The sequence below is a fragment of the Nicotiana tabacum genome, chromosome 9 (assembly GCF_000715075.1).
Source record: "Nicotiana tabacum cultivar K326 chromosome 9, ASM71507v2, whole genome shotgun sequence".
Classification (NCBI taxonomy): domain Eukaryota; kingdom Viridiplantae; phylum Streptophyta; class Magnoliopsida; order Solanales; family Solanaceae; genus Nicotiana; species Nicotiana tabacum.
The window spans coordinates 55,637,073-55,709,161 of NC_134088.1; the positions used below are offsets into that span (position 1 = coordinate 55,637,073).

General features: G+C 40.7%; 2 protein-coding genes across 6 annotated transcripts; one reads left to right on the forward strand and one right to left on the reverse strand.

The window, feature by feature from the left end:
* Positions 1–31,790: 31,790 nt before the first annotated feature.
* Positions 31,791–38,599, forward strand: LOC107774943 (protein WEAK CHLOROPLAST MOVEMENT UNDER BLUE LIGHT 1-like). Of its 5 annotated transcripts, none has more exons than XM_016594609.2 (4): positions 31,858–32,122; positions 33,996–34,215; positions 35,297–36,234; positions 36,493–38,599. In XM_016594609.2, exons 3-4 carry the CDS (start codon positions 35,332–35,334, stop codon positions 38,362–38,364), a joined length of 2,775 nt encoding a protein of 924 aa, XP_016450095.1. In that variant the 5' UTR covers positions 31,858–32,122; positions 33,996–34,215; positions 35,297–35,331; the 3' UTR covers positions 38,365–38,599. The 5 variants fall into 5 exon arrangements, with proteins under 5 accessions (XP_016450094.1, XP_016450097.1, XP_016450095.1 ...); XM_075221692.1 differs by lacking the exon at positions 31,858–32,122 and adding an exon at positions 33,713–33,876; XM_016594608.2 differs by lacking the exon at positions 33,996–34,215 and having other exon boundaries at positions 31,791–32,122.
* A 583-nt stretch (positions 38,600–39,182) lies between these two features.
* Positions 39,183–42,834, reverse strand: LOC107774945 (photosystem I chlorophyll a/b-binding protein 5, chloroplastic). Its single transcript, XM_016594612.2, has 7 exons — positions 42,695–42,834; positions 41,310–41,594; positions 41,006–41,138; positions 40,779–40,891; positions 40,590–40,694; positions 39,553–39,641; positions 39,183–39,477 (listed from the first exon to the last, which is right to left on the reverse strand). Exons 2-7 carry the CDS (start codon positions 41,522–41,524, stop codon positions 39,335–39,337), a joined length of 798 nt encoding a protein of 265 aa, XP_016450098.2. The 5' UTR covers positions 41,525–41,594; positions 42,695–42,834; the 3' UTR covers positions 39,183–39,334.
* Between the last annotated feature and the right edge of the window lie 29,255 nt (positions 42,835–72,089).

The following is a 72,089-nucleotide window of genomic DNA, read 5'->3' on the forward strand; positions in this document are numbered from 1 at the left end:
CTTGATTCATGAAGGAAAGATAACTCTTGACCTCTGCGTTAGAGTAAGTGAGTAAGTTAGGAATATTGCGTGGTGCGTAGGAGTCAACTCTTGAGGTGAAGATGTTATACTACTGTGCTCAATCTATGTGAAATATTCTTGGTGTGATGAGTTAGGGAAGTCGCTTAGTGAAGTTAGGCCTCTGTAGAGTGTGGTTTGATTGCTCGGGGATGAGCAATGGTTTAAGTGTAGGGTATTGACAGTAGGCTATAATTATGTAGTTTAGCTACTATTTGCACTCTAACTTAGCTGAACTTTATTGATATTTGAATGTTAAATGATAACAAATTGCTCTAATTAAGAACTTTATGCTTTGCAGGAGCAATTCCGGGCTATGAGGACGTTAAAGAGTGTTTTGGAGTTAATATGGAGCATTGAAGGCCAATTGGAGGTTAGCGCGCTTAAAAAGAAGAAAGAAAAAAATGCTGCAGAAAATCCTCCAGGTGCGCGGTCTATGCGCGGCCGCGCACTGGGCCGCGCTTGTCAGGCATAAACTGGCAAAAGTGCGCTGTTGATGCGTGGCCGCGCATGTGCTTCTGAGAAAAATTGTCCAAGGCCAATTTTGTAATTTGAGAGGCGACTAACCTTGACCTATATGAAGCCCAGCTCGCCCAAAAAGAGGGTATCTCTGTGTTTAGAAGAACTTTGGAGGCAAGAACACAAAAGGAGCAAAACGGAGAATTCTCCTACAAGTTTTTCATCATCTTCTTCTTAATTCCATTGTTGGTTATGACTTTTTATATTGTAATCGTGCATAGTAGTATGAGTAGCTAAACCCGTCATCTAGGGTTGATGGAACTAATTGTTGGATGAAGTCTTGATTACGTTTTGATATTATTGAGCCGTTTTTACTCTATAATTGTTCAACTATGTATTTCTTGTGATTAATTGAAAGGGCCCTTGATTAATCGTGTCTAGTTGTCTAGTGTTGCTTAAGAAAGAACACTTGATTAGATTGTTGTTGAACAATTCCACTTTCGAGTAAGTTAAGAGATTAATTACTTGAATTTAAAAGTGGGATTAGAGATAATGAAGCTTTGGTGTGATATTTATGAGTTGTACAAATTGTCAACTAGAGTAGTTCGAGAGAATGCTTCTAGTAAATTATCGTAATTGATCGAGAGATAAGTATGGTAAGCAAGAACTCATCATCTTTATAGAGTGTTACGGCGAGATTATAGCTAACGTGTCAGGAATTAATCCGACAATTGGGGAAATCAATAACCCTAGATTCTTTTACCCTTGAATTCAACCTCATTCTTGTTTACTGATAGTTTTTATTGTCATTTTCCTTAGTTAAATAATTTATGTTAATTATCAAAAAAAATCTTGAATTCTGAAAATTGTCTGAGCTTATCATTAGCGATACTAAAAGTTGTAGCAAATAGGTTAGTTCCCTGTGGGATTCGACTTCGGACTCTTGAATCGGATTATTTTTGCAGCGACCGCTTAGTCTTTTTTATAAGGCATAGTTGGGCGTGATCAAAGTGACATGTTCGGGCTAATCAAATGCGGCCTCGTCACTCTTCAATCTGATTGCTTGGAAAGAGTTTGTTGTCATCACAACTCTTCCCTCCCACAACTATAAATTTGGGTCTTCATAAATCAGAAAGGAGACCAGAAGTTATAACAAGAAGCAAGAAAGAGCTCGTGGATCAAACACTGTAAATTCCTCCACAAGTTTCAAGCTTCAAGCAATCAAGTTCAAGTTCAAGAAATCAGGTTCAAGAACGAAGAACAACAAGGTTCAAGGAGTACGAGTTCAAATCAAAGTTCGTGCTAGTTGAATTCAAGATCATCGTTCGTGACAACAAATATAAATTCAAGATCAAGCTCAAAGGCCCTTGAATTTACATTGGAAAAGTAGAATGAGAGGATTCATAGGGATTGTAACACTCAAATATTTGAAATACAATATTCAAAAACATTCCGAAGGCCACTTAATACTCAATCACAACTTTTTCTTTAGAATCCACCTCCAAACCACTCGTATCTATTCAATAACGACTCAATAATATCAAATATTGCTAAAGGAATCAATTACATTGCATAATTTTAGATTTCCCAAATTTTCCTCCAAAATAGTCAAAAATCGACCCCGGGCCCGCTTGGTCAAAACCTGAGGTTCGGACCAAAATTCATTTACCCATTCACCCCCGAACCCGAATATATAATTTGTTTTGGAATCCGACCTCAATTTGAGGTCTAAATCCCCAAAATTTTGAAATCCCTAGTTTCTACCCAAAACCCCTAATTCTACCATGATACTCTAGATTTTAGGTTGATAATTCATGAAATGCAATGGGTAATTAAAGAAAAATGGTTTAGAATCACTTACCAACACTTTGGGGAAGAAAATGACTCTTGAAAATCGCCTCTAGCCCGTTTGTTCTTTGAAAATGTGGAAAAATGGCTTAAGTCCCGTTTTGGGACTGTTTTATGCACTGGGCGTCAGTTTTCATCGCGTTCGCGAGGACACTATCGCGTTCGCGAAGAGAAGAGTTGCTAAGCCTACGCGTTCGCGAGTTCCCTTTCGCGTTCGCGAAGGCTACTCCCCCCTGGCCTTCGCGTTCGCGAGTCCTTCCTCGCGTTCGCGATGAAGGAAGACTGACCCCTCCCCCAGGTCCCTAACACTACGCATTCGCGATGAGACAGTCGCGTTCGTGAAAGGATAAAGCCCTCATCGCTTCGTATTCGCGACCAAGCCTTCGCGTTCGCGAAGAAGGAAATTCAGCCATCCCCAGTTTCTACTTCGCGTTCGCGAGAGTGCCTTCGCGAACGCGAAGAAGGAAATCAGAAGGAACCAGGAACTGCAGAAAAACCAGATTTTCCTAAGTTCAAACATCCCGTGGCCTATCCGGAACTCACTCGAGCCCTCAGGGCTCCAAACCAAACATGCACACCAGTCTAAAAATATCATACGGACTTGCTCGCGTGATCAAATCACCAAAATAACACCTAGAACTACGAATTTAGCACCAAATCAAATAAAATTCTCAAGAACACTTTAAAATTTCTATCTTCACCACCGGACGTCCGAATCACGTCAAACCAACTCCGTTTCTAAAAATATTTCACATATAAGTCATGAATATTATATTGGACCTATGCCGGGCTCCGGAACCAAAATACGGACTCGGTATCAACAAGGCCAATCATCAACCAATTCTTAAAAACAAATAAATTTTCAGACTTTTAATTTTCATCAAAAATTCATAACTCGAGTTAGGGACCTCCGAATTCGATTCCGGGCATACTCCCAGGTCCCATAATTCGTTACGGACCCACCGGGACCATCAAAATATGGATCCAAGCCCATTTACCAAAAATGTTGACCGAAATCAACTAAAATCTTAAGGCAACAATTCTTATTTTTATCCATTTTCAACATAAAAGCTTTATGGAAACATGCCCGAACTGCACATGCAAATCGAGGAGGGTAAAAATGAGATTTTTAGGGCTTAAGAGCGCATAATCGAGTTCTAAAAAATAAGATGACTTTTTGGGTCATCACAAGTACTCAAATATTATAATTTATCACAGATTGTACATCAAGTGCTCAAATATTACAACTTGCCACAAAATTCAACAATGCATTATTTTCCTTAATAAGGAGCCCATGGCTCGACCATAATGTGCACATAATCTTAACCAATATATCCGGGAGTGAACAACTCAACATAATAATATTTCACATAAATATCAAGGTGACAATCACACCAAATCATCATATAAAAACAAATCCAACAAAACAAGGACTTAGGCAAGACAAATCAAAGGATTTAATAAGTGCCAATAATTTCCAATTTAATACATAAGGGCGTCTAAGGATTTTAACCAATGTAATTTGTACATATAAACCAAGTACGTACTCGTCACCTCGCGTACATAGTTTTTAATTACATAAATTGCATATAAGACTCAATGCCTAAGGGAAATTTTCCCCACTTAAGGTTAGGCAAGATACTTACCTTTTTGAAGTTAGGCCGATATTCCAAAATCGCCTTCTTGCTTAACCTCCGGACAGCTCAAATCTAACCAAATTAATTTAATTCAGTGAATACTAATTATAGGAATTAATTCCATATGAAAATACTAATTTTCCAACAAAATCTAAAATTTAACTCAAAAATCAACCCGTATTTTTATGATTATGAGATGAGGTGTCACAAGGTGACTTTTATTTGAAAGGATTATATTCGAAATAATATCTATTTGAAGGAATTATATTAGAAAGAGATTTATGTGAAAGAATGTTATTCTGAAGAGTATTATTTGAGAAACATATAGGCGAAAGATTTATATTGGAAGGACTTCATTAATTGGTTGTACTTGTATTCATTATTCATTACGCAATATTTATTGTATTCTTGTGGCCCTGCTGTGTATATCACTAGTTGATTATTGTTGCCATCATTGTTATTTATTTCCTATTTATTTTTGCATACTATATTGCACATGTTATTAGACTAGTGAGTGTCTTGGCTGTACCTCGTCACTACTCCACTGAGGTTAGTCTTGATACTTACTGGGTACCTATAACGACCCGACCGGTCATTTTGAGTATTACAACCATATTTCCCCATTTACTGCTCAAATTGTACTTTGCAGTTGTTGTGTGAATTGCCGGGATAATTGGTTCGGGTCCAGTGAGGCTTTGGAATGAATTGGAACACTTAGTTCCAAGGTTTAAAGCATAAGTTAATAGTGACCGGATGTTGATTTATGTGTAAACGACCCCGGAATAGAGTTTTGATGATTCCAATAGCTCCGTATGGTTATTTTGGACTTAGGAGCATGTTCGAAAAATTATTTGGAGGTACGTAGTGGAATTAGGCTTGAAATGGCGAAAGTTACATTTTTGAAAGGTTGACCGGGGGGTTGAATTTTTGATATCGGGGTCAGAATCCGATTTTGAAAATTGAAATAGGTCCATAATGTGAAATGTGACTTGTGTGCAAAATTTGAAGAGATTCCGGATTGATTTGATGTGTTTCGGCACAAGATATAGAATTTGGAAGTTCAAAGTTCATAGATTGTGATGGTGCGATTCATTGTTTTGAGGTTGTTTGATGTGATTTGAGGCCTCGAGTAGGTCCGTGTTATGTTATGAGACTTGTTGGTATATAGGGACGATGTCCCGAGTTACTCGGGTGAGTTTCGAACGAGGTTCGGAGCATTTTGGAAGTTTTGGCTAAGGTTGGAATTTTTCTGTTGCTGGTGTCTTCACACCTGTGGAAATGGGCTTGCAGGTGCGATGGTCAAATAAGCGTTAGTTGAGTCACAGAAGCGAAAATGGGCAGGGTGAGGAAGACCGCAGAAGCGGATTTTGTAGCGCACCTGCGTGCGCGCAGATGCGAGATTTGGAAGCGCAGGTGCGAAACTCATCGCAGAAGTGGAATTTGGTATCCGCAGGTGCGAGTGTTGCTGGGCAATGTTATTCTCGCAAAAGCGAGTTGTGTTCCGCAGAGGAGAGGGTCAAAGGTATGACCTATTGTCCGCATCTGCGAAAGTGTTGGGCAGAATCCTTTAAGTTTGAGGGTTCGACATTTTCACCCATTTTCGGATTTTGGAGCTCGGTTTGGGCGATTTTAGAGAGGAACTTTTCCACACAACTTGGGGTAAGTGTTCTTGACTCCCTTGTGATTATATTTCATGAATTAATCTTCATTTTTGGTGTAAGATTATCGAATCTTCAAGAGAAATAGAAGAAAATTTCTATAATGTCACAAAATGAATTTTTCGAGTTTGAATACTGATTTGGAGTCAGATTTAAGTGAAATTAGTATGGTTGAACTTGTAATTGGATGGGTTATCGTATTTGGTGAGTTTAGTCGGATTCTGAGACGTGGGCCCCATGAGTGATTTTGGGGCGTAATTTCGGATTTTGTTAAAAAATATTACTATTTTGATATGGAATAAATTCCTATAATTTGGGTTGACTGAATCAAATTAATTGTGACTAGATTCGAGCTGCTCGGAAGTTGTTACGCGCATAATGGAATTTTTGGAGCATTATTTAGCTTGCTCGACTTTGGATTTGGCTTGTTCGAGGTAAGTAACTCTTCTAATCTTGGAGCAGAGGGTATGAACCCTGAATATATGTATTATGTGAACTATTGGGAGGTGACGCACATGCTAGGTGGCGGGCGTGTGGGCGTGCACCATAGAAAATGTGATGTAATTTTTTTCGTGGAATTTTGTAGTCAAATAATCTTTGCATTTTCCATGCAGTTTTATGTGTTAAAGAAATTGAGCTGAGAATCATATTAAAAATAATGTTGAGGCTATGTGCGAGTATTATTGGGACCCACAGTTATATTACTGTGAATTATTTGTTTTAAATTGAAAATTTATACTCAGTCATATTCATGTCATTACATATCATATCTCAGTCTCTGTTATTATTTATTGATACATCATATCATCATTTTTGGGCTATTTTCATGACATTGTGAGCCTATGAGAGAGAGACTAGAGAGATTGATGACTGAGTGAGGCCGAGGGCCTGATTGTGAGGATTATTATGTAGATCGGGGCTGCCCGCCTACAGCAGGCCTTATAGGCTTTATTATAGCACGTGTGTTATCCGTGCAGATACATATATTGATACTATAGCACGTGAGTTGTCCGTGCAAATTATAGCGCTTGGGCTGAAGGAGCCCCTCCATAGTATGTACACCCCCAGTGAGCGTGGTTGATATTATTGAGGGATGGATCTTCTTTGGACATGGATCTTGTCCGAAGAATTTTATACCTGGAGATGGATCTTCTCCACGGGCCGGATTAGCCTTCCTCATTATTGAGTAATTGATGGTCAGTGATGTATATATTCCGGGATGGATCTTCTCTGGGCCGTATGGGCCATATACAATACCGAGTGGTTGAGCATGATGAGCGGAAAGTGTGAGACAGTGATATTGAGTACTCTGAGAGTATGAGTACATGATTCATCACTCATATACATGGCATTGGCATGCACACATGACATACATGCACAGAGATGCATTTTTCCTCATGTTGTACGGTATCACGTCATTTATGACTTTTTACACACATTGATATGTGGGCATAGAGAGGTATTTCACACTTGCTACCTAGAAAGAAAATGAAACATCTTATTTATTGTGGAAAGGATATTTGGAAAAATTACTGTTTTCAAACTTACTCGTATTTTTGGCATTTTTGGAAAAAGATTGGGTTTTCACTGAGATATTTGAAAAGCATGACTTTTTTTGGAACTGTGAACGAGCCGAGCATTTTACTTCTGAGATACATATTTTATTACTTGTATTATGCTTTTATGAACTGTTGTGGGATATTGGTATTGGACCCGACCTTGATAAAAGCTCTTCACTACTTTCAACCTAAGGTTAGGTTTGTTACTTACTCAGTACATGGGGTCGGTTGTACTGATACTACACTTCTGCACATTGCGTGCAAATGTTGGCCGCTGTTGTTGCTGTGTTCATTGGGAGATGGATCTGAAGATGTACCTGCATTCCACTTGTAGCTGCCTTTTGTTCATGGTAGCCGTAGATTCATAAGACTCTGTTCATGTATATTTCGAACAGATGATGTATTTATTTCATACAAGTTATTTTTTCTATAAATTCTATTCTCAGAAGCTCATGATTTGTACTACCAGTTCTTGGGGAGTGTATAAGATTCAGATAATGTTCTTTACTTAATTGCGTTATTAATTTTTATTGGAATTGGTTAGTGGTTAACTGGCTTACGTAGCGGGTTTGGTTAGGTGCCATCATGACTAGTTGAATTTTGGGTCGTGACAAATTGGTATCAGAGCTCTAGGTTCATAGGTTCTACATGTCATGAGCAAGTATCTAGTAGAGTCTTGCGGATCGGTATGATGACGTCCATACCTATCTTCGAGTGGCTACAGGACATTTAGAATATACTTCCCATCTTTCTTTCTTTATCATGCGGCATTGATTCAGCTTGAAGCGTAACTCTTTAAATTCCTTCCACGCATTCGTATGCGCATGTGAGCGCTCGATATCGGTTGTGCGCCGACGGCTTGTGATTCCATGGTTGAGGTACGAGATATAATTTTGGCATACTGATGATGGGCCAGTCTAGAGGACTTGATGCTGGGTTTTGACGGTGGCTTGAGCACGGAGGTTTCAGTTGTGTGAGCACGTGTTTTTGGGACTTATATGTCCGGTGATGTCCCTGTTAGAGGAAGTTGTGATTGGATGATTATGGGGTGAGTATTATGAGACTGCAAAATGTGTTCAGATTGTTCGAATGTGACGAGAAAAGTTTACTTGAGATACAGCAAGGACTATGGGGTGTTTGATTTCTGTTTTATTTTGGCGTATGGTCTCGAGTTATGGGTGTGTTGAGGGATTTTTCATGTTGTTTAGTTGTGGAGTGAAGTAGATTCTCATATCTTGTTGATGAGTTCATAATCAAGAAGATTAAGTGATTGCGTAGTAGTCGTGATTGTGGAAGGGTATAGAGAGATGTCGGGTTGAGGCAGAGCAGGCGGGTTATCTCCTGCGAGGTGTCCTGAGGTTGTGTGCTCCTTATAATGTTTTTTAGAGAGTTCTCTTTTACCAGTGAATGATATATGTTGCAATTTGAGTTTGGATCGCTCGTGGAATTTGGCTTGACTATTACAAGGGTGAATGTGAGATTTGCAGATGATTTGAAGTATTACATGGTTTGTGTTACATGGGCTTGCGAAGGATTTAGTTGAATTTCAACGCGGGATTCTGGAAGTAATAGAGTATTGGTATTGTGAGTTATGGAATATTTTAGTCTATGGCTTTGAGCCAAGTGTGCTGAGGAAAACCAAACTATGCTATGTTGTGGTTGTATTACTTGTTCATTTGAGACTTTAAAAATGGTGAAACTTATGGTAAGAAATTGGTAATTGCAGACATGACCACTTTATTGTTTAATTAAGGAAAACATATATTCTCTTTATTCATGAATGAATTTGGGTAGAAGGAATCTAACAGGCTTGCTCGGTCGGGTTCACTCGGTTGAGCGCTGGTCGCGCTCCTCGATATTGGGACGTGACAAATTTGGTATCAGAGCCTAAGGTTTTAAAGTGTCTTAGGATGTCTCGGAGCCGTGTCTAGTAGAGTCCTTATTATCGGTGTGTTGTCGACCACATCTATAATTAGGATGCTACATGGGCATTTAGGAATAATACCCTTCTTTCATGTTCTTGATCGTGCGATAAAGCTTGTTGTAAGATTTTTCCTCCTTTAACTCCTGAGTTGCTCTAATTTTCAGTACATGGCACCTAAGAAGAAGGCAAGAACTGTCCAAAGAGCCAATGTCACCCAGGAGTGACAGTTGATCGTATAATTTATGATGCGGGTGAGCACCCGAGGAGTGAGAATATTCCTCCAGTTACTACACTGCCTGACTTTACTACAACTGATCAGACCGCACCTATCCCTACACCTACTAAAGGTGCAACAATTCCCCCAACTGATATACCAGTTCCACCTCAAGTTCCAGCTTCCGATTCTGGTGTTTCTGATGTTGATCTTAGGGGAGCCATACAGATGTTGGCTCAAATAGTGGCTTCCCAGACCCAGAGGTCAAATGTTGCACCCACTTCTTCCAGTCAGCTAGGGGATTCTACCGGTTCTAGGGTGAACAGGTTTCTCCAGTTGGATCCTCCAGTGTTCATGGTTACTAACCCAGAGGAAGATCCCCAGGATTTCATTGATGAGATGCACAAGACTCCCAGAGTTATGCGTGCTACTGAAACAGAGGCAGTGGAATTGGTCTCCTATCGCCTGAAAGAGGTGGCATATTCTTGGTTTGAACTATGGGAGGAGTCCCGTGAAGAAGGGAGCCCTCTGACGAGGTAGGGTGAGTTTGTTGATGCCTTCATTGATCATTTCTTGCCTGCCGAGACTAAGGCAACCCATGCTGCTGAGTTTGAGAACTTGAGGCAAGGTAGCCTGAGTGTGTGGGATTACCATATGAGATTCGTGTACCTGTCTAAATATGCTATTTACATATTGCCCACTATGGAGGCTAGAGTTCGCCGATTTGTATAGGGCCTTAGTCCCTTGGTAATTAATGAGGCCACTACAGCAACCTTGAATTCTGATATGAACTATGGAAAGATGGTGGCATTCGCTCAAGCCACAGAGACCCACAAATTAAGGAACAACATGGAGCGAGAGGGTAGTAATAAGGCCCAGTTTATAGGCAACTTTGGTGGTTCTTCAGGTGGTGGAAAGTCAACATTCAGAGGAGGGTCGTTAGGGCCATCACAGTCCTTTGCTCAGTCTTCGACTAGTGCACCGCCATCAGGGCCTAGTCAGCAGCAGCAGTGGAGCCGTTTCAGGCCCAGCCAGGGTAACAGGGGATCCAATCAGCAGGGTTATCATGGTGATAGATTCCAGCAGCAGAGGAAGCCCCCATGCCCTAGGTGTGGAAATATGCACCTAGGAATATGCTACATGGACTTACCCATATACTACGGATGCAGATTGAGGGGTCACATTCAGAGGGATTGTCGTTCGTCCCGCCAGGGTGCGGGCAGGGGCATGGCACAACCAGCCAGTTCTGCAGCTACTACATTTGCAGCACCTCCTCCAGCTCGAGGCACTCCAACACCCGCAGGGCATGGTGCAGCTAGGGGTGGAGCACAGAGTTCGGGAGGATCCGACAGTTTCTATGCTATGAGGGGTCGCCAGAATTCAGAGGCTTCTCCAGATGTTGTCACAAGTATATTGACTGTCCAATCTCATAAAGTATATGCTCTTATTGATCCCGGTTCTATTTTGTCATATGTCACACCTTATATTGCTATGGAATTTGGGATAGAACCAGAACAGCTTTATGAGCCGTTCTCTATATCTACTCCGGTTGGTGAGTCTATTTTAGCCACGCCGGTTTATAGGGATTCTATTGTTACGTTGCATGGTCGGGACACCATGGCCGATCTTATTGAATTGAGAATGGTCTATTTTGATGTAATAACGGGGATGGATTGGCTTTATTCTTGTTTTGCCAAGCTTGATTGCCGAACCAGAACTGTTAGGTTCGAATTTCCAAATGAGCCAGTTATTGAGTGGAAGGGTGATGATGTAGTGCTGAAGGGTAGGTTTATTTCTTACCTAAAGGCCACGAAAATGATCAATAAGGGATGTATTTACCATTTGGTCTTGGTTACGTACACCAATGCTGAGGCACCTACACTTGAGTCTGTGCCTGTTGTGAATGAATTTTTGGGAGTCTTTCCGGATGAACTCCCTAGGATCCCACCAGACAGGAAGATTGATTTTGGGATTGATGTGATACCAGACACGCATCCTATATCTATTCCACCCTACAGAATGGCACCAGCAGAACTGAAGGAGCTAAGGAACAACTAAGAGATTTGTTAGAAAAAGGTTTTATCCGGCCAAGTGTGTCGCCTTGGGGTGCACCGGTCCTTTTTATGAGAAAGAAAGATGGGTCACTGAGAATGTGTATTGAATATCGGCAGCTTAATAAGGTAACAATCAAAAATAAATACCCACTGCCAAGGATAGATGACTTGTTTGATCAATTGCAAGGTGCCAGGTACTTCTCCAAAATTGATTTACGATCCGGCTATCACCAATTGAAGATCAGGGAGCGGGATATTCCGAAAATAACTTTTAGAACCCGATATGGGCATTTTGAGTTTCTAGTGATGTCTTTTGGGCTAACAAATGCCCCAGTAGCCTTCATGGATCTTATGAATTGCGTTTTTAAGCCATTACTCGACTCCTTTGTGATAGTGTTCATTGACGATATTCTTGTATATTCACGAAGTCAGGAGGACCATGCTGACCATCTTAGAGTAGTTCTGCAAACCCTGCATCAGCACAAATTATATGCAAAGTTTTCAAAATATGAATTTTGGCTCGAGTCGGTCATATTCTTGGGTCATGTTGTCTCTAATGAAGGAATTAAGGTTGATCCTCAGAAAATTGCAGCTGTGAAGAATTGGCCGAGGCCTACAACTCCAATAGAGATTCGCAGTTTCTTGGGCTTAGCTGGATATTACAGAAAGTTTATGGAGGGGTTTTCTACTCTTGCCTCTCCATTGACTAAATTGACGCAGAAGGCAATTAAGTTCTAATGGTCAGATGCTTGTGAAAAGAGTTTCCAGGAATTCAAAGCAAGATTGACTACAGCACCGATGTTGACCCTACCAGAGGGTATAGATGGATTTGTGGTATATTGTGATGCTTCAAGAATCGGGCTTGGGTGTATATTAATGCAACATGGGAAGGTGATAGCGTATGCTTCTAGACAACTCAAGAATCATGAAAAGAACTATCCAACACATGATTTAGAACTTGCAGCAGTGGTATTTGCATTGAAAATTTGGCGTCATTATTTATATGGGGTCCATGTGGATATATTCACAGACCATAAGAGCCTTCAATATATTTTCAAACTAAAGGAATTGAATCTAAGGCAGAGAAGATGGTATGAACTACTCAAGGATTATGACATTGATATTTTATACCATCCGGGGAAGGCTAATGTTGTGGCGGATGCTCTTAGCCGAAAATCTATGGGTAGCTTAGCACACTTGGAGGCATATCAAAGGCCATTGGCCAAAGAAGTTCACCGATTGGCTAGTTTGGGAGTTCGTCTTGCGGACTCTAGTGAAGGAGGGGTAATTGTGCAAAATAGTGTTGAATCATTGCTTGGTGTGGAAGTCAAAGAGAAACAATACAACGATCCATTGTTGGCGAAATTGAAAGATGGGATTCATAAACATAAGACCATGGCCTTTTCTCTTAGCATGAATGATGGTACACTAAGGTACCAAGGGCGACTCTGTGTTCCAAATATGGATGGTCTCTGGGGAAGAATTATGACTCAAGCTCACACTTCTAGGCATTCCGTGCATCCAGGTTCTACAAAAACGTATCATGATCTTAAGGAAGTCTATTGGTGGAATGATATGAAGAGGAATGTGGAAGACTTTGTGGCAAGATGTCCGAATTGTCAGCAACTGAAGGTCGAACACCAAAGGCCTGGTGGATTGGCGCAAAACATAGAAATTCCAATGTGGAAATGGGAAATGATTAATATGTACTTTTTGGTAGGATTACCGTGCACTTCGCGCAAGTTTGACTCAATTTTGGTGATTGTGGATCGACTCACGAAGTCATCACACTTTTTGCCGGTTAAGTCTACCGACACAGCGGAGCAGTATGCTCAGCTGTATATCAAAGAAATAGTCAGGTTGCATGGCACCCCAGTTTCCATCATTTCTGATCGGGGGGCACAATTTACCGCTAATTTTTGGAAGATATTTCAGCAAGGTTTGGGTACTCAGGTGAATCTTAGTATAGCCTTTCACCCATAGACTGACGGGCAGGCAGAGCGGACTATTCAGACGCTTGAGGATATGTTGCGCGCTTGTGTTATAGACTTCAAAGGTAGCTGGGATGATCATTTACCACTCATAGAATTTGCATATAACAATAGTTATCATGCTAGCATTCAAATGGCACCGTTCAAGGCTTTATATGGTAGGAGATATAGATCTCCCATTGGGTGGTTCGAAATTGGGGAAGCAGATTTGATAGGGCCAGACCTTGTGCATCAGGCTATGAAAAAAGTTAAAATTATTAAGGAGCAGTTGAAGACTACTTAGAGTCGTCAGAAATCCTATTCGGATGTTCGTCGTAGGGATTTGGAGTTCAAAGAAAATGATTGGGTATTCTTGAAAATTCCCCCATGAAGAGTGTAATGCGATTTGGTAAGAAAGGGAAAATGAGTATGAGGTATGTCGGACCATACAAAATCATTCAGAGGATCGGTGAGGTGGCGTACAAGCTTGAGCTACCACCTGAGATGACATTAGTACACCCGGTGTTTCATGTGTCTATGTTGAAGAAAGTAGTTGGAGATCCGACACGCATTGTTCCGGTTGAGACTATTGAGGTAAATGAGAAATTGACTTACGAAGAGATTCCGGTTTCTATTATTGATCGTCAAGTTCGAAAATTGAGAAATAAGGAAATCGCCTTCGTGAAAGTGTTGTGGCGAAACCAACAGGTTGAAGAGGCTACTAGGGAGGCCGAGGAAGAAATAAAGAAAAAGTATCCTTATTTGTTTGAATAGCCGTGTATTTATAAAGTTGTGATCTATAAGAAATATTCTAAGAGTTGCTTTCTATGAATTTTGTATCATTTGTACAATTGGTGTAAGGGTGTTCCTTTCTGGAAATATATTGCTTGTGAGACCACAATTGGTGTTATTTTGTATTATGTTACATCGTTGGATTATGTATGTACTGTTAGGATGTGTTTCTGGGGCTCTCTGACAGGTGGATAGGCCTAGTTACAAGGGAAACTCTGGCGAAATATTTGGAGATTTTGGGATTTAGTCAAATTTGGGGTTGCTCGAATGTGGTATGAAACAAACTGAGTTACATAAGACGCTAATGACGGATTTTTACCCTCATTCAAGGATGAATGATCCTAAACGGGGGAGAATGTAACACTCCGAAAAATTTTGAAGTACTTAAGTGTAAAGCCCGGTAAATTTTGCAAAGAAAATAATGTTTCATGGTGCCAGACTAGGCTTACATGTTTGAGGATTGTAGAAATTCTTCGCGGCGAGCTTGCTCGCTGCGACTCGGACTTTTTGGGTTGAACAATGCACCGGAAAGTAAAAAAAAAAAATTGGCAAAAAAGTGTATTTATGTGGTCCATTATGCGACCGCAGAACCACTCTGCGGACCTCATAATGGCCGCAGAGTGAGGCAGTTAATTGGGCCAATTGGAAACAATTATGCGGTTGACTATGCGACCGCATAACGGTTATGCGGACCGCATAGTGACCGCATACACAGTTAGTTCTTTTGGCTATTTTGTAACCAATTATGCGACCGATATGTGGTCCGCTATCGGTGATGCGATCGCATACCTTGTTCCGGAGCTCCATTTTTGGATTTTTAACACCCGACCCTATTTCGTTAAATATACTCTTTGGGCCATTTTTGAGACATAATCTGATATTTTAGAGTGAGAGAGAGTGACCTAGAGTGACAAGGTGTTCTTCAATAATTTTTCTTCAATTCTTGCTCAAGTTCTGGAAGATTAAGAAGGGAAGCTGGTCTTCATCCTAGAGGTAAGATTCTACACCCTAAACCCTAATTTCAAAATTTTCTGAAAATGGGTAACTAGCAAGATAATTTCTGGGCATGAGAATTGTTTATTTTACATACATGTGTTGTCAAAGGGTGTAGGAAGATTGTTGAGCTAAAAATGATAAAGATTGGGTTGTGGGATGATGAAATCCTTCATAAAAGGGACATGGAAACCTTATGCACACCCAGTGTTTAATAAAATGCTCAAGTGAGCTAGAACCATGATCATCTTCCTAATTTTGATTTAATTTATTATATTTCTAAAATAGATTGAAGTTGCTAAGAATTTCGGAACGTTTTAGAGTTTAAGGAAGCTCAATTGAGGTATGTTGGATAAACTCTTCTCTTATAATTGAATCCCACGATATTCATATAAATTATGTAAGTCCCGAGTGATTCACTATGAAATTGGCTATTCTGAGTAAGAATGGGTTGAAAGAAATATCTTCAACAAGCATCCCAAATGCTCTATTCATGTTATGTTACCAATTGAGGATGTGTTAAAATATGGGATGTGCATTAATAATGTTTCGACTTTAAGTCAAGTTCAAATGAAGGCTATTATGCCAAATTTTGTGAAATATCTCTATGTGCATTAGACTCTAAATTGCTCACATGTGTACTACACACTTTGATTTGAATTGTGTTTATTGTTGATGATGAGGATGATATTTGAAATTGATAATGTGAGCATGAAATACTCAATATGGCCAGCGTGCCAAGAATGATCTTATAATTATGGCCACTAGTGCCAATGAAATAAAAAGATGTGAAAGTATTATGAAATGCGATGATTGATATAAAAAGGCTGATATCTCAAATAAGACGGCCTAGCTGGTCGAGTCGTGATCGGACACCATGCCGCACACATGGTGGTGATTGTGCTGGAAATTGTAATTGAAATTGTGATTGTGGTCGATGTCCCTAATGGATAGCCTAGCCGATCGGGTCGTGATCGGACTACGTGTTAAAGACGGTGGTATTGATATTGAGAGAAATTGTGGTTCATGTCTCTACTGAGATAGCCTAGCCGATCGGGTCGTGATCGGACTCCGTGCTAAGAGTGCGATGGTACTGGTTTTGTGAATAATGGTATTGTGAATAGTGGTATTGGTATGGCGAATAATGGTACTGGTATTATGGACAATGGTATATCGATACAATTAATCTCCCAACGTGAGATATGGAAATTAATTTGAACACTATCTTGATCCTAAATTGAGGTTTGATGTTAATTAAGGCTTTCATTGATATTATGATAATCTTATTTGTATTATTTGTCATTCTATTGAGAGGGAGTTTAGTTATACATACTAGTGCTATTCGAGAGTACTAACATCCCTTTTGTCGGGGGCGCTGCATCTTTCAATGGATGCAGGCGGTTCCACAGCAGGAGATATTGGTCAGTGATAGCAGTGCACCTTCTTCCCAGCTGACTTGGTGAGCCCCACTTCATTCCGGGGTCATGAATCTTTTGTACTTTGTGTATTCTGTTTGAGGTATAACCGGGGCCTTGTTGCCGGCATTATCATTGTACTCTTCTTTATCTATAGAGGCTCCGTAGACATAGTGTGTGTTGTGTATAGGTGTTGAGAAAAGACAAACTATGCTATGTTGTGGTTGTATTACTTGTTCATTTGAGACTTTAAAAATGGTGAAATTTATGGTAAGAAATTTGTAATTGCATACATGACCACTTTATTGTTTAATTAAGAAAAACATATATTCTCTTTATTCATGAATGAGTTTGGGTAGAAGGAATCTAACAGGCTTTCTCGGTCGGGCTCACTCGGTTGAGCGCCGGTCGCGCTCCTCAATTTTGGGGCATGACAACCCATTAGGGTTTTCAAGGGTCAATATTACTGAGACCCTTTATTTCGTAATGCCTTAGCATAAAATAAAGGATTTGTTCGAGAGTTCGAACGACTTTGTACCCATTAGGGTTTTCGAGGGTCAATATTGTCGAGACCCTTAGTAATTTAGCCGAGGGTAGCTTTTTAACCGATTTATGAAAATATTCTAAGGCCTATTTTATAACGGGAATCAGACGTCTCTGTACCATGTTAATTTGGCCGTAGCCTTTAGTTTGGGATTTTCCCCTTAGGCTTGTTTCCCTACTATACTTCGAACTCGTTCGAAGTGTGAGTACCCGAGTGGGGTGGCCGTGGCTTATAAAATCAAGGATTGCCTTTTTAAGGTCTTACGATTTTGAGGTTTAGTAATTCGATCATGTCGATTTTTTAGACAGCAGTCCCCGAGTATAGGGTAAATTGTTTGAACTTCAGTTGTGATCGGCCCTTAAGCCAGTTTCCACAATAGATCATAAGTATGAAATTGTAAAGTATAAATTTCTCTAAGGCATGAAACATCTGGTAAGGAAAAATACTTCTTTCAATAGATTATACATGCGTACATGTTTTGCCATTATGGCTCAAGTAATCTTCATGGACACGATTCATTTGACCATTTGGTCCTTTACAAAAATTTTCTATCGAGACCTTGTCGACACGAAGTATTTTCCTTGTAACTATCCGAGGGTAATGCCCCACAGTATTCGAGGTTGATTATAAAGGAGCCTCGGATACTGTTGAATTGCTCTAAGTTAGCACGAACAATGGTTGCCTCGTTAAAAACCTCGCCAGAAAAATCCATTTGAGACAAAATCGGTCTAAGGTAAAAAGAGTGCAACACGTGCTTTCAGACCTAAGGACTTTGTGTTTGAAGAATCCTTTGATGTCTTCGATTAAACACCTGCAAATGGTTAGTATAAAATATAAATGAAAATGGAGAAGGTCGTACCTTAGCAGTAATATCGTTTGAGGAGTAATATATTCTAATTATTTGGTAATTGTTCGCCGTTCACCATGCCAAGTTTGTAGGATCCTTTTCCGATGATATCGAGGACCTGATACGGTCCCTCCCAGTTTGGGCCAAGTTTTCTTTCGTTTGGGTCTCGAGTATTGAGAGTAACCTTCCTCAGAACCAAGTCCCTGATTTTAAAGTGCCGAAGATTGGCTCTTTGGTTGTAGTACCTTTCGATCCGTTATTTCTGTGCGGCCATCCGAACAAAGGCGGCTTCCCGTTTTTCATCTAGCAATTCAAGGCTCGTATTCATAGCCTCATGATTTGACTCTTACTGTTGCATATCGATGCCTGACGCTAGGTTCCCTGACTTTAACCGGGATCAGAGCTTCGGCGCCATATACTAAGGAAAACGGTGTTTCCCTCGTACTGAATTTTGACGTTGTTCGATACGCCCAAAGGACTTCGGGCAATATTTCTCTCCATTTTCCCTTAGCATCGTTCAATCTTTTCTTTAGATTTTGAATGATGGTTTTGTTTGTCGATTCGACCTGTCCGTTCCCACTAGGATGATATGGCATCGATAAGATCCTCTTTATTTTGTGATCTTCGAGAAATTTTGTCACTTTGCCGCCGGCGAATTGCTTTCGATTATCGCATACGATCTCGGCGGGCATCCCGAATCGGCATATAATGTGGTCCTAGATGAAGTCTATGACTTCTTTCTCTCTAATTTTCTCGAAAGCCTGTGCTTCAACCCATTTAGAGAAATAGTCAGTCATAAATAAAATAAATTTAGCTTTACCTGGGTCGATGGCAGAGGACCGATGATATTCATTCCCCACTTCATAAATGGCCATGGGGATTAGACTGAGTGGAGTTTCTCTCCGGGCCGGTGAATCATCGGCGCATACCTTTGACATTTGTCGCACTTTCGAACAAACTCTTTTGCATCCTTTTCCATATTGGCCCAATAGTATCCTGCTCTAATGACTTTGTGAACCAATGATTCGGCACCGGAATGATTTCCACAGGTACCCTCGTGGATTTCTCGTAGGACGTAGTCGGTATCTCCTAGTCCCAAACATATTGCCAATGGTCCATCTAACATCCTTCTATATAGTGTTCTGTATTCGGCCAACGTGAATCGTGCGACCTTCGTACGTAGGGTCCTCAATTTTTTAGGATCTGATGGAAGCTTCCCGTTCTTTAGGTACTCGATATATTTGTTCCTCCAATCCCATGTTAGACTTGTGGAGTTGATTTCAGCGTGGCCTTCTTTGATTACTGAACTTGAAAGTTGTATGACAGTCCCCGAGCCAATCTCGCCATCTTCAACTGATGACCCCAAATGTGCAAGGGCATCGACCTCGCTGTTTTGTTCTCGAGGAACATGCTGTAAGATCGATTCTTTAAACCGATGTAGAGTCACCTGTAATTTGTCCAAGTACCTTTGCATTCGATCTTCTCGAACCTCGAAAGTTCTGTTAACTTAGTTTACCACGAGCAGGGAGTCATATTTGGCCTTGATTACTTCCGCTCCTAAGACTTTAGCTAGCTCGAGACCTGCAATCATGGCCTCATACTCGACCTCATTGTTAGTTAACTTGGAAGTTTTGATAGCTTGTCTAATTGTATTACCTGTGGGAGCTTCAAAACGATGCCTAGCCCGGACCCCTTCACGTTCGAAGCGCCATCTGTGAAGAGAGTCCACACCCCTGATGATGTACCCAACTTTAATAACAGTTCCTTTTCGACCTCGGGTACGAGGGCCGGCGTAAAGTCGACACGAGGTCTGGCGTAAAGTCGGCCACGAAGTTCGCTAAGATTTGAGACTTGATGGCCGTTCAGGGTCGATATTCGATATCGTACCCACTGATCTCGACGGACCATTTGGCCAATCGGCCCGAAAGTTTGGGCTTATGCAAAATATTGCGAAGGGGATAAGTAGTCACCACACAGATCGGGTGACATTGAAAATATAGTATTAATTTCCTAGAGGCGCTTATTATGGCAAGCACTAATTTCCCACATGCTCCACATCTCATGACAATCGCAACCGCTTCAGCTCATGTTTAATTCTAAATGCGGGTACCGGGTTTCGACCTCACCTAAAGTTCGACTAACATAGTAAATAGGAAATTGTGTACCTTGTTCTTCTCGAACTAGGACCCCACTTACCGCGATTTTCGAGACTGCTAAGTACAAGTAGAGTTGCTCGTCCGCTTTCGGAGTATGAAGCAATTGCGGGCTCGAGAGGTACCGCTTTAATTCTTCCAACGCTCGTTGGCATTCCGGGGTCCATGCAAAATTGTTCTTCTTTTTGAGCAGTGAGAAGAACTTGTGACCTCTATCTGAAGACCTCGAGATGAATTGGCCTAGGGCGGCTATGCGCCCTGTTAATCTTTGTACGACCTTAACATTGTCCACGACTGTGGTGTCTTCGATTGCCTTAATCTTATCGGGGTTGATTTCAATACCCCGATTTGATACCATAAAGCCGAGGAACTTGCCTGAGCCGACCCCGAATGCACATTTCTACGGGTTGAGTTTCATGTTGTATTTCCTTAGTATATCGAAGGTCTCCTGTAAATGTGTCAAATGGTCCTCTGCTCGTAGGGACTTAACTAGCATATCGTCAATATAAACCTCCATTGACTTACCTATTTGTTCTTCGAACATTCGATTTACTAAGCGTTGATAAGTGGCACCGGCATTTTTTAATCCAAACGGCATTACATTATAACAATAGTTGACGTACTTAGTGATGAACAAAGTCTTTTTCCTGATCCTCCGGGTTCATTTGTATTTGATTGTACCTGGAGTAGGCATTGATAAAACTAAGGATATCATGGCCAGCCATGGCGTCGATCATGCGATCGATATTCGGCAAAGGAAAAGAGTCTTTAAGACATGATTTGTTTAAATCTTTATAGTCTACGCACATTCTAAGTTTATTTCCCTTTTTAGGGACTACGACTACGTTTGCTAACCATTCGAGATATTTTACCTCTTGAATGGATATATTTGAGAAGTTTGGTTACCTCGTCCTTGATGAATGCATGTTTTACCTCGGACTGGGGCCTTATCTTTTGTTTTGCGGAACTTCGGGTCCAAGCTCAGTCGATATGTAGTGACTTCCGGCGGGATCCCTGTCATATCTAGGTGCGACCAAGCAAAAAAATCCATATTATTGATAAGAAATTTAATGAATTTTTCCCGACCCGCAGACCTTGTCACGCCCCAAAATCGGGGAGCGCGACCGGCGCTCAACCGAGTGAACTCGACCGAGCAAGCCTATTAGATTTCCTTCTACCCAAACTCATACATGAATAAATATATATATATATATATATATATATATATATATTCGTTAATCAAACAATAAAGTGATCACTTCTGCAATACCAATTCATTTCCAATAGCTTCATTCTTTTTAAAGTCTCAATGGACAAGTAATACAACCACAACATAACATATTTTGTCTTCCCCATCACCAATACACAACCCACACTGGTCTACAGAGCCTCTATAGATAAAGAAGAGTACAATGATAATGCCGGCAACAAGACCCTGGCTATACCCCAAACAAAATACACAAAGAACAAAGGATTCATGACCCCGGAATGAAGTAGGGCTCACCAAGTCAGCTGGGAAGAAGGTGTACTGCTATCACTGATCAATCTCTCCTGCTGTGGAACCACCTGCATCCATTTAAAGATGCAGCGCCCCCGGCAAAAGGGACGTTAGTACCGTCGAATAGTACTAGTATGAAAACTAAACACCAATTTAAGAATTTAGAAATACAAGATAATTATGATGAACCAGTGCAGAAATAGAATAATATAGATAACTGTCTCAACCATAGCAAGCTTATTAAAAGCTATCAACAAAATTTATAGGATTTAATATGAAATCCTATGTAACCATCTTCACACAAAGCGGCCCTGCCGCCTCACCCGATGTATGCAGGTGGAGGTGTACGTACAATACCACAACTCTAATCAAGCGGCCCTGCCACCTCACCCCAATATATGCGGGTGGATGTATAACCACAGTACCAAGAACTTACACAAGGCGACTATGCCGCCTCACCCCAATGTATGAGGGTGGATATGCATCAACGATACCAATACCAGCAAAAAGCGGCTATGCCGCCTCTCCCAATGTATGCGGATGGAAATGCATCAACGATACCAATACCAACACAAAGTGGCTATGCCGCCTCACCCCAATGTATGCGGGTGAAAATGCACCAACGATACCAATACCAACACAAAGCGGCTATGCCGCCTCACCCCCAATGTATGCGGGTGGTGGTGCCACAACAATACCAAAACTATACACAAAGCGGTCGTACCGCCTCACCCCAATGTAAGCGGGTGGAGGTGCAGTCCCACAATACCATAATCCCTATACAAAGCGGTCATGCCGCCTCACCCTAATATATATGCAGGTGGAGGTGTATCATAGTCACAATCTTTATACCATAATCCCTAGACAAAGCGGTCATGCGCCTCACCCCAATTTATGCGGGTGGAGGTGTATCACAATCACAATCTCTATACCATAATCCCCACACAAAGTGGTCATGCCGCCTCACCCCAATGTATGCGGGTGGAGGTGTATCACAATCACAATCTCTACACAACTTGACATAATACCTTTCACATAAATCACGACTAGAAATTTTAACATGTGGATACGTAATCCATGGTTTGGGACACATCCTCAATTTATAATGCAATATGATAAGAGCATTTGAAATATGAATTTGACATATATATTCATCACAAAACTTATCGGAATACTCGATTTATAATCAACATCTCGGAACTCACAAGGATAATGAGAATTCCAACTCTTAAAGAAGAGTTTAGCCAACATATCTCAAATTCTCTCCTTAATGATACTACAACGATGCACTACACTAATCAACTTCAATATACAATAACAACATCCAATGAGACCAATATTAGTAACAAATCCCATAGGTTCAATGTATTCATAAATTTCATCGCCAAGATTACCATTCACCTTCTCCCTTATTTTTTCAAAAGTACTATTCATGTCATGAACTAGATTTTTATAATCCAATCTTTCAACCATTAAAACTTGCAACAAATGCTTCAAATAGTTCTAACTACTCATATTAAACGAGTTTGAAGCATTGGAATTACCTCTAGTAGCTCAATCTTGAAAAATCACAACTTTGGTGATTTTTGTGTTCTTGAGGATTTGATGATGAAATCTTGTATTTGGATGTAAGAATGATGTTAGAACTCATGTATATTGAGTAATAATCAACCCAAAACATCATTAACAACTTACCTTGATTGATTGGACTTGATTTGAGCTCAAAATCGTCCCTTCACCTCAAGAACCCTAACCCCCAAATACTCAAAATATCCCCCTTCCCCGACCTTGTATTTATAGGCCCAGATTTCTGGGTTTCGGATGCGGCCCTGGATGCTTCGCATCCCCACTTCACTCCTCTTTGAAGCTCGGATGCGGACCTGGACGCTATGGCAGCACTTCACTGCCAGCCTCTCTTTCGGACGCGGCTTCGGATGCTTCGCATCCGCAGGCTCATCCACTAGCCTTTAGTAATTTGATCATAACTTCTTGTAGGAATGTCCGAATGACGAACGGTTTGAAGCGTTAGAATCTAGACTCAAAGGGCTTTAATTTTATAGGTAGATCACCTCACAAGTCGTTATACTTTGGTAGCAGCATACGTTTAAAGTAGGATCTTGTGCGAATTGAGACATCCTTTCCACTTAATGAATCCTACTTGTTCCACACGAATTCTTTCCATTCACAAAACTCCTTAGTATGTTTCAACACACCTTAAACATATACGTTTCATTTCGAAATAATGTGGTTCTATCCCATGGGTCTCCTTTAATACTCTAACACGTTATTCCCAAATACCGTTGGCATACTTTAAAATATTAAATCATTAGAAAAATTTTCCGGGGCCTTACATTCTCCCCCGCTTAGGATCATTCGTCCTCGAATGAGGGTAAAAAACTGTCATTAGCATCTTACGCTACTCAGTTTGTTTCATATTATATTCGAGCAGCCCCAATTTGACTAACTCCCAAAATTTCCAAAAATTTTGCCAGAGTTTCCCTTGTAACTAGGCCTATCCACATGTCAGAGAGCCCCAGAAACAAGTCCTAACAACATATACATATTCCAACGACGTCACATAATACAAAACAACACCAAATGTGGTTTCATAAGCAATATATATCCAGAAACGAACACCCTCAATGCCAATTGTTCACATGATACAAAATTCATAAAAAGTAAGTTTTATAATTTTCCTAGATCACGACTTAAAATACATGGTCATTCAAACAAATAAGGATACTTTTTCTTCATTTCTTCCTCGGCCTCCCAAGTAACCTATCCAACCTGTTGGTTTCGCCACAACACTTTTACTGAGGCAATTTATTTATTCCTCAATTTTCAGACTTGCCGATCAATAATAGAAATCGGAATCTCTTCGTAATTCAATTTCTCATTTACCTCAATAGTCTCAACCGGAACAATGAGTATCGGATCTCCAACTACTTTCTTCAACAGACACATGAAACACCGGGTGTACTAATGACATCTCAGGTAGTAGCTCAAGCTTGTACGCCACCTCACCGATCCTCTGAATGATTTTGTATGGTCCGACATACCTCAGACTCAATTTCCCTTTCTTACCAAATCGCATTACACACATCATGGGGGAAACTTTCAAGAATACCCAATCATCTTATTTGAACTCCAAATCCCTACGACGAGCATCCGAATAGGATTTCTGATGACTTTCAGCAGTCTTCAACCGTTCCTTAATGATTTTAACTTTTTCCATAGCCTGATGCACAAGGTCTGGCCTTATCAAATCTGTTTCCCCAATTTCGAACCACCCAATGGGAGATCTACATCTCCTACCATATAAAGCCTCAAATGGTGCCATCTGAATGCTAGCATGATAGCTATTGTTGTATGCAAATTCTATAAGTGGTAAATAATCATCCCAACTACCTTTGAAGTCCAGCACACAAGCACGCAACATATCCTCAAGCGTTTGAATAGTCCGCTCTGCCTGCCCGTCAGTCTGCGGGTGAAAGGCCGTACTAAGATTCACCTGAGTACCCAAACCTTGTTGAAATTTCTTCCAAAAATTAGCAGTGAATTGTGCTCCCCGATCAGAAATGATGGAAACTGGGGTGCCATGCAACCTGACTATTTCTTTGATATACAACTGAGCATACTGCTCCACTGTGTCGGTAGACTTAATCGGCAAAAAGTGTGCAAATTTCGTGAGTCGATCCACAATCACCCAAATTGAGTCAAACTTGAGCGGAGTGCACGGTAATCCTACCACAAAGTTCATATTAATCATTTCTCACTTCCACATTGGAATTTCTATGTTCTGTGCCAACCCACCGAGCCTTTGATGTTCGACCTTCACTTGCTGACAATTCGGACATCTTGCCACAAAGTCCGCCATATTCCTCTTCATATCATTCCACCAATAGACTTCCTTAATATCATGATACATTTTTGTAGAACCTGGGTGCACAGAATACCTAGAAGTGTGAGCTTCAGTCATAATTCTTTCCCGGAGACCACCCACATTTGGAACAAATAGACGTCCTTGGTACCTTAGTGTACCATCATCCATGCCAAGAGAAAAACCATTGTTTTATGTTTTTGAACCCCCTCCTTTAATTGCACCAAAAATGGATCGTTGTATTGCTTCTCTTTGACTTCCACAACAGGCGATGATTCAGCCCTACTTTGAACAATTACCCCTCCTTCATTAGAGTCCACAATACGAACTCCCAAACTAGCCAATCGATGAACTTCCTTGGCCAACGGCCTTTGACATGCCTCCAAGTGAGCCAAACTACCCATAGATTTTCGGGTAAGAGCATCCGCCACAATAGTGGCTTCCCCAGAGGATATAGAATATTGATATCGTAATACTTACATAACTCATGCCATCTTCTCCACCTTAGATTCAATTTCTTCTATTTGCAAATATATTGAAGGATCTTTTGGTCTGTGAATATGACCACCTGGACCCCATACAATTTATGACACCAAACCTTTAATGTAAAAATCACAGCCGCAAGTCCTAAGTCATGTGTTGGATTGTTTTTCTCATGATTCTTGAGTTTCCTAGAGGCATAAATGATCATCTTGCTATATTTCATCATTAGTGAAACATCTATATCAGATTTCTTTTCCAATTCTTCTCGCCTCATTCTTCCTAGTTAGTGAATAGCCATGCGTTCTTCCATATGTTACGTGGTCTTTTCCCTTAGTTGGGAAATCATCCTGCTCGCCTCTCGACACTTGTTGGGATATCCGTGGGAAAGTGTGTTCATCCGTGTATCACTTAACACTTCCTTGCTTGTAAGATTTCTAAGAGACTCCCCATCAAACCCAGATGCACTCTTGGGTTTTTATAACATCACATTTATCTCTCCCACTCGTTCTGTCTTTCTTAAAGCCTTGGAACTTTATCTAAATCGCAAATCCGTGATTAACTCATTCTATGAACTCGCAAGCCTTTCTCATTTGATTTATATTACTTCCTTGGGTTCCATTGTCCCTGACTCTCTAACAAGTATAAACCCTTTTACAAACCTTACTCTTAGTTTCTAGTATCATTGACCCTGTCATGTACAATGTTACATACGAAGAATTTACATTGCTTAACCTTCCACATTCTTGGTGTACTAGTGGTTTATCATTTGCATATTCTTTCAGAGAATCACGTTATCCCTTACCACTATTCTAGACAACACATGTCTTCAACAAAATATCCAAACATCATAACTACATGGCTCTACTCTCGTTTTATGAATGCAATATGATAAGAGCATTTGAAATATGAATTTGACATATATATTCATCACAAAACTTATCGGAATACTCGATTTATAATCAACATCTCGGAACTCACAAGGATAATGAGAATTCCAACTCTTAAAGAAGAGTTTAGCCAACATACCTCAAATTCTTTCCTTAATGATACTACAACGATGCACTACACTAATCAACTTCAATCTACAATAACAACATCCAATGAGACCAATATTAGTAACAAATCCCACAGGTTCAATGTATTCATAAATTTCATCGCCAAGATTACCATTCACCTTCTCCCTTATTTTCTCAAAAGTACTATTCATGTCATGAACTAGATTTTTATAATCCAATCTTTCAACCATTAAAACTTTTAACAAATGCTTCAAATAGTTCTAACTACTCATATTAAATGATTTTGAAGCATTGGAATTACCTCTAGTAGCTCAATCTTGAAAAATCACAACTTTGGTGATTTTTGTGTTCTTGAGGATTTGATGATGAAATCTTATATTTGGATGTAAGAATGATGTTAGAACTCATGTATATTGAGTAATAATCAACCCAAAACATCATTAACAACTTACCTTGATTGATTGGACTTGATTTGAGCTCAAAATCGTCCCTTCACCTCAAGAACCCTAACCCCCAAATACTCAAAATATCCCCCTTCCCCGGCCTTGTATTTATAGGCCTAGATTTCTGGATTTCGGATGCGGCCCTGGATGCTTCGCATCCCCACTTCACTCCTCTTTGAAGCTCGGATGCGGACCTGGATGTTATGGCAGCACTTCACTGCCAGCCTCTCTTTCGGACGCGGCTTCGGATGCTTCGCATCCGCAGGCTCCTCCGCCAGCCTTTGGTAATTTGATCATAACTTCTTGTAGGAATGTCCGAATGACGAACGGTTTGAAGCGTTAGAAACTAGACTCAAAGGGATTTAATTATAGGTAGATCACCTCATAAGCCATTATACTTTGGTAGCAGCATACGTTTGAAGTAGGATCTTGTGCGAATTGAGACATCCTTTCCACTTAATGAATCCTACTTGTTCCACACGAATTTTTTCCATTCACAAAACTCCTTAGTATATTTCAACACACCTTAAACATATACGTTTCATTTCGAAATAATGTGGTTCTATCCCATGGGTCTCCTTTAATACTCTAACATGTTATTCCCAAATACCGTTGGCGTACTTTAAAATGATAATCATTAGAAAAAATTTTCGGGGCCTTACAAACCTCGTACCCAGGTATACCTTTCGATCGGGTAGATGCTCGATCAGTATGACTTGCTCCAGCTCTTCGACTACTGATTTGGTGGCGCCAGATTCATCGGGGATTATGAAGGATCGAGGGATCCAGTAATCATCGCCCTCGTTCATTCCCTGCTTGTCCGACTAAGTCGAGGCTGTGGTTGCTATTTAGATTCCTATTTTCCTTCAGACTCTGATCCTTTTGACGAAAGCGCCGATACCGGTGTTACTCGGTCGATTGCGAACATCTATTTGGCAGCATGTTATTCCCCATACACCGTTTTTACTCCATCGGATGTTGGGAACTTCATCATTTGGTAAAGGGTTGAGGGGACCACCCTCATATTGTGAATCCAGGGTCTTCTGAGCAGTGCGTTGTATCTCATATCGCCCTCGATCACATGGAAATTTGTTTCTTGAATCGTTCCGGCTACATTCACCCATATGATGATTTCACCTTTAGTTGTTTCACTTGCCATGTTAAAGCCACTGAGAATCTGAGCTGCGGGTACGATCTAATCTTGTAGGTCGAGCTGCTCCATGACCCTCGATCGAATAATATTGGCCGAACTTCCTGGATCAATTAAAACACGTTTAAACTAAATTTTTGCATAAGGATAGAGATTACCAAAGCATCATTGTGGGGTTGTGAGATCCCTTCTGCTTGCTTCCTCATCATTGAATGATAAAGTGCCTTCTGGCACATAATCTCGAGTTCATTTTTCTCTGGTGATTGATACTTTAGTGCGTTTGAACACGGGCCCTTGTGGAATATTGACCCCACCAACGATCATGTGAATCACGTGCTGTGGTTCTTCCTGCTCATTTTTCCTATTTGCGTTTCTGTCTCTGAAATGGTTTTTAGCTCGGTCGCTCAAGAATTCTCAAAGGTGACCCTCGTTGAATAGACGGGCCACCTCCTCCCTTAGTTGTTTGCAGTCTTCGGTTTTATGACCACGTGTACCATGGTATTTGTATGTTTGATTGGGGTTCCTTTGGGATGGATCGGTTTGTAGGGGTCTAGGCCATCTAGCGTCTTTGATTCTCCAAATGGCTGACACAATACCTGATGCGTCGATGCTGAAGTTGTATTCTGATAATCGTGGTGCTTCTGTGGGATTGGCATGTTTATCGAAGCCACTTTTACTCATGAGCCCTCGGGAGCTCTGTCTTCGATCGTTCCTTCAATCATTTCGGGTGGGATTGCGTCCTGGGCCGCTATTTCTACGATCAGCATTGTATGGTAGATACTGATCTCTGCTCGACCGGAGTTCTCTGTCGATATCCCTTTGAGTTCTGTCGACGGGCCTGTTTGGATAAGCGGAATCGGAAGGGGTCCCCAGTTGATCATCCTCGACCCTGATCTTCGACTGGTACCGATTATGTATATTGGCCCAGGTTACCGCTGGATATTCAATTAAATTCCGCTTTAGCTATCGTGATGCCACCAAACTTCGTTCGTTCAAACCTTGAGTAAAGGCCTGAACAGCCTAATCGTCTGTGACCGGTGGTAGTTGCGTTCCATCTGGAACCGGGATACGAATTCCCTCAACATTTCGTTGTCTTTTTGTTTCACCTTGAAGAGGTCCAATTTTCTAGTCGCAACCTTTATTGCTCCGGCATGTGCCTTTACGAAGGAGTCTGCAAGCATGGCGAAGGAATTGATGGAATTAGCCGGCAAATTATGGTACCATATCATTGCTCTTTTAGACAAGGTTTCTCCAAATTTCTTCAGTAGAACAGATTCAATCTCATCATCATCCAAGTCATTTCCTTTTATTGCGCATGTATAAGAAGTGACATGTTCATTAGGGTCGATGGTCCCATTGTACTTAGGAATTTCTGGCATTCGGAACTTCTTCAGAATGGGTTTCGGAGCCGCACTTGGAGGGAAAGGCTTCTGCACAAATTTCTTTGAATCCATACCTTTTAGAATCGGCGGTGCCTCCGGTATTTGGTCTACCCAGGAGTTGTATGTTTCCACTTTCTTGTCATTTGCCTCGATTTTCTTTTCTCCCGATTCAATCCGTTTAGTGAGCTCCTCAAACATTTTCATAATGGCGGGGTCAGTCCCCGATTCGTTGGCGTTCGACCTTTTTGGCACAAACTCGGTCCTGTGAACGACTTCTAGTTCGATTTTACTCGGTGTTTGGTGCTGATTTTGTAGTAGTGCTATAGCGGCTTGTTGAGCCTGTAACATTTCGAATATCAATTGGAGGCTAACTCCACCATCTTCTCCACCCTGTGTACCTCGACCACCTGGTCGAACTTCTCTGCGTATCCTACCTTCGGGATCAACGCCCAAATTTGTGTTTAGGGCAACATGTGAACTGACATCGACGGGATTTGCAATTGACGTTTCCTCGAGGTTAGCCTGAGGCACCTCGATCCCTAGGGCGGCTATATTGTCATTTTCCCCGTGAAATCTGAGGCCGTTGTCACCATGTGTAGGTGTTGCTTGTGAGTTTGACATGTTTATCCTGAAAATAAAGATCCTTACGAGAACAAGTGTAAAACAGTGTGTGTTATTGGAATCAGTATTAAGCAATCACTATTATCATTAGCCCCACGGTGGGCGCCAAACTGTTTACCCTTAAAATTGGATAACAATTAAACTTATAATATGGTTCTAAGGACACATAATTTCACCTAACACTAATTGATAAATGTGAGGATGAGTAATAGAAATTAACAATAAAGTAAAGCAAACCAGTGTTAGAATGAATCTCAGCCCTCGAGTTTGGACACCCTCGAACTGGTTGATGCAAGAACTATGAAAGTATAGCAAGCTAATGAACAATGGTGCGAACGAGAAAGAGAATTATATTATTTTTTGTGTCTGTCCACAGTGTGTTACAAATGATTAGAACCCCCTTTATATAGTAGAGGAATTCCACTTATGGTATAATCCTAATTACAGAAGAAAACCCCATGATTAGCTAATTAACCGTTTCTGATTTAATCCGTTCCGAGATTTATGCCATGATCCTCGACCAGTCACCGAGACTTACGCCATGATCCTCGACCAGCCACGGGTATCTCGCCTTTCTGTTATTATGCTATCTTCGATCTTGCTCGATGTCTGTCTCATTTGGCTTCGATCGCTACTAGCCTCGATCTCAACAGGTACCTCGCTTCTGAATTCGGTACCTTATCCTCATGATAAGGCCTATTCCGTTACGAGGCCGTCCTTCGATGCAAACTCCCGGTCTCGATCAAATAGTAAAATCGGATTATTCGTATACAAGTACTTTTCAAAATAAATAATTTTTTCAACTTGGCCAAAGGGACTCGAAGGCTCAAGGATGACAAATGAAGTGGGTTGGAGCGGAAAAGTCTTCTCAACCATCGTCTTGATCCACTCCACTCTGTCCATTATTTTGAATTTTCTTTTAAATACCTTTTTTTCTTTTTTCTTTCTTTTAAGTACTTATACTCATATTTTTTTTTAATTCAATTCTTTTCTTTACCCCTCACAAATAATCCCATCTCGTCCCGTTATAATATTAAATATTTTTATTCGAAATTTTATCGAATTAAATTAATTTTTTATTTTCTCAACCCAATTACAATCGACCCCACAGATGATTACACTCTGTGGGGTTGGTTGGTTTCAATCACGCGCCAAAAACACAGCAAAAAGAACAGTTCTCCATAATTGGCGGTGACTTTTAGATATTGTAATGTTTTATTTTTAAAAGCATACATAATTGGAAAAAGACAAAAAGAAAAAGAAGGTAGACGAAGAGGATCTTTGAGGTCCTCTGCTTCTCCTCCTCCTCCTCCTCCTCCTCCTCCTTCTTCTTCTTCTTCTTCTTCTTCTTCTTCTTCTTCTTCTTTCTTTTCAAACCACAATCATTTCTGAAGAGTTAATTACCAATTTATTACTCATTCATCTCAATAATCTAATACCCTTTTCTATTTGGTCGTATTACAAACTCTTTAATTATTGTTTTTGGAGAATATCAAGAAACAGAGATTATTTCTGGTAATTCTTGGTATGTTCCTCATTTTTTCATTGCTTTCTCTTGTTTGTATGTTTTAATAATCTAATGGTCAATTATGCTTTCGATATGTTAGTCTTAATTGGAGCATGAATATATTTCTTGTTTAATTGTGGAATTTAATATTTGATGATTGGTTCTGCATGTTTTTCCTTGTATGTATTTGCTTCCTTTTGACTGCTGAACTATATGCCAGGAAAAAAGAGAAGCAATGTTTTCATATCGGAAACATTATCTTTAACTAATGCCAAGTTTAACTCTTGTTGTTTGGGGGGGGGGGGGTGTTTAGCTGATTGTTTCTTACTTTATTCCAAATTATTATTATTATTATTATTATTATTATTATTATTCCTTTATATTGTCTAATCATGATTTGTCATCATGTTTGTGGGCATTAATTGATTTTTTGGATAAACTTTGGGTATTAATTGTTTAGCATGTTTGACATCCCTATTTGATGAGACCTTATTGTGTTTTGTGGATAGGGAAGTTGTAACTTATCTCGTGAAAAGGTTAACGATTATTTTGAACAAAAACCTAAAATGAAAGGAATAAAAAGATTTATGCGGAGGCTAATGAAATGTAGAGCTCGTTGAGATATTAGTAGTCTTGTTTATGGTTTATATTCTATGAGAATGATAGTATTGGCCTTCTTTACGGTCTTTGATTCACTTGCCATATATGTTTGTGTCATAAGGAGCTGAATTACCTTGATTATCATGTTGATAATCATGTTTGTTAAACGATGTCAAACACCAGATGCTGTCCTAGTGTTTTTCTCTGTCTACTGTTTATATCATGTTTTTCTGTCGCCTAAATATATTTAATTACAAAATTTGATGTAACATCACATCTTTAATATAACATTGTGCAGAGTTTTGAGTAACTATAAAGCGCTAACCAAGGACAAGACAGATGCTCTAGACGAATAACTTCATTAATCTGGAATCTGACTCTCAATGGATAAAATGATCGACTAGCTGCTTAGAGTGTAGGCCTTGTATGTGATTACTAATACATTGGGTCGATTTAATCAAGTTGCAGTTTGAGCTACCAAATTTTTGTTTCTGTATTACTACACTATGAAAGTTCAGAAAAGTAGTATCTCTGGACTAGCTAATTGTTTTTGCTCCTGCTGGTGTATGGTTGAGTGTGCTAACTGATATCAGCAGCACTGACTAAGTTAGTTATCATTCTGCATTACTTTAGAGCTACACGGCATTATCTAGGTACTAGATTTTATTCCCCAACCAACAAATTAAATAACTGCACATTTTAAGTTTGTGTAGTTAGTACTCGTAGCATTTTTATGATTAGCACTGTACTAGTCGTGCATTAATTTGCTGGTGAAGTTTCCTGAAGTTCATGACTTTGAAATTATCTGCCATAGTGATTACTGAATGAAGAATCTTTTGGATTGATGGAAAAAGGAAGGTCCATTTTCTATTGTTTCCCCCAAAGACTTGATTTTTGTAATCACTTCCCAAATTTGGGGGCTCCAAACGACAACTTGTTGCATTCTATCTCCATAAATGTTAATGAGTGTTTAAACTACTATAATGGTTTAAGTGTCCTAAGCAGCAGCTATTAACCACATAACCACATAATGTTTTCATCAGTATTTCATGAAGAAATTTGCTGCACGAATTGAAATGCAAAGCAACTAGGCGCTGACTGCTATTTACTTGGTGCATCAACCATACCTCTAGCATGTGTGTTAGTACAAATTTGTATAGTTTACATTTCAGGTATTTCATCCGATAGTTCTTTCAACCTATTAAGTTTGATGTTTGATGGAAGTTTCGTATAACATCTTCCTATTATGTGGTGGTAGTGTTGTGAGAAGTGTCTGCTAATTTTGGAACAGAACTAAAGTTTAGAGAGTATCTTTAAAGGTTGCTTGCTTTTCCTGCTTGGAGCAAACAGAGGCAGAACATTTGGTTATGCGGAAACCTGATATCCTATAGAAGATGGCTCGTTGGGAGGAAAACAAAAACAGAAATTCACAGAGCTTTTCTTTTAAAAGGTTCCTTGTATCCCTCGTAGGAGCATACAATTGGAGCATTTGGTTATATGGCAAAACTGAAGTAAGCCTTTGAAGTTTAGGCTTTACATGGCCAATCTGAAACTAGGATTAATCTCAGTATGGAATGATATCTCCTTAATGAGAGTGCTGAAGAAGAGGAAAATTAAGGATGATAATCAGTTTCACAGATCTATCTTCTGTGACGCTGATTGGCTACTTTTTCATTTCTCTTTATTCTAGTTTGCTTTGTGGGCTTTCTTTCTCTGAGTTAGTTTTTGTTGAGGAGGGAGCATGAGGGCACTGCTGTATATCTTTTTTATTACATCCATAGCATGCATATGCAGCGAGTCGTGGACCGCTACTGGATCTTAAATAACCGGATAAACAGTAGGGACTGTACCTCTTTCGTGTGATCTTTTATTCCTCCTTTTTATGGTTATTCATAGATGACAGCATTAGGGAAATATCATGAATCAGGTGGTACATAGAAGATTTGATAAGTCAAAACAATGAACTTGCGGACAAAGAATTTACTGATTGTTTGATTATCAACTCCCTGTTACTTCTCTGTTTGACATTAAATGTCTTGTTTGGCTTCACTTTATTCTTTAAATAAAAACTTTACCTCAGAATTCTTTAGTGAGAGGGGGTTTTAAAAAACTTTACTTGATGGGAAGTGAGCCCTCATGTGAGATGGTAAGATTCTTTTGGTTTGTTTTTGCTCGCAATGTAAATATGAGATCCCTTTAACTAGTGAACAAGGGACAAGTTCCATTTGTGAAAATAGCATGATATCTATTTTGGTAAGGAGGAAGTCAGTCGAATTCTTAGTAATGCATGTTGCACCAAACCTTCGCAAAAAGGTTAACATCGATTTTGTTGATTCTAACTAGCAATTCTCAATTGGAAGAATGACCATGTAAAGGCTATAGCATAGAAACTTTGAAATAAGTGAATGTAATATTACAGAGGAAATGGTTGCAGTTGCTTATGTTTAAGTTCTCCAGTATGGTCTTAAAGAACAGCCGTTTGATATCTCCAGTTGTATAGTTCACCTCCTGGTAAAATTTTGGGAGGTCTTTGTTTACTGTAAAGAGGTTATATATCCCCTTACTTTCTTTTTTTGCCAATATTAATTTTAGGTTCCCAAGTGGTTTGCCTCAGCTCTTAATTGGCAATGGAAGATGCAAAAGATATGAAGGAAAATTCTCCCCAAGAATCTGCTCCTGAACCTAAAGTTTCTGTTCTGAGGGAGGATCAATCACATGGTGAAACTCAACCTAGGCAACATATGAATGGAACAGCAAATTCTGAAATTCAGGAGACAGCCGTGTATGCTTCTCAACATTTGAAAGAATCTTCTGACAGATTTCCAACGGAAGATAGTCAAAATCATCAGACAGGAAGTTTAGGTTCAGCCTCTTCCATTAAATCCGCCGGTGCAGGTGACATTTCGAAAACAGGAAGTCTTCAATCAGATGTGCCGACAGTTCAGCGGGAAGCCTCACCTCAATTGGTAGATGATCTGAAATCATTGGAGCCCCCAACAGCTCTCTCGGAACCCACTCCATCATCTGTATTAGATACAAAAGCAAGTGATTCATTGCAGCAGTCACTGGATGGTGGTTCCAGTGGTAGTCTTTCGAATCAACCAAATAATACTGCTGATGGACCAAGAGTAGAGGAAGTTGCTTCACCTTTAGTAACCATGAATTCAGACTCCCCTCCCCTGAAAGGGGAATACCAAAAAGGATCTTCGGCACACAACTCACTATTTCAGCAAGATAATTCTCCAAGTAGTACTCACGTTTCTACTGATACACCTGCTTTATCCGCTCAAGAACACAAACCTGAAAATAATATTCATGTAGAGGCACCTAATACTGGTCAGCCCCTAGCGAAGGCTTCCAATCTCACAGTTAAGATTCCAGAACCCAGTACCCATTCTAAGCACCCTGAAAATATTGATATTAACAGAGTTAAAATCGACACAGCTGCACCAATTGAATCTGTGAAGCAGGCAGTTTCCAAGTTTGGAGGCATCGTTGACTGGAAGGCTCATCGAGTACAGTCTGTAGAGGTAAGCTCTTGAACCCTTACTATACTGATTGATTCTGGACTCAGAAATCCATTTAGCTGTCAGTGAAATGGGTGTCTCGCAAGCAACTTTAGACGATTATATTTAATTCAACATTGCATGTGCAAGTCCACCTGGATAGTGCACTATAAGCAGTGGCTGTTTAGATTTTACATCTTCCTGACCTGTACATATTTATCTTTTGGACATCTCTCGTACTATGAATTTCACAACTTAGCCTTTCATTTCTGGCGAATGCAGAGAAGGAAAGTTGTCGATCAAGAACTAGCAAAAGTGCAGGAGGAGATCCCACTGTGTAAGAAACAGTCTCAGGCAGCAGAAGAAGCAAAAATGATGGTATTAAAGGAACTAGATAGTACTAAAAGACTGATAGAAGAGTTGAAGCTGAACCTGGAGAGAGCACAAACAGAAGAGCAACAAGCAAAACAGGACTCGGAACTTGCCAAGCTCAGGGTAGAAGAGATGGAGCAGGGTATTACCGATGAGGCTAGTATTGCAGCCAAGGCACAGCTTGAAGTTGCTAGAGCCAGGCATGCAGCTGCAGTTTCGGAGCTAAAAACTGTGAATTCCGAGTTAGAAGATCTTCATAAAGAGTATGATTTATTGGTGTCTGAGAGATTTGATGCTGTACAAAAAGCAGAGGAAGCGGTTTCTGCCTCAAAGAAAGTTGAGAAGAAAGTGGAGGATTTGACTATTGAGCTCATCACTACAAAGGAATCTCTGGAGGCTGCACAAGCTACACACCTGGAGGCAGAGGAACACAGAATTGGAGCAGCGATGGCAAGAGAGCAAGATACTCTAAATTGGGAAAAAGAACTAAAGCTGGCAGAAGAGGAGCTTGAGAAGCTAAACCAGCAAATTCTGTCTGCTAAGGATCTCAAAGCAAAATTAGATACTGCTTCAGCCTTGCTACTAGATCTCAAAGCTGAGTTTGCTGCATATGTGGAATCAAAGTTGGAAAAAGAGATGGATGAAGGCGGCAACTTCAAAGGCGAACTGTCAGAGCCAGAGAAACGAACTCATGCTGAGATACAAGCAGCGGTGGCCTTGGCTAAACAGGAACTTGATGAAGTGAAACGCAATATTGAGAAAGCAACAGTTGAAGTAAATTACTTGAAGGTGGCTGCAACTTCATTGAAGACAGAACTGGAAAAGGAAAAATCAGAACTAACTGCTATCCAGCAGAGAGAAGGCATGGCATCAATTACTGTAGCATCTCTTGAAGCTGAGTTGAACAGGACCAAGTCAGAGATTTCCCTTGTGCAGATGAAGGAGAAAGAAGCAAGAGAAAAGGTGGTGGAGCTTCCCAAGCAATTGCAAGAGGCCGCCCATGAGGCTGATCGGGCAAAGTTACTTGCACAAACAGCTCGTGAAGAGTTGAGAAAGGCAAAGGAAGAAGCAGAGCAAGCAAAGGCAGGAGCAAGTACCATGGAAAGTAGACTAGTTGCTGCTAAAAAGGAGATAGAGGCTGCAAAAGCTTCTGAGAAGTTGGCACTAGAAGCCATCAACGCTCTGCAAGAGAGTGAATTAGCTCGAAGCACCAATGATGAGGATTCCCCATCTGGAGTAACACTTTCTCTGAAAGAGTATTTTGACCTCAGCAAGCTGGCCCATGAGGCAGAGGAGGAAGCTAATAAGAGAGTGGCTGCCGCTATCACCCAAATAGAGGTAGCCAAGGAATCAGAGCTGAGAAGTCTAAGCAGGTTGGAGGAAGTTAATCGTGAGATGGTTGATAGAAAGGAAGCTCTGGAAATTGCAACCCAGAAGGCAGAGAAAGCCAAGGAAGGGAAGTTGGCAGTAGAGCAAGAGCTGAGGAAATGGAGGGCGGAGCATGGACAAAGACGGAAAGCTGGTGAATCTCTTCAACCGATAAACATAACAAGAAGCCCGAGATCGAGTGTTGAGGAGAGTAAAGAATCGAAAACCTATGAGCGTGCACCAGGGGCTGCTTCACTACATCATAGGTCAAGTCCAAGAGCATATGAACAAGCAAGTAATACTGAAACTGATACATCTCCAGAAGTGAAGATCCCAAAGAAAAAGAAGAGGTCCTTCTTCCCAAGGCTCTTCATGTTTCTGGGCAGAAAGAAAGCACAGGCCAAGACAGCATGATGCGCTTTGTGGTTTTAAAATGGCTCATCATTTTAAACATTGTTCCTCCATTTTCTGGTTGTTTGTCCTGGTTGACATAGTGTAAATTCTCACTGCTTTTCTGTGTACATGCCGAGTATTATTTCTTGTACAATATCAAAATAATTCACTCACACTTTGGATGGCTGATTATAAAACAGAGTAAGGCTGTTATATGTTTTGGCTGCAAAAGTCAATAAATGATTGTGTAAGTAAATTGTCTGCTGCTTCAATTTGTCTAATCCTGGTAGTTCTGAAAGAAAATAGAAGAAACTAGCACTGTTTCTAAGTTTGGCCTAATAGAAATATATTGGTTCCTTGTGTTTCTTTGTAGTATGGATTGTATAATTCATATGTTGTGGAGTCTTTTGTATCATTTGGTATGTCATTCAATGTTAAAACACCTCACGATCAGAATTTTTTTCTTTTACCATTACCACAGTATTTCTGCCAGTTTGAATCCATGTCCTCCACTTAACTTCATCCAATCCTCCTTGAATGTTGTAATCACTAGCTTCCAATGTGCATATTGCCCATTTCTCATGGGCAGAAGATAATTTTGTATGATAATCCGATATTTACACCAAGTCAAAGAATATAACCTTTAAGAGTCGCAAATTATAGTAAGAAAACATATCATGACTGGGTGATAATAGTTTATATGTAAGACGCATGTATTGCACTTATTATTTGGTGCGACCACTTTGTGCAAGTTTTTTTCCTCGTTGTGGTCTGAAGAACATCCTCAGATTACCATCTTCTGTCCTGTATACTAGCCTATTATTTCCTCCCATTGATCATTGCTCTCTACTACATGTCCCACTATATTACCGTTAGAATTGTAGGAAACGATTGATACACATGAGTTCTTACAGAAGGTTGACTTGCTTCACCAAGTAGCCTTTATATGAATACATTTCAGTATGTCATGAAACATATATACTCTTAATGATCAAGAACAAGATGCAGAAATGGTTTGGATAATTGTTTTGTGCCATGGATTGGAGAGATGCTCGACCAGATTATCGATAGGACCAACATGGGTAACAGAAGCCTGGACAAAGATGCCAAGCATAGCCACCATAGCTAGCCGTCCTACAAAACATAGAGGAAAGTATGAAAATTTGACAATAGTTGAAAGCACTAAAAGTATGATTCAGCTGAACTAACCGTTTTTTATCTCTTTCAGCTTCCAGTCATGAGCATTCTCTATATCTCTTGCAATTCCAAGAGGATTCAGTAGAGGACCACCAGGATACCTGTTCAAAATCAAAGAGTTTTCCCTTTACTTAGTAGCAGCATTAACCCGTTCTCCAAAAGCAATGCAAAATCTAGAGTCAATGATGAGAGGCCGATTCCCCACCTTGTAATTTCCTTTCCCTACCCCTTTTTTAAAAAAGGAGTGTATATGTATACATTTTAATTTTGTTAACATATATGTAGACTGTTTGAGTTGAAAGTAATAGATTCAACTTAACCCATAAGGCCCGTCATAGATCCGCCTCTACAATTCTTCTCCGACTAGCAAGAGAGGAACCTCATGCAAAGGATAAACCCTTTTAGTATAATGTGTATACGGTCGAAACCGGGTTCGTATATTGTATGACCAGCCGAGACCGAAACGTGACGGGTCGGGGCTCGACCCCGGATTGTATCGAACTCAGGCGCTAAGTTAAATCATTGAGCTCGTGTCCGGGACCAAACAAGATCGAGGGGACTTTGTCGAGCCAAATAACGAAAAGCCGAAATATCCGCGATCAGTTGGAGATCACGGCGGAAATCTCGGCACGTATCAAGGAGAGGCCGATTGATTAGCAAATCACGAGATTTTTACCTTTTGGAGAATTGTATCAAGAGTAGGGCTCCCCTACTATATAAAGGGAGGTCTGATCGTTTGTAAAACACATTGTAACACGCATCAAAGAAGCAATTTATTGATCATTTCTAGTTCTTGTTATCTTGTTAACTTGTTCTGTCGTCGATTGAGGCATTTCCAAACTTGAGGGTGACCAACCTTCAAGGCTAAAACTGCTCAATTTCTGTGGTTTGCATTTATTTTCTTGTTATTAATTTCAGTATTGATCTATTTTCTCAACCCGTATCAAGTTATATCACGTATCCTTAAAACCGCGTATAAATTCAATTGTTATCCGATTTTAGGGTAACATAATGCTACAATTTTTTGACCAACAATAAATGTAATTTACCCTGGTTCAAGGCCTTCTAGTGCAGCTTCTAGCCCAAAGAAGGATCCAGGTTTTGCTTGAGAGCCTGGGTTTAGAAAATCCATGTACCTTTTTGTTTCAACGAACCTTCACAAAAAGAAATCAGACAGAGGGAAGTTATTGTCAGCTACTTAAAATATAGTCTTGAATCAACATTGATAAATCTTTTACCCCATCAATAATAGTTGAATAATGAGCAGAGTTGTTGTGCTTGCAAAATCAAATTTTGTAGCTCCCGCTTCATACCACACTGGCAAGTCACTCATTCCCGTCACTCGAAGCAACTACAAAGAAAATCCCAAAAATCACCAGAAACATTAAGCTAAAGTCTGACATTTTACAGAAACCAAGTGAAATGATTCGACTTTAACATAATGATGAAGTTTTAAATGACATACATCTGTATAAAGAATTCCAGCAACCGCAGCCATGGCGAAACGGGCATGAACTAGTTCTGCTTGTACATACCATCTCAAACTTTCAGGATCCTCTCCAAGTCCTAGTGGATCAAACCCAAAATCTCCTGCAAGACTACCCAAAAAAAAAGTATCATCAACTACTATGCAAATTCATTTCTCATAGCAGTTTGAATAAATTGGCAATTTCCCCTGGTTCAAGCCTTAGGAACGGATAAACTCCCGATAGGCTCAAGTAGATGGTTAAAAAAAAAAAAAATTATCCAAAGGCGAGGAGGTTGCTTACGTTCCATCAAGATAGGGTGGAGGGTCAAGCCCAGGAAGCCATGTTGGTCTTTGCTGAGCTCGAAGGACACTTCTGCACTGCCTTAAAGAATGTCCTGTTCTAGCAGGCCAATTAGTGCCTTTCAAAGCTACACAAGTTTTACATATACTCTTTCCATGAAAAGATGAACCAGAGAATGCCAGAATTTGGATGCTTCTTCCAACTGCAATGTCCATATCTTATTCTTTTTCAACAACAACCTCAATTGGTGGGCAGTGGTCATGTGGGAATAAGCAAAGGTCCATACTACAAATGATATCCAAATGTTGGCTTTTCAGCGTTACAAATAAGATAGAAAGGGGCCCCCAGTTATCCATTTTCTTCTCAGCCACAAAATTTTACCAACAAACGTTGCTCAGTGTGTAAATAAGTTCGTTGTTAAAGAGAAATGCTCAAACAATAAAATCCACCATTCCCTACAATTTCTAAGATTATGATACTAACTAATGAATGCACCAATCCGTTATACGCTGAAGCAATAAAATCCACTACTTTGAGAGACTCAGCATTCCGTTTCATTCCTGTTCTACTTAGGAGTAAAGATCATAACCCACTTAATATGTGTCGAGTGGAGATTATACTTCAGCAAACGGCGAATGGCCTTAATAATCTGCTTACTTTGAATCTGTTGGTGAATACATTTAGCAGGAATGATATTTGTTAATGGAGATTATGCACAAGAAAGGGTAAAGAAATGGCTTCCCCTTGATCTTCTTACGTCTACAATGAGTAAACCGACATCGTCGTCATCATATAAGCGTTGTAACTCTCATATTTCAAAACCAATATTCTACAAGAAAATGTACAGCACCTTCCCTGTTTTTACTACATCCCATAAGTTACTAAAAGTCACCAAACAGCTCCAACAACATCAATACAATTCACAATAAGCTCTCTGATTACTTCAACAACTATTTTGAGCGACAAGCTCGGTTTGTGACTAAACAACTATAGATTGAAACCCCTTCTTCCTTACAGAATTTATCAACAACATTAACCACAATATATTCAATTATCCCTACTAATTTTCAGCCACAATACAACTTTAAAACGACTCCATAATAGTCCTACGAGTTCAGCAACTCAAAACTTATTTTTATGATTACTAAAATACGTTTCCGACTTGTCTTTTCTTTCAAATAGAGAAACACAACCAACAATATATAATTAAGCATCTGCTCATATAAAACAAACATGAATTCAACTTAAAATTAAGTTCACAACCAGCCAATAGTGATGCCACAACAAACAACATACTACTCTTTCGAAACTCGCAAGTTCTAGTCTTTACGATCGAGCTACAACTCGTAGAAGCTTAGATAAGGGAAAGAGAAGCATGAACTTACCTTGAAATAAGTAGAACCCATGAAAACTAATCCTTATTCATCCAAAATCAGTCCCCCCAATGCATCTACAAGAAGGAGAAAGGGAAATTAGCAAGTTGTCCGAGTTTTCGGTACTAGAATCGCTTCGTATCACCCGAAATCACCTAGGGTTTGTGTGGGATTTTTGGGGGAGGAGTTGCAGGGGTTTTCTCCTATGTTCTGATCATGAAATTATGTTGAAAATATGAGATAATCATCCCATATAAAGGGCCCCTTGGCCGCCTTCAATTTGCCCCTTTATGGGGATTTATTTTGTCACTTCATTTAAGCAAGTAGGTGATGCACCTACTTGTCACCTACCAGTCTGTACAGTTTTGCGAAAATGTGAATATATCTCTACTCCAATGTCGTATTGATGAACGCTTTAATGCGTTAGAAAGTAGACTCGTACATCTTCAATTTGGTATGTGGATCATCCCTTAATTACAAGTATAATGGGAGAAATGCTCAGCTGCATTTGACCTAATTTTCAGCACCATATGAATGTAACTTGTGATGACCTTTGCCAACTTTTGTTCCACAACTCGCTTGACTTCAAAACGTAACACAAGACTATCATTTGACAAAAATAACTCATAACATAACCTCATTATCATGTTAAGCACCCTAGTCTCACCCCAAAAGTGCATGTTATAACATTCCAAACTTGCCGACTTTCGACGAAACTTATTTTCTTCAATTCGTTTAGCTTCTAAGCTTTCCAACCCTCTTGGTACTTGTTATATATGATATTCAATATTTTTAATCTCCAAGGTAACATGATTAACTAAATTTATGCAGTTTCAAATATAATCTCATTTATGAGGTTACATCAATTAACTTACGACGTACTCTCACGTACGAATATATGGGGTGTAACATAAAGGCTTCTAATTAAAATAGGGTCGGATTACAAAATACACAAAATGGTCCCTTTGAACCAATTCTACGATTGCAGAATACACCGCAGAACATGCATGCGATTTGCGAAAGGGACCGCGAAATCGTCCTTCAAAACTGGGTTGGCCTAGCCTAGTATACGACAAATCTGCAGCCGCAAAATGGACCGCGAAACCTCCCTCAAGAAAATCCTCATGCTGGTTTTTCGATAGAGGTGCAGCCCGCAAAATAGTTATGCGGACGCATAGTTGATCGCGGAATAGCCCTCAAAATTAAGCTTCACCTGGTCCATTCTGTGGCAGATCTACGCCCAACAGAGCAGTTCTGCAGTCGCATAATGGCCCGCAGAAACGCCATGTTCTGCAAAAATTTTTACCAACTCCACAATGCATTGCACAACCAAAAAGGTTCGTACAACGGGCTACAACCTTCCAATATATTTTTCTACTTCGGCACCATAAAACCTTAAAATTCTCTTCAAAATTATGGGGCCTTACATGGACGGAGTATTTTGGCACGAAAGTAAAATGTGTAGATGAGATACAATTATGGCACATTGGAAATGATAATCGAATATTGATTTACGAGTGATGCTAATATGCTGCTCTTTGCACTTTTGATTTGGATCCGTCCCTCCGGAGTCATATGATAACCTAAGTTACTTTGGGCCCTGTGAGCATGGTCGATACATAGATTTTGTACCGAGACGATACATGGATTTTGTATTGGGTTATTATGATAGATGGATTTTGTATCGGGATACATGGATCTTGTATCAGGATACATGGATCTTGTACCGGCTTGAGCATGCATTCATAGTCTTGATTCATTTAGAGGCACTCTTTTAAATGCTAACTATTGTATGCCAGGTATACATGCTAGTTGGAAGCACCAACTCATTGATTGAAGCATGCCAGTTTTTACTTGTCATACTTGAGCAACATTATGATTATCTATTGTATTGGAAAAGCATGCTTTAGGTCTTTCAAATATTTTGTATCTATATACCTGCTGATCATGAGGATATTTACTGTTCCAACTCCAGACTTATTATTGTTTCTGTGTTGTAAGTATTCAGATGCATATATCCTCGCTACTACTTCTTTGAAGTTAGACTTGATACTTACTGGGTATCGACTGTGATGTATTTATACTATGCTTCTGCACATATTTGTGCAGGTTCTGACACTGGTATTGCAATACACTTTCAATCGAGTAGATGTGTGTTATTGAAGACTTTGTGGTGAGTTGCTATACTGTTTTGATCCGCAACACATGAAGTCCACATCCTTATTTACCTCCTGTCTATTTTCTTTCTCACAAACAGCTGTGATCATGTATCAGACTTATATTTATTCAGTAGTTAGTCGTATACTCGTGCCACCTAGTTCTTGGGGGTTGTACTATTTTGGTCGTGTTTAGACCATGTTATACTTGTATCAGATATTTTACTATTTTGAGATTAATTTTGCTTTTATTATGATATAACTCTATTAATTAAAGTAAATTGGACTTTCTTCTGTGGATTGAGAGTTGTCTTGCTTAGCAAGTATGTCTAGGCGCCATTACGGCCTGATGTGGGATTATGAATTGTGACAAGTTGATATCAGAGCTCTAGGTTCATATAGGTCTCCTACTTGTTCGTATGCAATGTTGAGTACTCGTTATCAGTTGAGATCCATCGATTTGTGGTGAGGTTGTACCTGTGGTGTGGGATGTTTTCCTGATGTTGAGGGCTGACTAAAATTGTCGCTTTGTGGAGAGGTTTCCATCTATAGCCTCCTTACTGTTGGCGTTGCTCACGGTTTGGGTCCTTGCACAATATATTATGATGCTTCACGTGTTAGTTTTGGCGCGGTGTTAGTGCAGAGTGGTAGGTTGATTGCTTACGTCTCTTGGCAGTTGAAGCCCCGTGAGGGAACTATCTGGTTCATGATTTGAAGTTTGGTATTTGTTCCGAAAGAGGAAAGGCATTTGGCTATGAAAGTTCTGACCTTGGTATATAGAATTGTGATATTGAGCATTGCTGAACATAGTAGAGGTCGGGTTTGTGTGGTTGCACGATTGCCTTGGTTTGAGCGTATCAGAGCTCGTTTGGATGATAATCTATATTTTCTTGTCCTTAGGGACACGATGTGCAGGTTGGTGCTAGGGAGGTGATTCTTAGTGAAACGGTATTTTGCAATTTCAGGGCCAAATTTATGTTTCTAGTGTTGATAGTTCGATGGAGATGATTGTTGTGGAGGCTCGTAGTTTTTGGTGTTATCTTCATACGGATGGTGCAGAGATGTATCATAATTCGAGGAAGACTTTTGGGTGACAGAGGATGAAGGAGGACATTAAAGGGATGACTCGCGGTGTCTGATTATCAACAGGTCAAGAATGAGCAATAGGAGCCGAGTAATTTACTTAGGAAGGTGGCTATATCTACGTGAAAGTGGGGACGCGTTATGAACTTTGTGGCAGGGTAGCCACTGGATTTGAGAAAGGTTGGTGCAATTTGGGTCATTGTGGGAAAATGACTAAGTCTGTGCATTTCATGTTAGTAATGACTACTTATGTTTTGGGAGGGTTTTGGATTTGATAAGAAGGGTTTGCTTGAGCTACAAAGGGAATGTGAATGCTTGATTATCATCTTGGTGTACTATACGGTCTTGGGTTTTGGATGTGTTGATGGATATTTTGGTTGTTTATTGGTGAAATGAAATAGATTCTTGCGGTATTTGTATAAGTGTAGGATCGGAAGGATTAATTGGTTACATAGTGGTAGTGCTCATGAAAAGGTCATGAAAGAATTGAGGTTACATAAGTGGACTATCCCCTATGAGAAGATTTGAGGCGGTACAATTTCTTATGAGGTTGCTATGAAGAGTTTTACCATCTATCTAATGGGGTGTATGTAATATGATGTGAGTTTGGTTCGCTTGAGAGGTAGATGTCATGACTGCTATGAGGTTGAGTATGTATTTGGACTAATACTTTGGGATGTGTTATGGATAGTGCAACATGAGCTTATGATAAAGTCAGTTGAGTAATTATGTGAGGTCATGGTAATTAAGGAGGAGCGGTCATTGTGAGTTCTTGGGTTATGTGATTGTGTCTTAAGGCCAAGTTGGGGAGCCTATCATCGACGTTCGAATCACATGGTCATGTGTGGTTGTATTCCTAGACTTCGGGGCGCTTGTGGATTAGTTATGGCTTGAGGAAGATGACATCGAGATTGATTCGGGCAAGGAATTTACTGGAGGCATGTTATATTTCACCTGGCTGTTATATGTAGGTTGTGGAACGATTCAGCTTGCTTAATCCTTGATGGATATAGTGTGTAAGGGAAAGGGTTTGCTCGGTTGTTTCTTCTGGAGTACTCTTGTGCTAATGGAACACTAATCGTTCAACATGTTTGACTATATACTCGGGACTGGGACCGAATGGGTGACTCTCGAGGGTGGTTCTAGTGGGTTCAAGATTTAAGATGTGGTACCTAAGGATTTTCGAATTCGTTATGTGGCTGAGAAATTGAGATTGACGTAGGATTGTGGAAGAGACTTGGGGTATTTCTGTAACATCTTCGGTTCTGCGAGGCGATGATTGAGAGATGGAAGACACAACTTCAGACTCATAGTAGATCTCTTCAGAGCAAAATTTTCAGTTTGAGGTACTATTGGGTGTATAAGAGGGAATAAAGTGGATTACATATCTTAGGACGACAAGGTTTCATGTTGGGATCACTTGGGCCTCATGTCAGTCCATTACAAGAGTTTAGCCCCTACTTTATATTACTGCCATTTGTTAGCCTATTTATGTTATGAAACTGACGTTGTTATTATATTTTCTCATCTTTATTGTAATTGTTTTAAGAAATTACCTTAATATAATTTGTCATGTAGGACAAAAGGCAAGAGTAACTAAGGTAACAACTTTCTAAATACGTGCTAGCTGACTATCAATTAGGTATTGTTTTTACCCCTTAGTTTTTCTCTGATGATTTCAGAAGTGTTTTCTGAATTGGATAAAAAATAAGCTAAATAACCTTTCAAAAGAGTTTTCGACTGATCGCTTACGCAAAAACTGGAAACAAAATATTTTGGTAGAAAAGGATGTGCAAATATAACGAAATTTAAACCTGATCATTTTAGAAGCAAGAAGCCGGGCTCAAACAAACTTTTAGAAAAAAACACGCCTGAGGTACATGTATATACATTTCCTAGTTCATAAAGGTCAAGAATTATTACAAACTCATGTTTTACTATCTTTTACATCATAAAAGAACTTTCATTGTTTTGAAAACGCTTTACAAAATAGTCTTTAATTAAACATTCCTTCATAAACTATAAACCTATTTTCGAAATAGTTATCTTTCAATAAGACTAAACACTTTATCACCTTAATTAAGCCTTCACATAGACCCACGTAGCAACCTTAATCACCGATAGATTAGGATATAAATAATTCTTTCCTCATGTGTAGCCTAAGTTTAAGGAACTACTTTAATGTAGATTTTAAGAGATGCCTATCACTTTCCCCTTAGAATAACTAGAACCCTTACCCAGATTCTCACTAGTTGAGTGGACCATTAAGGTGTTGATTTTTACAGACTTATAGGTACCCTAGTATACTATTAAATATTAGGTGGTGACTCTTCTTTTATTAACCTCGGAGGAACCACAAGTTGTGTTTTGTTTTGCCCTGTGCAAAATAGGGTGCAACAACATGGCGACTCTGCTGGAAAAAAACCACTTAGGTTCTGACCTTAGCAGACTTAGGCTAAATTTTAAACACTTGGGGATGTTTATTTATTTTCTATTTTCTTAACAATTCACTATATGTTTACATGTTTTCATAATTTGCAATTTTGTGTTTACTTGCTTTATCACCAATATTGTCACTGACTTATCACAATTACTTGTTGCTGCTTTTATACACTGTCATTGCACTTTTCTATCTAGTCTTTGTCATACACAATCACACACAAGTCACGCGAGGGTTGTCTTTTCACTCTTCCGAACCTTCTTTTTAGAAACTCTCTAGTTTCAGAGAACGACATGTGAGGCCAACTAACATGTCATCTCGCAGTTACTCAGTCCCACTCCAAAGGTTTAGGAAACACTCTACTCTTAGAAAATATAGGTCATGCTACATACACCCCAGGTGAGTTGATCCTTAGCATTGACTCACAAGTAGGAAAACCTTCCTAATGTCAACAGGTTAACGATATGCCTTCTGTGAAATGATAAATGATCCAGATTAAGACACTAAGGATTCAGAGCAACACACTTACCTAGCGTTCTTCTCTCATTTTAGATGGAAATCAACCACAAAATCCTTGATATTGGCATGATTATGGTAGCGCCCCACAAGCTGAAGCAATGGTGGAGGAACATTTGGGGGGTACATGGATACGAAATCAAGAGACACCTAGAAGACCGAGCTGATAGAGTGCTTACTAGGTTGTTGATAGAATTTTGGGATCTGACCAAAGTGGTTTTCAAGTTTGTTGATTGTGAGCTAAAACCAACGCTCGAGGAATTTACCAGCCTTACTGAATTGCCGTTCGCTGGACGAAAGCCCATACTACCGGTCATCATGCGGATCATAGGTTTCTTTATGCATTGGGATTGGAAGAGCAGCCGAAATCAGAGGAACGTCGAGGAAAGATGGATAACTTTAGACCAACTGTTTGATAGTTTTGGGAATCTATGACCTACATCATGAGTTCTCAGTACGACAGGGAGACATGGGAGAGCCTTCGCCCCTTGACATTCGCTTTGAAATTGTTGGGACTTTTGGTTTTTTCATAGCGGAAAGGATGGATCAAATTTAATGTGCTACCTTTGATCTTGGCCACATTTTAGGGAAACTTGAGAGTCACCCTTGTCCCGATGCTGTTGGTAAAAATATTTATGGATTTGTCACCATGTTCAAGAGGCTACGATTTCTTCAAGGGTTTCAACCTACTACTGCATGTATGGGAAATATAGCACTTCTTTTAAAGAAAGCTTACCATCAATTACTTCATCGGAACCAATAACATGATTCAGAGCCATGATCATTTGACTCACCTAACTGAAGACGTCATTAGTTGGAAGCTTTCTTCGCTGAATGGCAAAGCTATCGTGAGGGACCAGAGATATTTCATTGAGCTGATGGGATTGGAAGGAATTCAGACCTATACACCACTAAGAGTTCTGAGACAGTTCGATCAGGTACAATATGTACCCCTGAAGTCCCAAATGACTTTGTTTAAGGATGATTAAAATTTATAGATCCCAATTCCAAGAGTGACACGACTCCAAGATGAATTGAGTGATTTAGTCATGATGAGCGTGGAACAAAATGCATGGTGCTTGCCAGAATACTTTTTGTGGATTTCTGAGGAAGACCAGTTGGCTAGGACTAGCTGAGATGAGTTAGCAGATTGGAAGACTCAAGGGTAGCTTTGCAAGTGTATCACGAGATTTTACCCCACTAACTTGTCACCTCCACTATGCACCAATAGGTGGTCCTAGGATCGGTCAACCATATGCTGCCGCCGCTAGATGATGACAATGACTTAGTGGAGCACATGCAGATCGAGTCCGAAGATGAACCCGAAGAGGACCCAAAGGAAGCGTTTTGAGGAGGACTCAGAGGAAGAGAGACTAGGGGAAGATTCAGCAGAGGATTACTGAGTTGCTGGTTGATTTCTATTTTGTACCTTTAAAATTCCCAAAGGGCGATCTTATAAGCCCATGAAGTGTTTGTAAAATCCCGGAGCTGACTATGTTGTAATATTTGGCAATAGATTCTCTATCTCTTGTATCATTCAGTGGAATCTTTGTATCCCATTTCCCATATCATTATACTGCATGCATCAATAATTTGATATCAACGAAAACCAATTTTGCTCCAGATCCGAACGTGTCAAACAATTTGGATATTTTGTTAACACTTACGACATAGGCCCACCTCTGGCAAAGAAAGGTCCCTCAAATACCGTACGAACACATTTTTAATATGTGAATTAATTTCTCTATGTGATTATATCTGTTCATTTCCCGAGCTTACTTCTATTCTTGTTTTGCTTTCTTGCTTATTTATTTTATTATTTATCCCACGAACAGAGGCCGATTTGTGTTGATAATTGAACTGGCCGAGCTGCCGTATAACTTGAGGTCCAACGGATAAATGACCGTCACAAATAACCCAATCAAAAATGCTCTAGCAGTAACTGACGTCCCAGGGGGTTCAAAGGAATGAGATGAAACACATAACGATGAATATGTCACCCTGTTGGACCAAGAAGTGAAATCGTTGAGAGGGGAGGTACAACAGATCCGGGAAGTTACGCATCTAGAACTGGAGAAGCACTCACCTGGTTACTAGACAGGATCCCCGAAATTTAAGAGAATGGCAGGATATGGCTGAGGACTTCATAAATCGTTTCATAACAATAAGATTAAACCTGACATATTTGCTTTAGTGAACATACAAAAGAAACCCTCTAAGTCACTCCAGGAGTACGCCCGTCGTTGGAGGACTGAAGCAGCTAGAGCACAACCCCTATTGGATGACAATGAAGTGACGAAATACTTCATCAGTGCCCATGAATGAATCTACTTTGAAAAAATGATTGGAATAATGGGCTCGAAATTCCCCGATTCGGTCAAGATGGGAGATTTCTTAGAAGAGGGCATCAAGTCTGGGAAAATACAATCCATGGCCAGATTACGACCTGTTAGCAAAGCCATACAATCTGGTTCCCTTGGCAGCGCAAAGAAGAGGAAGGAAGAGGTGTTGGAAATTGTCCCTTTCTATCAACCAAGCCTGCTTCCTCGAGCCAATCAATACCCCATAAACACTCACACTTCATCCCATCCCACTTATACTCAAGATTATAATATACATCCACATTACAATCAATTCTGAGCCAATACACATCTAATCTACCACGACCATACACCCATGTTCAAACCACCACTCATCAAAACAGACCTACTTATGCTCCTAGACCAAGCCCTAACCTCGAAACAAGGAACCCCAGATATTTCACCCTTATTATCGAACCATTGACCCAACTATTTGAAAGGTTGAGAAGAGACGGTTTGCTATATTCGGTTTAAGGAAGAATCTCAGACCAACCTACTAAATACTTTGATGTAAGTAAGCGCCGCTCATAATAGTCAGATGTCCTGGGACATGACATCGAAGATTGCTACGACCTGAGGCATGAGATTGAAATGTTGATTAAGAGAGGAGCAGTCCTCCAGCCCCACCAAATGTGAACCATAACACACTACCAAACAACCAAAACCAAGGGGTAAATATGATCACCCTAGAGGAAGACTATGATTTAAAAGGAACCATAGTTACCATCGAAAACACTAACCAACAAGGACAGCCCCTTGGGCGGCCCCATTAATCATAGTGCAACTGAAGCCGCCAGTAATGGTCCTGATATAATAGCTATGGCCTCCATAGACATCCAAGAGGATGAATCATAATTACAAGGCAGTTCTGTAGGCATATCAGTCGTAGTATAAGGGAAAAATGATAGAAACTACAGTAGTTCATGGGATGACTCGGTCAGGAAGATGCTACGCTCCTGAAGATTTGAGTTGGAGAAATCTGAATTGAGAGCAGAAACAAAGGAGAAACACAATTGACATAGAAGCGACAGAATTCTAGAGGACAATGACGGTTGAGGAGTACTCCATCGAGGAACAACTGAAGAAGACCACTTGGCACACATATCAATCATGGATTTGCTAATGATTTCTAACAGCCATAGGGATACTTTAGTAAAGGTATTGAGTGAAATGAGCATGCCAGGAAACACCACTAGTGAGGCATTGGCAGCAACTATTGGGAAGATGGTGGAGGCTAATAAGGTCACCTTTCAAAAGGATGAGCTTCCTTTAGAGGGAGTGGATCACAATAGAGCTCTATACATCACTGTCAAGTGTGGCGACATGGTCATATATTGGTCGACGAGGGATCTGGAGTGAACATCTACCCATTCTCCACATTGCAAGAATTGAGTATCCATATAAGAGAGGTAAAGGAAATCCATGTGAGAGTAAAGGCTTTCAACAGATAGCAGAAAGACATCATCGGGGAAATCTATCTAGCCTTGAAAGTCGAAACCGTTGAGTTCCCGGTGTAATTTAGGTGATGGATTTCTCGTCCTCCTACAACCTGCTACTAGGAAGGTCGTGGAATATACATGGTAGGAGCAGTTCCCTCCACTCTACAATAATGCATGAAATTTGAATGGGATTGCTAAGAAATAGTGATTCATGGAGAATGAAGTCATCCAGCTTATTCAGAACACGTAGTTCTTTTCATAGAAGGAATAGATGGGGTCACCTTCCATGCGGTTAAGATAATGTAGATAGTAAAAATAGAGAAGAATGAATGGTTCCACAACATGCAGTTGCCATATGGGTCAGGGATGACAATCAGGGAGATGATGAACTACGGATATTAGCCGGGATCTGGGCTGGGAGCTAGGTCAAACAGGATAATTGAGCCAATTCAACTAAAGCAGCTGAAGGGTACTACAAGTTTATGGTACTAGCCTACGATCGGGAGAGTCCATAACAGTGACTCCGGGAAGAAAGTTTTTGTGCCACAACATGTTCTTAGTCTCAGTCAAAGCTCAATGCTAGAAGAAGAGATCGTCGATGGGATTGGAAGGTTATTTCATCATGCCTTAAACCTAGGGAGGGAAGAGCAAAAAACCCCTCCACAAACTTTCTATAGTATCTAGCTAAGCCTAAGAAACTGCGAATCTCCGTTAGAGTTGTAGGCCTCGGCCAATTTTTCACAGCTGAAATTTTCTGAGGACCAACCTTAATTCCTTCATTAGAGACTACATGACCCAAGAATATGACCGATTCGAGTCAAAATTCATACTTTGAAAACTTTGCATATAATTTGTGCTGATACAGGGTTTACAGAACTACCCTGAGATGATCGGCATGGTCTTCTCGACTTCGTGAATATACAAGAATATCGTCAATGAACACTATCACAAAAGAATCGAGCAATGGCTTGAAAAAGCGATTCATAAGTTCCATGAAGGCTGCTAGGGCATCACTAGAAACTCAAAATGCCCATACCAGGTCCTAAAAGCTGTTTTCGGAATATCCCGCTCCCTGATCTTCAATTGGTGATACTCGGATCTTAAATATATCTTGGAGAAGTACCTTGCACCTTATAATTGATCAAGCAAGTCATTTATCCTTGGCAGTGGGTACTTATTCTTAATTGTGACCTTGTTAAGCTGCCGATAATCAATACACATTCTCAGCGACCCATATTTCTTTCTTAGAAAAAGGGTCGGTGCGCCCCAAGGCGACACACTCGGACGGATAAAACCCTTTTCTAACAAGTCTCTCAATTGTTCCTTTAGCTCCTTCAATTTTGTCGGTGCCATTCTGTAGGGTGGAATAGATATAGGATGCATGTTTGGCATCACATCAACCCCAAAACAAATCTCCTTGTCTTGTGGGATCCCAGGGAGTTCATCCGGAAAGTCTTCCGAAAATTCATTCACAACGGGCATGGACTCAAGTGTAGATGCCTGAGCATCGGTGTCCGTAACCCGGACCAAATAGTAAATACATCCCTTGTTGATCATCTTTGTGGCCTTAAGGTAGGAAAGAAACCCACCCTTCGAAACTACATCATCACCCTCCCACTCAATAACTGGCTCGTTTGGAAATTCGAACCTAATAGTCCTGGTTCGGCAATCAAGCTTGGCAAAACAAGAATAAAGCCAATCTATCCCCATTATCACATTAAAATCGACCATTGTCAAGTCAATAAGATTGGCCATGGTGTCCCGACCACATAATGTGATAACACAATCCCTATAAACTCGTGCGGCCAAAATAGACTCACCAACCAGAGTAGATACAGAGAACGGTTCATAAAGTTGTTTTGGTTCTATCCTAAATTCCGTAACAACATAAGGTGTGACTTATGACAAAGTGGAACCGGGATCAATAAGAGCATATACATCATGAGATTGGACAGTCAATATAACTGTGACAACATCTGGAGAAGCCTATGATTCCCGACGTCTCTGCATAGCATAAAATCCGCTGGGTCCTCCCGAATTCTGTGCACCCCTAGCTGCACCACGCCCTGCGGGTGCTAGGGTACCTCGAGCTGGAGGTGATGTGGATGTAGTAGCTGCAGAATTAGCTGGTTGTGCCACACCTTTGCCCATAATTCGGCGGGATGAGCGGCACTCTCTCTGAATGTGACCCCTCACACCACACCCATAGCATACTGGTAGGTCCATGAAGAAGGACCCAAAGTGCATCCTCCCACACTTAGGGCATAGAAGCCTCCGCTGTTGAAACCTTCTGTCGGGCCGACCCTGCTAGTGGGGTCCCCTATTGCCCTGACTGGGTCCAGATGGATGAGCACCCATCGAAGACTGGGCGAATAATTAAGATGGTCCTCGTGACCCTCTCTTGAATGCCGACCTACCACCACAGCCATCAAAAGAACCACAAAAGTTTCCCGCGGACCGTGCCTTGCTGCTACTCTGACGCTCCACTCTATTCTTCAATTTGCGGGTCTCTGTGGCTTTAGCAAATGTCACCATCTTACCATAGTTCATATCGAAATTTAAGGCAGCTGTAGTGGCCTCATTAATAACCAAGGGGCTAAGGCCCTGAACAAACAGACACATTCTAGCCTACATAGTAGGCAATATGTGAATATCGTATTTGGACAGGCGCGCAAACTCCATATGGTACTCCTACACATTCATACTACCATGCTTCATACTTTCAAACTCAGCGGCACGGGCTGTCATAGTTTTGGCATGCAAGAAATGATCCATAAAGGGATCTGTGAACTCACCCCACCTTGCCGGAGGGCTTCTCTCGTTACGGGATTCCTCCCACAACTCAAACCAAGAATAGGCCACCCCTTTCAGGCGGTAGGAGTCCAACTCCACTCCCTCCGTCTCTGTAGCATGCATAACCTGAAGAGTCTTGTTCATCTCATCAATGAATTCCTGGGGTCCTCCTCGGGATCAGTGCCCGTAAACACTGAAGGATCTAACTGAAGAAACTTGTTCACCATGAAACTAGCAGATTCCCCTAGATGACTAGAAGAAGTACGCCCAACACTCGATCTCTGGGCCTGAGAAGCCACAATCTGTGTCAACATTTGTATGGCTCCCCTAAGATCAACATCAAACACACCAAAATCGGAAGCTAGAGCTGGAGGTGGAACTGGTATATCAGTTGGAGGAACCGTTTTACCTTCTGTAGGTGTTGGGACAAGTGCGGTCTGATAAATTGTAGTAGAGTCAGACAGTGTAGTAACTGGAGGAATATTCTCACTCCTCGGGTGCTCACCCGCATCATTAATTATACGATCAACTGTCACTCCTGGGGTGACATTGGCTCTTTGGCCAGTTCTTGCCTTCTTCTTAGGTGCCATGTACTAAAAATTAGAGCAACTCAGGAGTTAAAGGAGGAACAATCTTACAACAAGCTTTATCGCACGATCAAGAACATGAAAGAAGGGTAATATCCCTAAATGCCGATGTAGCATCCTAATTATAGATTTGGTCGACAACACACCGATAATAAGGACTCTACTAGACATGGCTCCGAGACATCCTAGGACACTTTAAAACCTTAGGCTTCAATACCAAGTTTGTCACGCCCCAATACCGAGGAGCACGACTGGCGCTCAACCGAGTGGACCCAACCGAGCAAGCCTGTTAGATTTTCTTCTACCCAAACTCATCCCTGAATGAAGATAAAACATATTTTCCTTAATTAGACAAAAACGTGATTATGTCTACAATACCAATTCATTACCAATAGTTTTCATCATTTTTAAAGTTTCAAATGGGGCAAGTAATACAACCACAACATAACATAGTATGTCTTTCTCAGCACCAATACATAACCCACACTATGTCTACGGAGCATCTATATATAAAGAAGAGTATAATGATAATGTCGGCAACAAGGCCCCGACTATACCTCAAACAGAATACACAAAGAACAAACGTTACACGACCCCGAAAGGAAGTGGGGCTCACCAAGTCAGCTGGGAAGAATGTGTAGTGCTATCACTGATCAATACCTCCTGTCGTGGAACCACCTGCATCCATTTAAAGATGCAGAGCCCCTGGCAAAAGGGACGTTAGTACCATCAAATAGTACTATTATGAAAACCAAACACCAATTTAAGAATTCAGAAATGCAAAATGAATATGATGTACCAGTGCGACAATAGAATAATATAGATAACAGTTTAAACCATAGCAAGCTTATTAAGAGCTATCAATAACATTTATAGGATATAACCATCTTTACACAAGCGGCCCCGCCGCCTCACCTAGTGTATGCAGGTGGAGGTGTAAGTACAATACCACAACTCTACTCAAGCGGCCCTGCCACCTCACCCCAATGTATCCGAGTGGAGATATAACCACAGTACCAAGAACCCACACAAAGCGGCTATACCACCTCACCCCAATGTATGCGGGTGGAAATGCATCAACAATACCAATACCAATACAAAGCGGCTATACCGCCTCACCCCAGTATATATATGTGGGTGGTGGTGCCACAACAATACCAAAACTTTACACAAAGCGGTCGTACCGTCTCACCCCAATGTATGCGGGTGGAGGTGCAGTCCCACAATACCATAATCCCTACACAAAGCGGTCGTGCCGCCTCACCCCAATGTATGCGGTTGGAGGTATATCACAATCACAATCTCTAAAATCCTCAAACACATAAGCCTAGTCCGGCACCATGAAACATTTTTTTTATTTGCAAAATTTTACGGGGCCTTACATGTAGGGTTTGATGTATTGTGGAATACACCTCCGCCCATATATATTGGGGTGAGGCAGCATGACCGCTTTGTGTTGGGATTGTGGTATTGTGATACACCTCCATCCTCATATATTGTGGGTGAGGCGGCAGGGCCGCTTTGCGTATTGGGATTGAGGTATGGTGATACATCTCCACCCGTATATATTGGAGTGAGGCGGCAAGGTCACTTTGGGTAGAGGTTGTAGTATCGTGATATACCTCCACCCGCATATATTAGGGTGAGGCGGCATGGCCGCTTTGTGTGAGGGTGATTATAAAGGATCCCCGACTTAATATCGATAAATTTGAATGGAAGCTCTTAATAAATTTGCTTGACGTTAACGGCCATCTAAGCCCATTTATTGTTACCATGATTCATCATATTCATGTTGTATTTCCAAGCCCTTGAATAGGTGTATTTGTATTGTGTAAGTGAACGCTGTGAATGGTCTATGAGACACATAGGTGTATAATATGATATGTGAAAACTAAGGATGGTATACAAAATGTATATGTGTAAATTAAGGGAGGAAGGTGCCACTTTCGTTGGAATTGTTTGTACATGTTGTTACAATTATATTATATTATGTATTCCACGTATAGTTCAGCAGTTGATTCTAAAAGAAGGTTAGAATGATGGAAGTATAATAAGACTTGAAATGTTATTTTATTGGATGTTTTGTAGTTTCTTGATGAACTTTATTTGCCTCTTATTTGAGTTACCGTATTTTCATATGTTGTTTTGACTGCCTTACATATGAGTACTATTCCACATGTACTCACGTCCCTTTTGCCGGGGGCGCTGCATCTTTTAATGGATGCAGGTATACTTTTACAGGATGATATAGATCTTTCATAGGGATCTTCTTCACTACTCAACTTATGGTGAGCCCACTACAGTTCTAGTGGGTGTTTGGGTCTACTTAGTTTGATGTATATAGGTATCCATTGTCATAGAAGCTCCATGTACACTGTGAGTAATGTAATTAAAGATTTGAGTTTTGTCATATATTTATGTTCACAGTATTTACAGCTATTTATAGAGCTGTGTAACCACCACGAGAAAGAAAATATGGGCCATTGATCCTAGTGTAATGAATATGAAAGTCAAGATCTTATTATGTTAATCATGCATGAGTAATGATGAGAGGTTAATATAAATTAAGCTTGCTCGACTGGGTTTACTCGGTTGAGCGCCAGTCGCGCTTTGGCATTTGCTAGTACCGGGTCCGTATTTTGGTTCCGAAGCTTGGTACAGGTTCATTATGACATTTAAGACTTGTCTGTGAAATTTAGTGAAAAACGGAGTTGATTTGATGTGATTCAGATGTCCAATTGAGAAGATAGGAATTGTAAAGTGTTCTTGAGAATTTTATTTGATTTGGTGCTAAATTTCTAGTTCTAGGTGTTATTTTGGCGATTTGATCGCGCGTGCAAGTTCGTGTGATATTTTTAGACTTGTGAGCATGTTTGGTTTGGAGCCCCGAGTGCTTAGGTGAGTTTCAGATAGGCCACAGGATGTTTTGGACTTAAGAAAATCTGGTGTTTTTGTTGTACCTTGTATCTGATATATTGTGCTTTGCGATCGCGTTGTCACTCTCGTGATCGCAAAGGGGAAACTGGGATAGGGAGGATTTACTCTATGCAAATGCGAGACCATGGTCGCGAACGCGGAGCATTGGGGGGGAGTTGCTCTACGCGAATGTGACCCGTCGAACGCGAACGCGTAGCTTCAGCTAGGCTGGGCAGGGGACCTGGGATAACTCTATGCGAACACGAGCCCTGTCTTGTGAACGTGAACGTGAGGTGGGCTAAACCTTCGTGAACGTGTAGAGCCTTCCGCGATTGTGTAAGACCATAGGGGACTGCTCTTCACGAACGTGACAGTGTTCACGCAATCGCGATGAACACTGTCGCCTAGCACTTAACTGAATCCAAAAATGGGACTTAGGCTGTAAATTCATTTTCTCAAAAATCAAACGGGCTAAAGGCGATTTACAAGAGTTATTTTCTTCCCCAAAGTGTTGGTATGTGATTCTAAACCATTCTCTTTCAGTTACCCATTATATTTTATGAATTATCAACCTAAAATCTAGAGTTTTCATGTTAGAATTAGGGGTTAGGGTAGAAACTAGAGATTTCGGAAATTTGGGGATTTAGACCTCAATTTGAGGTCGTATTCCAAAACCAATTATATATTCGGGCTCGAGGGTGAATTGGTAAATGAATTTTGGTCCGAACCTCGGGTTTTGACCAAGCGGGCCCGGTGTCGATTTTTTGACTTTTTGGAGGAAAATTTGGAAAATTTAATTTATGCAATACAATTAATTCCTTTAGCAATATTAGAAATTATTAAGTCATTTTTGAATAGATACGTGTGGTTTGGAGGTGAATTCTAGAGAGAAGGATGTGATTGTGAATTAAGTGGCCTTCGGAGCAAGGTAAGTGTTGTGTCTAACCCTGACTTGAGGAAATTAGAAACCTTAGACTATTTGATATGTGAAATTCATGTAAGGGGCGTATATGTGAGGTGACGAGTACTTATACGCCGCCAATTTACCTGTTTCCCTGTTTTCTCCCGGTTTTCTTATATTGTCTCCTTCAAATGCCTAATTGTTACGTGTTTAGACTAGTGTTGTTAAATTTATCATTCTTATCATGTTTACAGATTTTCTGGTAATAATTGAGTATTTATTTAAAAATTGAGATTTGATATTGTGGAACAAACATGTTGAAGTAAGGCTTGTACTTGTTATTCTATCTCCCTGTTGTTATTTATGCATTGCATTATGGTAAGGGGGAGTGTTAATGCATGAAGGGTGATGCCGTGCCATATTGTGAGTGTTAATGTACGAAGGGTAATGTCATGCCATATTGTGAGTGTTAATGCACGAAGGGTCATGTCGTGCCATATTGTGAGTGTAAAAGCACGAAGGATGTTGCTGTGCCATAATATGAGAGTTAATGTACGAAGGGTGATGACGTGCCATTTCAATTGATTTTATGGTGAGATTGAGAGTAAAAGCACGATGGGTGATGCCGTGCATTTTTCCTTTACTGTATCTGTTGACCCTGTTGATTTATAATATATTGGTTGTTCCAGTTATCATTCTGCTACAGTTCTTTATCTCGTATTTCCCCCCAGCATGTTTCCCCCTTCCGATATCTCATGTCTAATTCTTCATTACTGTTATTTGTATATACACTGTTAAATTGTACAGGTTGATTTGTAGGTGCTTTGCCTTAGCCTTGTCCCTACTTCATCGAGGTTAGGCTTGACACTTACCAATACATGAGGCCGGTTGTGTTGATACTACACTCTACACTTTCCTTGCAGATTTTGGTACTGGCACGGGTTGATCGAGGTTTTGCTATTGGACCGCAATTCGGAGACTCAAGGTAGATCTGTTGGCGTCCACAGACCTTGAAGTCCCCGTCTATCTTTTTTGTTCTACTGTTTCTTTCATTCAGACAGTTGTATTTCTTTCAGATTAATTACTTTTAGTAAATTCTAGAATGCTCGTGAATTGTGACTCCAGATCCGGTTGGTAGTAATTAATATAGTTTTTATATTATTCCGCACTTATTATATTTCATCTTAACTAATTATTGTTATTTACTGAATGGAAATAAGGGATTGGTTTAAAGGATTCTCTAAAGTTGGCTTGCCTAGCAAGTGAAATGTTAGGCGCCATCACAGTTCCGATGGTGGGAATTTTGGGTCATGACAAGTTGGTATCAGAGCACTAGGTTGCCTAGGTCTTGCGATTCACGAGCAAGCTTACTATAGTTTGGAGGATCGATACGGAGACGTCTGTGCTTATCTTCTAGAGGCTATGAAGTTTAGGAATATGTTTCACTTATATTCTTCTCTGTCGTGCGATTTTGTTTTCTCAATACTGATTGAACTCTTCTACTATTATTCTCTTGCATATGGCGAGAACACGTACCGCTTCATCAGCTGAGCACCAGCCAGAGCCTCTAATGGTAGCTTCTATGAGGGGTAGAGGTCGAGGCCGAGGCAGGAGCAAGGCTCAGCCTAGAGCCCGAGAAGCAGCCATGGTAGTGGAGCCTCAAATAGAGCTTGACAAGGAGGTTCCATCCCAGACTGTTCCTGCCGGACCAGCTCAGGTTTTCGAGGGGTTCATTGCCACCCTAGTACTCCAGGATGCTTTCGTCCGTTTGGTGGGCCTTATGGAGAGTGGCCCAGACTGGCGCATTTTCCATGGCACCAGCAATCTCTCAGGCTAGATGAGGAGCCTAGACTCCCAGTACTCCCACTCCGGAGCAGATAGCTCCCCAGCATCAAGCTCCAGCAGCTCAGCCAATCGGAGTAGTTCAGCCGGTTGTTGCAGCACAGGCCGGAGATGGGCCAACTATGTTTTCTTAGGCTTTGTGGAGATTGGACAGGTTTACCAAGCTCTTCCCAGTTCACTTCAGTGGTGCTCCTTCAAAGGATCCCCAGGAGTATCTCGATAGCTGTCATAAGGTTCTATAGACCATGGGTATAGTGGAGATGGCTGGTTCCGCCAAGAAATGGTGGAGAGATTATTTGTTGACCAGACCAGCGGGGTCGCCTCCTCTTACTTGGGACCAGTTCTCTCAGCTCCTCATGGAGAAGTTTCTGCCTATCACATTGAGAGAGGAGCGCCGCCATCAGTTTGAGCGTCTCCAGTAGGGCAGTATGATTGTTACTCAGTATGAGACCCGTTTTGTGGATTTGGCCCGTTATACTATTCTTCTGCTTCCCACCGAGAGTGAGAGGGTAAGGAGGTTTATTGATGGACTTGCTCAGCCTATCAGATTATAGATGGCTAAGGATATTAGGAGTGAGATTTCTTTTCAGGCGGCTGCTAATGTCGCCAGACGAGTCCAGATGGTTCTTGCTCAGGGGAGGTCGGGGTTCTAACAAGAGACCTTGTTATTACGGTGAATTCAGCGGTGCCTCATCTAGAGGCAGGGGTACTTTTGGTAGAGGGCATCCTCCCAGGCCATTTCAGTCAGCGCTTCAGGTATCTCACAGTGCTTCAAGGAGTCGTGGTCCTCAGATGCATTATTCTAACCAGCTAGCCTACAGTGCACCACCAGCTCTTATTAGTGCACTTCCACTATAGAGTTATCAGGGTGGTTATTCAGGTCGACAAGGTCAGTTTTAGGGTCAGCAGTCATAGCAACCGAGGTTATGTTATACTTGTGGTGATCCAAGGCACATTGGTAGAGGCCAGACTGTTAGAGGTGGAGGTCAGGTCATTAGAGGTCGAGATGAGCTAGTTAGAGGCTGTCCTAGGGACGTTGTTTAGGGTGGTGGGGCCCAGCCCCGGTGTTATGCTTTCCCAGCTAGGCCTGAGGCTGAGTCATCTGACGCTGTTATCACAGGTACTGTTTCAGTTTGCAGTAGAGATGCTTCAGTTCTATTTGATCTGGGGTCTACTTACTCCTTTGTGTCATCCTATTTTGCTTCATATTTGGTTGTGCCCCGTGATTCATTGAGTACTCCTGTGTATGTGTCCACGCCAGTGGGGGATGCTATTGTTGTAGATGGTGTTTATCGTCCGTGTGTGGTCACCATTGGGAGTCTTGAGACTCGTGCAGATCTTCTACTTCTCGATATGGTTGTTTTTGATGTCATACTGGGTATGGATTGGCTGGCACCTTATTATGCTATATTAGATTCTCTCGCCAAGATGGTGACCTTAGCCTTGCAAGGGTTGCATCGATTAGATCGGCATATGCTCGAGAAAGGGTGTCTAGCTTATTTGGCTTATGTCCGCGATTCTAGTGCGGAGGTTCCTTACATGGATTCAGTGCCAGTTGTTCGTGAGTTTCCATACGTTTTTTCTTGCAAGCCTGTCGGGGATGCCACCCGATAGGGATATTAATTTCTGTATTGATTTGGCTCCGGTTAGTTAGCCCATTTCCATTCTGCCATACCGCGTGGCTCTGCCATAGTTGAAAAAATTGAAGGAACAGTTACAATATTTTCTTGATAAGGGCTTCATTAGACCTAGTGTCTCGCCCTGGGGTGCACCTGTGTTGTTTGTGAAGAAGAAATACGGATCGATGAGGATGTGTATAGATTATCGGTAGTTGAACAAAGTTACTATCAAGAACAAGTATCCATTACCGAGGATTGATGATTTATTTGATAGGCTTCAGGATGCCCCAGGTGTTTTTGAAGATTGATTTGAGATCTAGCAACCATCAGTTGAGGATTAGGGCATCCGATGTCCCTACAACAGCTTTTCGGACTCGGTACGGGCATTTCGAGTTTCTAGTGATGCCATTTGGGCTGACAAATGCCCCAGCAGCATTCATGGATTTGATGAACCGGGTGTTCAAGCCCTACTTGGATTCCTTTATGATTGTTTTTATTGATGATATCTTGATCGACTCCCACATTCGAGAGAAGCATGAGAAGCACATTCGGATCATTCTTCAGACTTTGAGAGATAGCCAGTTATATGTTATGTTCTCAAAATGCGAGTTTTGGTTGAGTTCAATTGCTTTCTTGGGTCACGTTGTATCAGCAGAGGGTATTCAGGTGGATCCTAGGAAGATTGAGGCAGTTCAGAACTGGCCTAGACCCACATCAGCTACAAAAATCCGTAGTTTCCTGGGTTTGGCGGACTATTACCGTCAATTTGTGGAAGGGTTTTCATCCATAACAGCCCTGTTGACCAAATTTACCCAGAAGGGTACACCGTTCAGGTGGTCAGACGAGTGTGAAGTGAGCTTTTAGAAGCTCAAGACAACTTTGACTACAGCACCGGTATTGGTGTTACCCACATGTTCAGGATCTTATACAGTATATTGTGATGCATCTTGTATTGGTCTGGGTGTGGTATTGATGCAGGGTGGCAAGGTATTGCATATGCTTCGCGGAAGCTGAAGGTTCACGAGAAGAATTACCCTGCTCATGATTTATAGCTGGCAACTATTGTTCACGCACTGAAGATTTGGAGGCACTATCTTTACGGCGTGCCATGTGAGGTATTCACTGATCATCGGAGCTTGCAGTATTTGTTCAAGTAGAAGGAACTCAATTTGAGGCAGATGAGGTGGTTGGAGATATTGAAAGACTATGATATCACCATATTGTATCATCTCGGGAAGGCCAATGTGGTGGTCGATGCCTTGAGTAGAAAGTCAGCTAGTATGGGTAGCCTTGCATATATTACAATTGGTGAGAGACCGCTTGCATTGGATGTTCGGGCCTTGGCCAATCAGTTCGTGAGGTTGGATGTTTCTGAGCCCAACCATGTTCTAGCTTGTACAGTTGCTCGGTCTTCTTTGTTTGAGCGTATCAGAGATAGGCAGTATGACGATCCTCATTTTCTTGTCTTTAGAGACACAGGGCGGCACGGTGGTGCCAAGTAGGTTACTGTTGGAAATGACAGAGTTTTGAGGATGCAGGGTCGTATTTGTGTGCCTAATGTTGATGGACTTCGTGAGTTGATTCTTGAGGAGGCCCACAGTTCCTAGTATTCTATTCATCCGGGCGCTGCCAAGATGTATCAGGATTTGCGGCAGCATTACTGGTGGAGGAGGACAAAGAAAGACATAGTTGAATATGTAGCTCGATGCCTAAATTGCCAACAGGTAAAGTGTGAGCATCAGAGACCTAGTGGTCTACTCCAGAGGTTAGAGATTCCTGAGGGGAAATGGGAGCGTATCACCATGGATTTTGTTGTTGGACTCCCACGGACTCAGAGGAAGTTCGATGCTGTTTGGATCATTGTGGACAAGTTGACTAAGTCAGCGCATTTCATTCCTGTGGCAGTTACCTATTCCTCAGAGCGGTTGGCAGAGATTTACATCTGGGAGATCGTCCGTCTTCACGATGTGCCTGTGTCTATCATTTCTAATCGAGGTACGCAGTTCACCTCGCACTTCTGGAGGGCAGTACAATGTGAGTTGGGTACGTGGGTTGAGTTGAGCACAGCATTCCATCCTCATACGGACGGGCAGTCCGAGCGCACTATTCAGATCTTGGAGGATATGCTCTGCACATGTGTTATAGACTTCAGGGGATCGTGGGATCAGTTCTTGCCCCTTGCAGAGTTCGCCTACAACAATAGCTACCAGTCGAGTATTCAGATGGCTCCCTATGAGGCGTTATATGGTAGGCGGTGCCGGTCACAAGTTGGGGGGTTCGAGCCGGGAGAGGCTCGGTTGTTGGGCACAAACTTAGTACAGGATGCCTTGGATAAGGTCAAGGTTATTCAGGATCGACTTCGCACAGCTCAATCGAGGCAGAAGAGTTATGCCGATCGCAGAGTTCATGATGTTGTATTCATGGTCGTAGTATTCCATGTGTCCATGCTTCGAAAGTATCATGACGATCCGTCCCATATGTTAGATTTCAGCTCTGTCTAGTTGGACGCCGGTCGCTATTCCAGCCCAACAACTTTCCCAGTTGAGATCAAAGAGCTACCCTTCAATTCGAGTATAGTGGAGAGGTCAACCTGTTGAAGCAGCCACTTGGGAGTCCGAGTCCGATATGCGGAGTAGATATCCCCACCTTTTCACCAGCCCAGGTACTTTTCTATGTCCGTTCGAGGACGAACGGTTGTTTTAGAGGTAGAGAATGTGATGACCCAAAAGGTCATCTTATGTTTTAGAACTCGATTCTGCACTTTTAAGCCTTAAAATCTCATTTTTACCCTCCTCGATTTACGTGCGCAGTCCAGGCATATTTTCGGAAAGCTTTTATGTTGAAAATTGATGAAAATAAGAATTTATGCCTTAAAAGTTAATTTTAGTTGACTTCGGTCAACATATTTGGTAAACGGGCCCGGATCTATGTTTTGACGGTCCCGGTGGATCCGTATCGAATTATGGGACCTGGGCGTATGCCCAAAATAAAATTAGGAGGTCCCTAGCTCGAGTTATGAATTTTTGATGAAAATTAAAAGTCTGAAAATTATCTATTCTTAAGAATAGATTGAGGTTTGGCATTTGCTAGTACCGGGTCCATATTTTGGTTTTGGAGCCCGGTACAGGTTTATTATGATATTTAAAACTTGTATGTGAAATTTGGTGAGAAACGGAGTTGATTTGACGTGATTCGGATGTCCAGTTGAGAAGATAGGAATTGTAAAGTGTTCTTGAGAATTTCATTTGATTTGGTGCTGAATTTGTAGTTCTCGATGTTATTTTGGTGATTTTATCGCGCGAGCGAGTCCGAATGATGTTTTTAGACTTGTGTGCATGTTTGGTTTGGAGCCCCGAGGGCTCGGGTGATTTTCGGATAGGCCACGGGATGTTTTGGACTTAAGAAAATTGGGTGTTTCTGCTGTACCTTGTATTTGATATATTGTGCTTCGCGATCGCGTAGTCACTCTCGTGATAACGAAGGGGAAACTGGACTGGGGAGGATTTACTCTACGCGAACGCGAGACCATGGTCGCGAACGCAGAGCATTGGGGGGAGTTGCTCTACGCGAACGCGACCCGTCGAACACGAATGTGTAGCTTCAGCTAGGTTGGGCAGGGGTCCTGGGATAACTCTATACGAATGCGAGCCCTATCTCGTGAACGCGAAGGTGAGGAGGGCTAACCCTTCACAAACGCGTTGAGCCTTATGCGATCGCATAAGTCCATATGGGATTGCTCTTCGCGAACGTGATAGTGTTCACACAATCCCGATGAACACTGTCGTCCAGCACTTAACAGAATCCAAAAACGGGACTTAGGCCATAAATTCATTTTCTCAAAAACCAAACGGACTAGAGGCGATTTTCAAGAGTTATTTTCTTCCCCAAAGTGTTGGTAAGTGATTATAAACCATTCTCTTTCAGTTACCCATTACATTTTATTAATTATCAACCTAAAATCTAGAGTTTTCATGGTAGAATTAGGGGTTAGGGTAGAAACTAGAGATTTCGGAAATTTGGGGATTTAGACCTCAGTTTGAGGTCGGATTCCAAAACCAATTATTTATTCGGGCTCGTGGGTGAATGGGTAAATGGATTTTGGTCAGAACCTCGGGTTTTGACCAAGCGGGCCCGCGGTCCATTTTTTGACTTTTTGGAGGAAAATTTGGAAAATTTAATTTATGCAATATAATTAATTCCTTTAGCAATATTTGATATTATTGAGTCATTTTTGAATTGATACGTGTGGTTTGGAGGTGAATTCTAGAGGAAAAGCTGTGATTGAGAATTAAGTGGCCTTCGGAGCAAGGTAAGTGTTGTGTCTAACCCTGACTCGAGCGAATTAGGAACCTAAGACTATTTGCTATGTGAAATTCTTGTGAGCGTCGTATATGTGAGGTGACGAGTACTTATGTGCCGCCAATTTACCTGTTTCCCTATTTTCTCCCATTTTTCTTATATTGTCTCCTTCCTATGCCTAATTGTAACGTGTTTAAACTAATGTTTTTAAATTTATCATTCTTATCATGTTTATGGATTTTTTGGTAATAATTGAGTATTTATTTAAAAATTGAGATTTGATATTGTGTAACAAACAGGTTGAAGTAAGGCTTGTACTTGTTATTCTATCTCCCTGTTGTTATTTATGCATTGCATTATGGTAAGGGAGAGTGTTAATATACGAAGGGTGATGTCGTGCCATATTATGAGTGTTAATGCACGAAGGGTGATGCCGTGCCATATTGTGAGTGTAAAAGCACGAAGGGTGATGTCGTGCCATAATATGAGTGTTAATGCACAGACGGTGATGCCGTGTCATTTCTATTGATATTATGGTGAGATTTAAAGTAAAAGCACGAAGGGTGATGCCGTGCATTTTTCCTTTATTGTATCGGTTGACCCTGTTGATTTATAATATATTGGTTGTTCCAGTTATCATTCTGCTGCAGTTCTTTATCTCGTATTTCCCCCCAGCATGTTTCCCCCTTCCGATATCTCATATCTAATTCTTCATTACTGTTATTTGTATATACACTGTTAAATTGTACATGTTGATTTGTAGGTGCCTTGCCTTAGCCTCATCACTACTTCGTCGAGGTTAGGCTCGACACTTATACATGGGGTTGGTTGTACTGATACTGCACTCTGCACTTTCCGTGCATATTTTAGTACCGGCTCGGGTTGATCGAGATTTTGCTATTGGACCGCTATCCGGAGACTCAAGATAGATCTTTCGGCGTCCATAGACCTTGAAGTCCCCATCTATCTTTTCTGTTCTACTCTTTCTTTCATTCAGACAATTGTATTTCTTTCAGACTATTACTTGTAGTAAATTCTAGAATGCTCGTGAATTGTGGCTCCAGATCCGGGTGGTAGTAATTAATACAGTTTTTATAGCACATATTATATTTTATCTTAACTAATTATTGTTATTTACTGAATGGAAATAAGGGTTTGGTTTAAAGGATTCTCTAACGTTGGCTTGCCTAGCAAGTGAAATGTTAGGCGCCATCACGGTCCGGATGGTGGAAATTCCGGGTCGTGACACGCGTTCCACATTTTCTGGGCGTGACAGGGGGGAATATGGAGTGATATGGCATTAAGTCAGAATTAAGTGATTCTAGTAATTATGGAATGGTAAAGGAAGAATGCGATAAAAATAAGAAAGGAATGAGATTGCACTTATCCAAATCCTACCGTCGTGCTACGATTCCAGAACATTACGCAAGCACGACATCAAGGAAAGGAAGTAAAGGTTCCTTCCCGTGATGTTATTGATAAATAAGGAATCGGTGAAAGAGGTGAGTTAAGACAAAGGACATATCCCTAAAGAGATTACGCGAAATATAGATATGAGTATGGACCAACGAGTAGTTAGTATTTAATTCAGCGAGAACTTAGTTATGGCGAGACAAGAGGATACAGACAAATCTGCCGATCGTGCAAGATAAACATAGTGAACCCCAACATAGTGAATCCAGTCTCGCAGATAATGATATCGTGATCCTTGAGAAATATTCATATAGGAGTTGGGTAGTTAAAGGTACCGTATGAATGTTACGGAAATAAAAGAGTCTCACAATGAAGACAGTCAAAACTTCAGTTCAGAAGCAACTATACGAGCACATGAGCGTGGAGGTAAGTAACTAAGGATAATTATAGGTGAGTATTAACATCAAAAATTTAATTGGGTATACGTCATAATAAGCTCGCAGCTTTACAAAAGGTAGAGGTTCTTCCCTAAGTACTACAACGAAAGGCTAGCTGAGGAAATAAGGAAAGGGCTTCAACCTAAGCACAATTACCTAAAGAGGAAACGGTCTTGTAACAACATTCTCACAACTTCATAAGAAAGCGGCACCTATCGTGGCTTATGAACGGGAAGAAAAAAAAATTCAAAAGTAATATTCGAGATCATATGAGTTGCACGAAAACTCCGCCATGCGTGGGAACTAAGATAAGTTAATTATGCATGCAACAAGGGGGCACAAAGACCAGGAAAAGTAATAGCTTAAGTTTAAAGAAAGCTGAGAAGGAACAAAAGGAATTATTCCATCAATGATCCAGAGTTAGTTACGTTATGAACGCACTTAAGAGTTGAGAGTATTATCCATGCAGCATATATGTTGACAATCATACAGCCGTAAAAGATACCGGTATAAGTTAAAAGAAAGAATTGAGGCCAGGTCATTGGCAAAGGATTGAATTGTTAGAAGATTGTATCATGGATATTCCATAGCGTGCATGAAAGTCTAAAGTAATAACTAATACCATGAGCCGAAAATCAGAAGATAGCTTAAGCCTACATAAAGGTTGATCAGAAGGAAGAGGAAACTAAAGAGTTACATCAACCAAGTAAATCAGGGGTCTGATTATTGGACCCAGAAAATTATAGACATCATGATTGAGAACATTGCAGAATCACTCTTAATATCAGAGGTAAAAGAGAGATAGCACAACAACCATATTCTATAACGGCTCTACGATAAAGCCAGTTAGAAAGAGTATCATCCTCATAGGAAGTTAGTATAAAGCTCCCACCGGATTGTGTATGCACAAGAGGGGCAAGTATTATAATAGTGCTTCAAGTGTGGATGTGAATTATACTTGTGTTAAAGCGAGGTCATTAAAGAGATAGTAGATATGATGCAAAATTTTACGAGATTTTAAGGCAAAGGTAAACAACGTATGAAATACTCAAACACAGAAGGCTGTGAACAGTTCATACTTCGGATAGAAGGCTTGAAGCGCGGGGATTCAGTATCCAGGAATGACAGCAGCATCGTCAGTAGCATGTCTTCCAGCCTATGGTTTCTAGGTATCGAGAAGTCTAATTAAGAAAGTAAAGAGGAGTTAGAAACAATGTGATGTCTCGCTTGATGTTCTAAAATGACATAAGGAAATCTATGATGCAACCAAGTTGAAGGAAGCTTGCGAGTAGTATAAATAGATATGTGTAGGTCGCAAGCTAAAGTATGGTAAAGCGACAAGGTTTTCGGAAAACATGAGTAAGGACAAGAAAGGGCGAGTGAGAAGGTGATGAGAATGGATAAGTAATCGGGATTAAGCCCATGAAAACAAGTGAGTTGATGGGTTCTCTAAGTTATAGAAAGCTCAGTATAGCCTGAATGAACTCAAAGGAGTCTAAGACTAGTAGCATTACGAAGAGATGGAATGCTGCCCTGGTAGTAGAATGAAGGTGTAATTGTGATAGATAAGGGATGACGTTTGGGCCTTCGATTGACTAATGATTCCATGAATTGTACAGGACTAAAATACCACGTAAGGTAAATCACATTGGGATGCTATGAAATACAATTATGGAAGTATAGTATAGTATCGCCCCTAATTGGATCAGGAAAATCACTTCAAATATTCCCCGATGCAACATAAGCCCTAGTGGCAATGTATTACGTAAGAAGTTCCAAGTTATTAGTGGTAGATTATAGATCAACATTGAGGTGAATCAACAATGGATGGATAAAAGTTACAAAAGTATGAGATGAGATTAGATCATCATTCTTAAGATGATCAGTAGTGAAGAAGCATTAAAGGACTTAGATTTATGCATATAGGATAAGCAACAAGAGTAACCTGGAGTTTGGTAGCAAACCTCAGTAAGGATAGATCAAAGTAAGAGTTATGCTAGTAAAGTCATACGGATGGATAAACAGAGCTATGAAATAAGGTATAACAATATTCGTAAGTTCATTAAAGTACCGAGCAAAGAACTTCAGTATACCTATAAATGCCAGAGGGATATCTTATCAAGCTCTGTGTATACACAAAGTAACACATAGAGATTAGCTAAAAACTAGAGGAAAAAGGAAAGAAGAGTCACATAGGCGCACTTACAAGGTTAGAGCCGTACAGGCTGCATGATAGAAGGAAGCAACAGTTACAAGATTGAAAAGCTTCCAACTACAAGTCATGGTGTGACAAAGAGGCTTAAATGGGGGAATGCACTGGCCTTTGGATTTATTCACAGAACAGTTGCCTTAATAGCAAGGAGAGTATTAAAGCATTCGCAAGAGCTATGGGTTATGAGAATAATAAGCGAATCAAAGAAAATAAGTTCCGTTGAAGGTTGTTATTTTGGGATAAAATACGGTTCGAGCTATAATACCCCGCATTTATGGACTTGTGCCATACAAGGTACCGCATGACCATGTTAGTAAGGTGTATAAAGTGTGTTTTAAGTGAGTAGTATTTTAAGTAATTTGAGATAATTCTTAGTTATATAGATATTTCCTTA

Excerpts from the sequence above, each read along its gene's own strand:
- LOC107774943 (XM_016594608.2), top strand. The coding sequence starts at position 35,332 with ATGGAAGATGCAAAAGATATGAAGGAAAATTCTCCCCAAGAATCTGCT. Across the intron at positions 36,235-36,492 it reads ATCGAGTACAGTCTGTAGAG|AGAAGGAAAGTTGTCGATCA; the intron begins GTAAGCTCTTGA and ends TGGCGAATGCAG.
- LOC107774945 (XM_016594612.2), bottom strand. The coding sequence starts at position 41,524 with ATGGACATTGCAGTTGGAAGAAGCATCCAAATTCTGGCATTCTCTGGT. Across the intron at positions 39,642-40,589 it reads CTAGAAGGCCTTGAACCAGG|GTATCCTGGTGGTCCTCTAC; the intron begins GTAAATTACATT and ends GATTTTGAACAG. Across the intron at positions 39,478-39,552 it reads GCTGAAAGAGATAAAAAACG|GACGGCTAGCTATGGTGGCT; the intron begins GTTAGTTCAGCT and ends TATGTTTTGTAG.